Source organism: Cynocephalus volans, chromosome 12, assembly GCF_027409185.1.
Source record: "Cynocephalus volans isolate mCynVol1 chromosome 12, mCynVol1.pri, whole genome shotgun sequence".
Classification (NCBI taxonomy): domain Eukaryota; kingdom Metazoa; phylum Chordata; class Mammalia; order Dermoptera; family Cynocephalidae; genus Cynocephalus; species Cynocephalus volans.
In genome coordinates, this window is record NC_084471.1 from 31593644 (window position 1) to 31665732 (window position 72089).

A 72089-nucleotide genomic window follows, 5' to 3' on the forward strand; every position below is an offset into this window, starting at 1 on the left:
ATCTTACATCTTCACAAAAATCAACTCAAAATTGCTTTAAGACTTAAATATAAGACCTGAAATTGTAAAACTCTTTGAAGAAAACATAGGGGAAAAGCTTCATGACATTGGCCTTAACAAAGATTCTCGGATATGACCCCAAAAGCACAGGCAAAAAAAAGAGAATATAATCAAGTGGGATTACACAAAACTAAAAACAACAACAACAACAAAAAACAACAACAACAAACTTTTGCACAGAAAGGGAAACAATTAACATAGTTAAAAGACAACCTACTAAATGTGAGAAAATATTTGTAAAGCATATCTGATAAGGGATTAATATTCAAAATATATATGAAACACCTTCAACTCAATAGCAAAGATAAATAAATAACCTTAAAAATTTAGGAAATAGCTTGAGTAGACATTTCTCTGGAGAAGACATACACAAATAACCAACAGATATATGAAAAGATTCTCAACATCACTAATCATCGAGGAAATGCAAATATTTAACCTGAATGTCACTATCAATCAACTTGAACTAATTGACATTTATGGAATACTCAATCAACAACAAAAGAGTACATGTTCTTCTCAAGCTCACATGGAACATTCACCAAGATTGACCACATTTTGGGACATAAGATATGCCTTAATATAACTAAAAGAATAGATAACATGCAAAGTTCTCAGACCCAATGAAATTAAAATAGAAATCGAATAGAAAGATAGTTGGCAAGTCCCCCAATATTTGAAAGTAGACAACGCAGTTCTAAATAACATTTGGGTCAAATAAGACATCGCAAGCGAAATTATAAAAAAAAATAAAGGAAACTAAAATATGACTTATCAAAACCTGTGGGATGTAGTCAAAGCAGTGTTAAGAAGGAAATTTATAGCCTTAAATGCAGATATGTGAAAGGAAGAAAGATCTAAAATGAATAGCCTCAACTTCTCTTAGGAAAGTAGACATGTTTCGTTTCTTAAATTTGGCTAAGAGCCAAATTATGAAAAAAAAAAATTAACATGGAACTTCTAATTTTATATATCCTTAACTGTTATCTTAATTTCAAGTTGTTTATACAGGTGAAAAATTCGAATATAATATTTTCTTCATAGGCATACTATGAAATAACTATTGAGAGATACTAGATTCTTATGAGCCTTTTCTTAGTGGTGGGATGATAATAAATATAAAATGTCAGTACTGACTTCTGGTCAAGGTGGTGGAATAGATAGGTCCCCAGCATCACTCTCTCCCACAAATCAACCAATTTACAACTATATAAAAGAAACAACAGCCAAGCTGTGGCTGCTAGAGCTCAAGAGAAAAGGAGGAGAGATGTATGGAGTGCATGAAGGCAGGAGAGGCCACAATGAGAGAAAGAAAAAAACAGCTTGGACAGTTTAGAGCCCCAGCTGCATCCAGGCTGGAGCTGCTGAGCGCATGGAGCAGGAGCTGGCAAAACCTGCAGCTGTGACCTCCAGATGAACTTGCTTGGAGGCAGCAGGGGAAAAGAGGGCCTTGGTTGCCCCCAGGCCAGCAAGACCACTAATAGGGTTCCTGTGGAGTCACATGGAGCGAGGAGCCACAACAACTGAAGAAAAGGAGCCACTCAGAGGCCAGTGAGTCATCACAAGGGACCAGAGCACAACCTGTTTCATGGGAAGTGTTTGTAGTATGGGCGGTGGGGGAGATGGGCCCACTGGGGGAACACTGGGGCACAGCAAGGACAGCTGATCTGCACCCCGATCAGCGAAGGACCACTCAGAGGAGACTGGTCAGGAATATAGAATTGCATAGGACACAGTTTGATGAAAAGACTCAGGCCCATACTAGAGTTTCCAATCTCTTGAGAGCCAGAAATACCTATAAAGTCAACCATTAAAACCTGAGCTGCACAAAAAGCCTTCCCTAGGGAAGCAGCAGCAAAGCAGCAATTTAGCTCAACCACACAGCTCAGGAAGTCCCCCCATTTTAGAAGTAAGCAAAGGATAACAAATTAGTTCCAGCACAAGGTTTAAATGTTGGGAACAGCATATAATCCAACACCGAACTGAAAGAAAAAACAAAGTACCAGCAACCAGAGACAAAGTTTCATATTAACTAGTAAAGGTCTAATTTCACCCAATAACACCAATAACACATAGAAGAACTGGCAGTCCCCTGAGACACCAAGCTAGAAAGCAGGGAAGGCTGGGGGCCTCAGCAATGACCCCCAACCTCCACAACCAATCTGAAGGGTGGAGGATGTCGGCCACCCCCACATGCACAGCCAGCCCAGCAGCGACCACCAAGATGCTGCAGGAAGTGCCCCAGGATCTCCTGAGCCGGGGCATTGGGGTGCCTCTGCCACATGACCCTGATACCCACAGCCAGCCCAGCAGCGATCACCAAGCTGCCACAGCAAGTGCCCTGGTCTCTTCCAGCCTGGGGTGGTGGAGGGCCAAAGGACTCAGCCACATTCCCCTGAAGCATGCAACCAGCACAGCAATGACCACTAAGCCGCAGCAAGAAGGGTCCCAGGTTCCTGAGCTGGGACAGTGAGGGGCGAGGGCTTTTCCACACCTACCTGACATTTTCAACCAGCCCAGAAATGACCAAGTCACCACTGGAAGCCCCCCAGTCTCCCCTGTAAGAATGAGGGGGGTGCCACAGGCCTCAATTCTGCCCCTCCTTTTTCCTTCTTCCATCCCATTTCCTTTTCCTTTCCCCTCTCCTCCTCCCTCCCAACTGCTCTGCAACAACATCCTACAATGTAAGAAATAATATTAATAAAATTTCACTTTCTTTAAATAAATAAATAAATAGATAGATAGATAGATAAATAAATAAATAAAATGTCAGTGCTGTTATAATGGAAGGGAATGTCTGGATAAGAACCAGCCACTTCCTTCCTTAACCCTCTAGTGGCAGCATGTTTAAAACCCCTGGATTAGATTACAATGTATCACACTTTATAACCAAATGCTATAATATAGTTCATTTGACATGTGTATCCAATCAACAATATATAAACAGTCATGTATAAGTGTGTTAGCCAAGTCCATGATTTCAGTATACTATTAATACAATGTAATTTGATTAAGAGTTTATGGACTATGTCAAGTGTTGAGTTTTTCAGTTTTAATTATTTGCTTAACAATTATTGAGCAACTATGCATCCATTATGCCAGATGCCAGGTATAACAACAATTGAAAAGACGTGGCCCCTGCCTTCATCCAACTCATAATTTAGTGAGACAAACAATTACAAAGACATTTTCAAAATAATGAAAACATCTGTAAACTTTACCCGTATGGAATTTTTTTTTGTTTTTTGTATATGATAGAATAGGAATCTCTTGTGGATATTGTGGGTCATTGCTCAGATCTACTCTTCAGTAATGGGACACTTATTTCTCTGGTTACCATAATTTTTTACACTAACGGTTCACAACTTGCTTGTGTGGATGAAGGGAGCTACTTTGCCCAAGGTTAAGCTTCCCAGGGGTAAGTCACACACTGTCAGGCTAATGTTGGGCTGCAGAGATAGCTGCACTGATGAATTCAAGTCAACTCTAAAGGCCTGACAGCTTCAGAGCTTGCCACAGGATTGGCTAAGGCTGCTGTTGTGACTGCAACACAGTTCAACTCCTGTCTAATCCTGTTTCCCTAAAAGTGTTTCTAAAAATGTTGTTTTTGAGAGCTTTCTCCGATCAACCTCCTGCAAGAAAGCTTTGTCTCAGGGTCTGCTTTCTGGTGAACCTGACCTAAGTCATCTCTGATTATATACACATGTAAGAGTCCAAAGTGTCAAACAAACATTCAGGGAGGGAGCCTGGAAATGGGTAAGTTACTGAATAAGGGAATCTATCAGGCAATATCTAATGTGATATTTATAGGACATTAGAAGGTCAAAGAGACTTGGTCTAGACACTGTTGCTCCACTTCACCCAATATGAGCATTGTGGGTAATCAGCCTGGGATCTATATGGAGCAGATGTAATATATAGATCATAAGATTAGTGTAGCCTTTAGATTGCTATTTTTGGGAATACTCCATGACATAGGACAGAATTTTTTTAATAACATTATTTTTAATTGATAAGTCATAATTGTATACATTTATGGAATACAATGTGATGCATTGATATATCTGTACCTTGCAAAATGATTAAATCAAGTTAATTAACATATCCATCATCTCACTTACTTGTCATTTTTTGTGGTGAGACAGTTGAAATGTACTCTTTTAGCTATTTTGAAATACATAACACATTATTATTAACTACAGTCACCTGGCTATGCAATAAACCTCAATAACTTATTCCTCCTAAGTAAAACTTTGTACCCTTTGACTGACATCTCCTCATTCCCTCCCTCCCTTCTGACTCCTGGCCTTTGGTAACCACTATTTTATGCTTTACTTCTGTGAGTTCAGTTTTTTTAGATTCCAAATATAAGTAAGATTATGCGGTATTTGTCTTTCTGTGCCTGGTTTACTTCACTTAACATAATATCTTCCAGAATCACCCATGTTGTTACAGATGACAGATTTTCCTTCTTTTTAAAGGCTGAATAGTATTCTATTGTGTATGTATCCCCTATTTTATTTATCCATTCATCTGTTGATGGACACTATTTTATATAGTGCTGCGATTACATGATAGTACAGACATCTCTGACATACTGATTTAAATTCCTCTGGACACATACCCAGTAGCAGGAATGCTGGATCATATGGTAGTTCATTTTTTAGTTTTTAAAAAAAGTCCATACCATTTTAAGGATCCAGATTTGAATGCCTGTGGTCTATATGGAGTAGACAAAATAAATAAGGCATAGAAACACATATAACATAAGATTTCTGTAGCCCTTAGATTGCTGTTATTGGGAATCCTCTGTGACATTAAAGACAGAGGTTTGAATGACTTCAGAAGCATGAAGAACTAAGGATATTGTTCTCACATAATTCCAAGAAACTAAAGGGGACTTCAGATGGGAAGCCCTCAAATATCTGTATGCCTGACAACTTTTATGTGTTGTTACCAAGGATAAGTTAAATATAAAGTCTTGGAATTTGATTTTAAGAGCATTGGGTTAGGGGTTACTAAATATTTTTCAAAAAGTAAAATCTATTCTATTGATAGTAGACAATATGATTTTAGGTGATACATGGATAAATAGTTTTATTGTAATAATCATATATTTATTTTAATGTGTAACAAAAAAATATAACTACCCTCAATGATTGATTTTCTACTTAATTGTTATTTAGAACGATAATCATTAAATAAATAACAGAAAAGGTGACAAAAAGTTATGAAGTTGGTAATCAACTGAGTTTTGAGAGTCACTGAATTATGAGAAAACGACAGTGGTTATGGAAAAGATGCAGCCTGGGATATGGAAAAGGAAGCGAGAGGTAGTGAGGAAATACAGACAGAAGGGCTTTTGCCATTTGCTATGCAAGTGCCTGGGGATCATTTGCAGGACTTTGAGGAGAGCAAATGGAGATGGTGAAGTCTCAACTCTGGAACACAGCAGGGAAAGCTGGAAGAACTGAGATCTCCAAAATCACCACTCAGAGTATATTCAGGTTGGGTGGAAATTGGACTTGATTTTATGCCATCAAACAGGACTCTGCCAATGACGACATATTCTTCTAGGTGTTTAAGGGGATGTAACATGGGCAAATTGAATGTGTGTGCCTTGAAGTTTGCAGAATCTTAGGTCCTACAGGGCTTATATCCAACAACTAGTACCTAAATTCACCATGTACTATGCTTGTTTTCAGCATGAGAGACACAAAAGTGAACATAAGGGACAATATCTCTGCTTTTTTGGAGCTTGCATTTTGGTAGCCACATCTAAGATGCTTTAGCATAAATTCAGAGTTAAATTATAATTTTAAACTGTAATGAAAGCAACTTCACTTCTCCCAAGAGAAATTTTGTCTGATATCAATTTTTTTCCTAAAAATTTTTACACAGTATTTAAATTATTTCTGTTGTTTAGAATTAAACACTTAAGACATTTGTTGTTAATTTCAATGTACTCAATATTTTAAAAGAAATTTTAAAAACAATTTGTAGAAACAAATGTTATTCTTTCAGGAAGATATGAACGCCTTTAGCACTTTCATAGGAATGGCAAGTTTGTGTAGAAAATATTTATAGTAAGAACTGACTTTGCCTAGTTAGTTTAACTGTATTTTATAACCACAAAATCTATCCTTCTCCTTGTTTCAGGGAATTGCTGTGACAAGACAGGTACATTACTGAAGCTCTATTATCAGTACTGAGTAAAGTACTTAAAATATGTACCTGCTAATAAGATGTCAGTACCATCACTCCAAATACATTAGCAGGTCTTCAAATTCTATTCTCAATGTGTATTTCATAAATAAGCATTTCATAACATTAAAGCTTTCCCAATGAATTATTTTCTACAGAAAATCTATACATTTTAACTGGTATGTTTCTGTAGGGTACTGATTTTAATGAAAAGTGTCTGTCTTCAAATTACACCTTTGACATAGTCATAGCAAACTACCAGGTCCATCTTTCAGGGTTTATTTACTGAGGCCAGGACTGTCTTCCTAGAAGTCCTTTCCTTGAAGTATCGTAGTGCTGGCTCCTTCATTGCCTCTGATAGTTTCTTCCATTCCACTGTCCCATTTAATTAGAAAAGAAAACCTAGCCAAACAGACACACACACACACACACACACACATTTGCGAGAGACATAGAAAGCTTATTTTTTCCCTAAATTAAGATATAAAATGGTAGAAGTTATGTTATACGTATTTTTACTACAATAAAAAATACAAAAAAAAAAATTTCTTGAAAGCACCAGATTTGTAATGGCACCATTAAATACTTATTAATGTAATGTTGATGCCACACCACTTAAATTGCCAGTGGGCAACAGCCAATATTTGCAAGTACAACACATGTAATTAAAACCAAAAATCTTCACGGTATTTCCTGTAATCTCTCATCAGCTTGCACTACGTGGCTTTGCTCTCTTCAGACAGGCACATAATGTTTTTTATCATTCATAAGGTTAACAAATCACCTATTTGGAGACTGTTTTGATGGCACAAACTTCTATGGTTCTTGGCCTATGAGAAGAATTAAGTACTCTGTTTGTAGTTGAATTTTGTATTGTCTCAGACCATGAGTAATGCTAGGGAAGTTATTAAAACTGGCCTCCAGGAATGAAGATGTTTCATGAGAAGCCAATCTTTTGATGAAGAAAGCTCCAAAGAGATTTAAACCTGAGACACCAAATGTGATCATGTCCCATTTTCTTTTGTTATCCCCATAGGCTCATAATTATAAAGTAAGCTTGCACATTGGTGATTTAATGTTTTTATAAATGATAATCTCAGGCCTTATTCTATAAAGAATGGGCATATAAATTATTTTCAAGCACTAATATTTTCTCAAGTATTTGAAGTAGATTTATTCAAAATACAGGATTGTTTCCAAAAATAAAAACATTCGTATGATTCAAATAGAAAGTGTGTTTCACTTTGTTGACACGTTAGTATATATTTGCATGAAAAATTAATCTCATGAATTATTAAAGAAATAACCTCAACAAGGCAAATTACAAGGGATGAGTTATTGCTGTTGAAAGGGCAACTTGAATCAAATCAAATAGTTCTCAAAGGGCTATAACTATTCCAGAAAAAGTTCCTAAACTAAGTCACTGTTTTACAGTACAGACATTAGAATCAAACTTTTCATTCGTTTGCCTACTTAAATTCTGGAGGGCTGTACTCTGTAGTGGAGCATTTACTTTTCCTAGGATACAAGGTAAGTTGAAAGGAGAGTATTTACAGACCAAATAGGTGCCATGCAGTAAATAACACACTGCACAGACATGACCTGCATTTGAATACTCCAAACTAAACAGGACTTAACTTTCAGGCTAGAGTATGAATCAAAGGCAAGAAGAAGAAAACGATGTCTTAAAATACTCGACCCATTCTGAAATGTTTGTTTCTTGACATAAACTTAGAGCTTGTCCTATATGACAGGTTCTATTAGGAACCTTTACCCATACTGATTCATTTTTATCTTCATGTGAAGGAAGTCTTGTTGTGAAAGGAGAAACTGCCTAAGGTCACACAGGTGATCAGTGGCAGAGCTGAGAATCAAACCTAAGCAATCTGGCCTTAGGGGTCTGTGTGCTCAACTATTACACCATGGTGCCTCCCTGAGAAGCTCGTGAAGATCTTTGCCGAAGGAAATTACAAATACAAGGTCTTCTCTACTTCCTATAATTCAGGTGTTGTACAATTCTATTCTGTCGCATCTTACGCTCTGCATCGACTTTTGTCTTCACACAGGATATTTTCCTCTGTTTGAAAAGGATGTACAGTATTGCTAAAGGAGCTACTTTGGCAGGTTTCTGGTAGCAGGCCATGTTTCTAGCAGCACTGGTCAACTGATACGCAAACTGGCAGGAGTAAGGCCAGGGAGGTAGTCTTCCAGGCAAAATCTGTCTTTATCTTCCTCTTTCGTAGTTTCCACTCATATGCAATATGCATAGTGCTAAACCTCTTCTCATCTGTAAAATGTCATCTGTAAAATTTCTGCCATCACTCAGTGGGAGAAGCCTTCATTCAACATAAGGTTCTTTCCTATATGAGAATTCAGCCCGTCCGGGGAAAATTCCATGTTAACCCTTCGATCCTTCTTTCATCATACAATTCAGATTACACAATTTTTCCATTATTATTCATACTAGTTTCACTATCAAAATTGCACATTGTTTTAGTACCCTACATGTTGAACTCACATAGAATGGTTAATTTCTTGTGAATTTGCATACATCAAGAGCTTTAGTTAACTCAATCATTTTTGCTTGTTGTTCCTTCCCATTTAAAGAATGTTCTCCTTGGACATAAAGACGCAGGCAAAGCAGTCAACTCCCCCCGGCCATCACTTACATGACAGAAGCTGTTGTTTGGAGTGGTAGAGAGAGCAGTTTTTAGAGCACTTCATCACTCATTAGCAATAAAGCAATAACCTTTTAACTAGTTTCCTTGAGTCTAGTTTCACCACCTTTCATATACTGGTTAGAGTTGATTTGCTAAAGTAAAACTTTTATCCTGTTATAACTTCATTCAATAGCCATTGATAACATACAGCTTTTAGCACAGTAATTGTCACTTACAAGGGTACTTCAAAAAGTGCATAGAATAATTCCTATTATCTTTTAAGTTTATTTTTCGATGAGCTTTTTGAGGTGCCCCTGTATTAATCACCAAATGAATATTTGCTGCAAAGCTGAATGAGTAAATGGATAAATGACCCTTGGGAAATTTACAGCTCCTTCCTCATTTAGACTCTACTCTCATTTATTTTCTTATCTCCCTGTAGTTATTTTCACAGACATGAAACATTCATTTATTGTGTGACTTGGACATGTCAGACACATGGCACTTGTTGAATATTCAAAGATGATAAAGGAGCCCATGGCTTCTTTGAAAGAAAGCATCCACTTAAGCCAATTTAACTTATTTATTGCCTCCTGCTTTCCCATTGCCAAGGTTTTGTTCGTGCCGTTTTGCCAGCCTAAAAAGCCATTTCTCTCCTTTCACTCCATGCACATTCTTTTTATACCTCAGGATTCAACTCAAATTGTACCTTGTTCTCCATAAACACTTACCTAATCACTCATGTGTAAAGTGATCTCTCCCTCATTCCTCCTCTGACTTTCCAAGACAATTATTTTTAATTACATCATATTTTACTTTGGCCAGGAATTATGCATTATAAGTTTTCTGGTATGATAACACTAAAATGTTACTATATACATTACAGTTTATGTCCTATTTCCTTATTCAGTGTAAATCCTTCGAGGTCATGTCCTTTACATGGTACTTTGCATTTCCTGGTATCTTCCACAGGGCCTGATATTAACACTTTCTCCTATGGTGGTTCCACAGTCAATATTTGATGATTGATTGATTGATTGACGGGTTACTGGAAATTTCCTTGTATTAAACAGAGAAGTAGATGCCTTGAACAGAGTACTAGATATTCAATAAAAGTTGGCTTTTTGTCTAAGTACTCGTTGACTGATCTACATTATAGAAAAAAAATAATTAATATGTTGATTGCAACTGACAAAAGAGATGTTCCTGAACATTCAAAAAAAGAGTCAGAGAATTAAGGAATTGAATAGCTCCTTGAAGATATATGTACCTATATGGAGGTACATATATCTATATGTTTTTCCCTATCTTAATTCATTACTTATCCTGTCCTTATCTCTATTCTCATTTCTACTTTATCACTCGGAGTGGAAATTCTTAACCTGGATCCTTATAAAGTCCATAAATAGATTTCAGCAGGACTTGGAACCCAGTAAAATGTTATGAATAAAAACACCCAGGCCCTTACTTAACAATACAAACTGGAGGCTGAAACCCATGCTTATCTAACTACAAAGTCCTTGTCCTTCCAATTATATTATGATTTTGGTAATTGCTTGGGTTTTTAGGCAGAAAACCCATTGGGCTATAAAAAGGATGCATTCTGGTTTTTGCACTGGAGTGTCCAAGGTAAGGTTTGTAACCACAACCACCACAAGAGCAACAGCAGCAGAAGCAACACCAAACACTTATGCTATATTATCTGTTGTTTGAGATGCGTCAGGCACACTTCTAAATGCTTTATGTATTAACCACTTCAAACCTCACCACAAACCCGTGAAGGAGATAGTGCTACAGTTACCCACATTTTATGGGTTAAAACCTGAAGAACAGAAAGGTCGAGTTACTTGTATGAGGCACAAGGACACAGAACCCAGTGGTAAAGGGTCGGGAAAGTTCAGACATGGGAAGATAGCCAAGGTAACAGTTTTCTACACCAAATTTTGTTTCACACCATCCTGTGATAAAGGCTGCCCCAAATTCCACCCTAGCCTTCTTTCCTCGGTAAGGTGGATATCTGTCTAGAGCAACAAAACATGGAGCCAGACAACCCACTCCAGCCCCTGACCTGACTTTGAAGAATCAATCTAAGAATAAACCAGGTCAGGTTTGTGAAAACCATCACTTGCTTCCAGACCTCTTAGAAAATAAAAGGGTGTTAAAAGGAGACCTTTCTAAACTTTGGCATTCTTCACATTCTTAATGTGCAGGTACAATTTAAATCACTTATATGTGATGTTGATGAGAAAGAGTCACTAGCCCTGAAATGAATTTTGACAACATGCAGAATACAGTTGCCCTGTTAGCTAGTGGGCTGTCAGTAGAAATCACAGTTTAAGTAGTTTTAATAGTAGATGTGGTATGTGCTCTGAGTTAGAATATTTTAAATATCTATGTGGTAGCCAGGGTTTCGACCCTACTTCCAAACATTACAAGCCAGGATGAGCTTAAGCAATTTCTGAATAAGTGCTATTTCTAGCTTCAAAATTGTTCCATTTTCTGTTAGATTGCAAGAAACCTGGTTTCTGGAGATAGTGCCATGACCTCTTTGTAACATAAATGCATATGACTTTGTTGTTACTTAGTTTCTCCTATCTAAAAATTAGTGGGACAGTATATGTAACTTAACATCCAAATAAAGACACAGATTTTAAATATGATGATGTTTGGTAAAATGCTTGGGATTTTGGAGATGAGGTTCTTACTAAATTTTTTTTTAAATGGAAAATTTGTTTGTTCCTGCACAAATATAAAGGTTAAAAAGCATTGTAACTTGGTCACTGTTTTTAAAACAGTTTGCTGAAACATGTTACCTAAGAATTTTGATAATTAATTTTCTGTACATTAAGAGGTTGCTCTTTCTTAAAATATAGTATAGCACTGAAAATTGGATTAGATGTGAGAAGACCTGGGTATTAGTTTCTGCTTTGCTTCTTACCAGCTCTGTAAAGTTGGACAGGTCATTGGGCAGGCCTTCAGTTTTCTAATCTGTAAAATGGAAGTACAAAATATTATTTCCCTTGCCTAACTCAAAGGATTACCATGAAATACATCAGAAAATGATAATAACCAACATTCAGGGAGAGCTTACCTTGTAAAGGTCATGCTTTCGGCTAAGAGCTTTGTATATATTGCCTGATTTTATCTTTACTCCAATGCTCTGAATGAAGTAATAATTTCTACCCATTTTACAGATATAGAAACTGAGATTCAGAGAGGTTGAGTTAAGTTGCCTACATTCATAGAGCTTACATCAGAGGGAAGAACTAAGATATAAATCTTAACAACAATGGTTCTGATTTTATAAAAGTAAAATTGTCTACATATCAAGGTAATATGTATTTTTTTCTCCTCTTGTTCATTCTTCTACTTTTTCTTTTATACCCCCTACTTCTCTTCTCTCTGTCTCTGTTTCTATCTTTGTCTCCCTCTCCCTTCCTTCCTTCTGACCTCCCTCCCTCTCTCTCTCTCTCTCTCTCTCTCTCTTTCTCTCTCTCTCTCTCTCAATAAGCATTGCCATTATTTGTCATATAAACTTTAGTAGGGTTGAGTTTTAATAAGGTATAAACCAGATAAACCAGGGGTTGGGCAAACCAATCACCATAGTATGGTCCATAACCAATAATTTGACTGTCTTTATCTAGTAATTCATCAATTGTTTCTTCATAAGTTAAAATATACCATGACCATTCTGGGTACAGGACTCTACAAATACGAACATGACATAGTTCTTCCTTCCCTGCAGTAAGATATGTACATAAATAATGATAATATGAGGAAGTGATTGCATGTCATCAGATAAGGGATAACTGCCATGCAAGGATATTTCAGAGGAGAAAATTAATTAACTCCAGGTAAGGGAATCATGGTCTTTGATCCAATATCTAGGGAAAATAGTGCTTGCCTTTTTCCAAGCCATCAGAATAAGGGGAGTGGAGAAAGTTGTAAAAACCTAGGAGGCTGGACTTGGGAAATAGGGCAGACTATAATGTGGTAACTCCCCTGCCCCTCCTTTGACATCCACCAAGAATTTAATTCCTTCAAGTTTCATCAAGGCAAAAGAATATTTACTGTAGAAGCATAAACTTAGATAGCTAGAGGAGGGAAGGAAGAAGGCTGGAAGATGGGAGGGGGTTCCTCTCATGTTTCACAGATGTTGGTTTCAGGTTTTCACCTGGTGACAGCCTAGGGGCCAGAGCATAAAGATACAAGTGAAATCAGAGACACACAGAAACAACTAACAGCATCCAGCAAGGGAATTATAAAACCTCAAAAAATCTTTCCAGTGGCTAAATAAATATCTTTCCTTGTATTTGCACTTTCTTTTTCCATTTACTAAAATTTGGAAAGAGCCATAGAATTTATTGTCTTTTTTAAGTTCTGGATTACATAAAAGCATAGTTTATGAAAATTTAATTTTTCATATATAGACGAAATTATATTGTGACCAACTTCTAGTATTTATGTGTTTTATTTAAAAACAAAAACAAACAACAACAACAAAAAAACTGTTGGGCAACAAGAAAGATTTTAAACTATGAGTAATAAAAGTAACAAATTACATGTTTTTCACATAAAACTAGAGCTTTATATCAGAACACTCTAGAAACACAGTCAAAATATATAGAAAAACTCCACAGCACAGTACCTGAATTTGCACAAACATTCCAAGGCAAGTAAAAATCCAAATGAGTGTTTTCACATAAGGCTACTTATTTATTTTTGAAAACCACATTTAAAACAACTACAAGATTAATTTCATTCCATTTTCTGGACTTACACATACTGAAATCAAGAAAAATTGTCATTTTGAATGTATAATAAATGTTACTATAAACAAGGCTAGAAAGGGTGGTTAGTGGAGTAGGGTTGGGGGTGGGGAAACAAACCCTTCAGTTACAATATTTTACGGGAATGAATCTACAATAAGACAAATTTCAATTCAAGTTGCTCCTCTCTACTATATGAGCAGCTTAGAATATTTAGCAGATGAAAAAGGAATAAAGCAAAAGGGGAGAAAAAGCCGATAAAGTTTCTGGCTACAATACAAGAGACATATCATTACCATATGATCTAATGTGGGTGTCAGCCGGATTGTGTTCATTGAGGGAAACCTTATTTTTTAACTGTGCTATGGAGTAGAAGCAGGAGGTTTTCAACCTAGTGACAGTCACAGAGCAGCGCCTACCCCCTCCTCCTTTCCACACCTGCAAACTCTTTTGCTTGGGCTGAATATTTAGTGTAATTACATCCCAGCTTTGAGGGCTCCTGTGGCAAATCCCTGGATTAAAAGGTACGGTTTTCAATAATTGTCCTGAACTATGCTACAGACTAATAAAACTTCGGTCAAGTTGAGAGCAAAAGGAAATATTTGGTGAAGAAAAGAAAAGAAAAATATCGTACTAAACTTCTAATAATCTTTATGCAGCATTTTAAACAAGTATTGCTTGAAAACAGAAGTTAAATATTTGGTAAAATGGTTGAATGCATTGTTTTAATTATGTCTCTTCTGTTCTTGCAAAGATGCTTATTTAAAAACTATAACCTAACACCATGGCTGTCTATATTAATGTTTTTGTATTTGTAGTAATGAAATGTTTAGATTTTTAGGAAATGTTAACAGAGAAGTATTCTAAACTAGCAAACTATTTGTAGTTGAATTATATGCTTGTATCTAAGGATTTATTCCCTCCCTGAATTCTTGTATACTTTACGAACTTTTAAAATCTCAAAGAAGTGAACTCTGGGTATAAGCTGTAGAGATCTAATGTATATTTCTACAGCCCCAGAAATGAATAGAAATTATCACCAGAGAGGTGAAAATAAACATTGAAAATATTTATGCTGTTAAAGATCTAAGATATTCTCATAGCCGCATAATTCCTTAAACATAAAGAAGTGTCCCTGTCGGTATTTTCAATGCAAATGAAATTTTATCATAAGCTACATTTACATTAAAATGAAGGTGTGGGTTAATTTTCTTTCTAATTTTAGGACAGGGTAACACGATGACCACTGGTCAAGTGGGCACCCATGACGCAAATACCTGTGGCTTTTTCTTCCTCTTGCTGTTTTTACCAGAAAAAGAACTAAGTGTCTGCTATCATAGTCCTTGCTTATGAATAAATGCTAGTTTTATTGTTTGTTTTGAGGTATTTCTATTATTATTGAAGATTTTAATTTGCCTATTGCTGGGGATTTTAACTTTGCCCTGCATTTATAGCTACCCTCATCTCCTGAGGATTAAATCTTCACTTTGAAAGTCACACCAAAGATATAAATGACATTATGCAAATGTTGATCTGAATGATGTAATTAATTTAATGGACTAAAGTGGTTTTAGAAGCCAGAAATTATTATTTTTGATAAAATGTTTTATAAACTATGTCAACTAGCTTTAGTGTAGTAGTGACATTATAATAACAATTAACATCTTGGAAAGTGTCATACATTTTGAGAATACTTAAAAGATATTTCAGTGATATTTTTAAAATACGTCATCTCAATTACTGTCTCCTTGGTTTGTACATGGGCAATTGACGTTTGTTATTTATTTTCTGATTTATTAAGGAAGGGAGAAAATGATCAATGAAGTCATAGTATCAACAGCCCACATTAATTATTTTAAGATTCTGGGCTTTCAAGTACAATGACACTAATTTAAAAAGAAGTTGTTTCAGGGAGGAATTTGCATAAAGTTTCTGGGCACGTTATTCTTCTTCTCTAAGACATTCAGGGTTAAATGAACACACACACACATACAAACACACACACACACACACACACGCACGCAAATGAAAGTGAGATAAAAGTAATTGAAGCTATAAGCTGCCTGTCTGTATTCAGCCTCAATCAAAAAGAATACTGTGCCTAGAATTAGCCCCATTTTACCAAGAGTAAACAAATATAAATGATGATACTATTCCTCTGAGCTAATGTGCAACGTTTTCTTTTTTGGGTTGTTAGTGAAACAAGCAGGCATTTTATGCTCTGGAGAAAAGATTCCAGAGTGACATCTGCATTAACTCTCGTTGCTATTTATTAAATCTGTAATCACTTTGCTTAACTTTTCTTCTAAAATTGTAAGACATTAACTATGCAAGGCAAGCAAACTTGTGGTAAACCGTAAACATTGCATTTTAATGTGAAACAGTTAGAAAACCACTCCCTTAGATCCAATCCAAGTGAACACACTGCCAAAACAATACTCTCCTCTTAAAGGAAAACTGTAACTGAGTGGGGATGGGCTCCTAGAGAAAACTTAATATCAAACTTAAATTGCTAATGTGAGCGACAGTCTTTATGTCATTTTTAATGAAATGCCACAAGGCTGTATTGTATGTGTGCTGCCTCTGACATACTTCAGTAGTAAATATAAACTAAGAACAAAAGTGTAAGAAATTGAAAAACATTTGTTTCCTCTCTAGTGGTTCTAGGCAAAAACTTCCAGGAGGTACATTCTGGTTACAGCATACAAAGATATTTTTCTTTTCTTTATTGCAGATGGTACAATTAGATAATGACTCAAAACAATTATTTAATTCTAGTTACAAATGTGCAGTTTTAATATGGATTCTTGTAAATGTATAATTCAAAGTAGAGACGATAATGGGATTTTAAAATATATCATCTCAAAAACAAAATGTTTGTTCCCTATACAATCAACTACTTTTTGTTATTCAGATTAAGATTTATTATTCAGATTTATTTAGTTTAGTTCACATTAACAGATTTAATAACATACATGTATATATCTATAAGTGCATATTGAATGAATGGATAAATATTGTATGGATTTGTTAAAACTGTATTTTGTGTTTTACAAAATAGCCCTATTGGTAAAACCAGACACATATAAATCATACTTTATATGTTAGGATTTTCCGTAGGTGTTTATTGGTTTATTAAAAATCATCAGTTTGTGAAATTAGCCAATAGATTTATTTTCAAAAGTGAATCTTGTTTATACCAAGTTGAGATTTTCAATTTAATAACTTTCTTATACCAGAAAGTTAATATTAAAAAAAAATAAGATAATCCTGTATGTTAAAAAAAAAAATCAGACTGACTGGTTGCATGGAACAAATTGAATAAATTGCATTGTTAATAAATTGATGGTCAATTGAGTCATTTGTGTGCAAAATATTGTGCAAGGCCAGGGTACAGAACAAAGAATAATAAGACACGCCCTGAAGGAGTCCATCGTCTAGCAGGGGGACAGACCAAGCACGCAAAACAAATTACAATATAATGTGATAAGTTCCTTAAAAGAGGTAAGAGCAACGTGCTTTTGGAGCACAGAAGAGGGAGAAAAGAGTATTCTGCTTGGATGAGCCAGGGAATACAGAAGGGGAGCCCGTTATCTCAGTCAACCTTCATAACACTCTTACAAGGTAGGTATTTTAAGTGGCAAGTAGCTTAGAGTGTCAGGGTTGAGTTGGGGACGGGTAGTGGAGAGAAACCGGAAAGAAATGTGGCTAGAATATCAGTTGTTAACAAATTATGAGTGGTCTTACACAGAGCACAGTGGATGAGGACATTATTGGCAAGCCATGGGAACTCAACAAATGGTTTGCAGTACAAATAAATAAAATGAAATTTAATTTTTAGATGATGACTTGGGCGGCAGAGTGGAAGATGGCCTGGAGTAGAGTAAATATTCAAGGCAGAGATGAGTTGGAAGCTTTGCAGTAGTCCAGGGATTGATGAGGAGGGCCTGGACCAAGATAAATACAGTCTACAGATAAATACAGATGGATACTTGCGATTGGCTTCCAGAGATATTTTTGAAGCAGGAGTTAGAGATCTTTCATGCACATAGACAGAATTTTATTTGACTTTGGTAGGACTTGTGTTAAGTGAGCATTGTAAAGTCCAACATGATTTGTTGTCATAACAGTTGTTCAAATGATGTGAATGTATGGTATATCATCTTAATTCAGACTCAAAATTCAAAACAAGCAGATTTAAATAATATTCAGATTTCTCTTCATAAGTAAATAGCTGTGCAAGTGAAACTATAATGTACTTTATCACCTTTCAAATATATTTTTAATGCTCTGCTTCCTAATAATAAATATTTTCTTACATGTTTTGCTGTGCACACTTCACTGTGGGGCAATATATAAGACATAACACATGTACTGGGCAGCATTACTCTTCCTAAACCTTTCATTTGTTTCCTAGATTCCCTGGTTGTGAAAATACATGAGATAGATCATGAAGGCAACCATCATCTTCCTCCTGCTTGCACAAGTTTCCTGGGCTGGACCATTTCAACAGAGAGGCTTATTTGACTTTATGCTAGAAGATGAGGCTTCTGGAATAGGCCCGGAAGAGCGCGCTCCTGATTTGCCTGAATTAGAGCCCCTGGGACCAGTATGTCCCTTCCGCTGTCAATGCCATCTTCGAGTTGTCCAGTGCTCTGATTTGGGTGAGTGGGGTGCAGGCTCTCTTTACCTACCTTGCTTATTCATGAGAATGGCTTCTCTAAGAGTTTAGCATTTTCAGTTTTAATCTCTGCAATTCCAAATGCAAGAGACAGTGCCACCTAATGAGGAGTAAAGGAAACAGAATAGGACAGAAAGAAGTAGCTTTGAGGTTAGGAGACTTATCCTTTCTTTTCTCCTTAAGTCAGGGTTCCATCACTCTGCAATCTTGGACAAATCCCTTTTTTTTTGTTTTTAATCTTTCTTAGAATCACGCCCTGCGCCCCCTTCCATCCTTCAGCAAAATAGATATTTGGACAATACAATGTCTTACATACAAAAATTCCAGAGTGATGGTTTAATTCTATGATTTGCTCTCATGAAATATTAGATATTAAGAAAATCTGGACAGCTTCTCTACTCTTGACGTAGTCCAGATAATGTTTGAACATTACTAATTCGTAAAGTATGCATAGTTATCAGAAGCAAAACAAGTAAAATTTTACAACAAAACCTTCTCTTTCAAGTACCAAAATACTCCATTAATCTCTGAATCTTAGTGTTGCCTTTACTTTTGGCATTTTGTAGTCCAGATGTTTATATTCTTCAGAAAGTCTCAAAGGAAATATTTATAACTAAGGGATGGTGTAAATATTCCATATAATCTTGGAGCATATATCTTTAGCCTAACACCCTAAAGCCAATTTGATTTATCATCTTTTAAGAAAAATTTGGCCTGGAAATTCCAAGAGCAGTACACTTAGAAGATAAATCTCCAGAAAGTTTGAAGCCCCAGTGGATGGGCCAGAAGGAAATGAACTTAGTTTACATGACAGTTAGTTCACATTCCTCTTTTCTTTTGATATATTTTCTTACTGAAAAGAACAATAACAAAAAAATACTCATAGGATGATTCTGCCATGGTGTATTTCCTTATCGAAGAAATTCTGTGGTATGGTAAGTCGATTCTTTTAGAAGTCCTATGTATACTCAAAACATGTTTTATAGTAGTAAATTTTTGCAGAAAAATTTGCCACTAACCACTACAATTAGAATAAACTACATACAGGAACCCAGAAAGACCTAAAACATGTTCAATAGTAACAACTGTAAAACAAACACTTAAGATGGCTTCTTCAATGTTGACATATATTGTACAGCCATTTAAAATCCAAATTAAAAAGTGTATATAAATGCTTTCAAAAGACTACAGGATAATTCCACTGCATTAATTTGTTCATTCATTCAGCAAATGTACTGAGAGGTCACCATACGTCAGCTCTTTTCCAGGCCCTGGGGAGGAAAGGATGAGAGAGACAAGTATGGTCCCTGTTCTTGTGGATCTCATGTTCTAGTGCTGGGGACTATTCCTTTTTCAATTGTATATTTGTTCCAGGCGATACTGTATTACTATAAAATTCTCCAGAAAGTTTTATAAGCACCTAGAGATGACCTGCCTTCCTGTCGTAGGCAGGAAAATAATGGGGTTGAAAATAATGGGGTAGAACAAGGAAATCACAATTTGATAGATATACGAGTGGTAAACATTTTCTGAAGTTTGTAAAATGGCCAAGTTCCCAGGAAATGTAATGCAAGTTAAATTTCACTTTACCTCTGAGAACAAGGTTAATAGGATTTATTGTTACTCTTACTACATTATTATCAAAAAGTAAAGGGTTGATATTTTTAAGGAAGGAAGTTTTAACCAGTCAGTTTACTAAAGTTTTATTTTTCCATAAATATAGTTTTACTTTGCTTTCAGGGCAAATAGTTCATAAAGCTTGACTCTGATGAAATCATTGGGCTAGTTTTCCAATTTTCTGTGTTGTGAAAGGCAGAAGCCTGCTGCTCAAAGCTGAAGAGCAACATGTCATCTTAGGAAACATCGAGTTCACTGACCTGGAAGCTTCATGATACAGTTTTTTTTTTTTTGTCATTATTATTGCTTTATTTTGTTTATTTTGTTTTGTTTTTAGATGCCAATGTTTTCTGCATGTTATCTTTTTTCAAAAAGCTCTAGATGTACATCATTCCTTTATCGCACATAAGTTTACTGACTCTCATATACTAAGGACATAGCTAAGATAGTACTAATGATTTGTTTTTAGGAACCATATTTAACTGAGAGAATTAAGCTCATTATAATGAGCAATGGGCCCAGCCAAGGTGCTTTTAATTTTTATTAATTCACTGATGCATATTTTAAAACGTAGTAAAAATTTTAATCGGATATTTCTAAGACAGAAAATGCATTTCTTGAAAGGAAGAGAAATCCCCTTGACTTAACACAATAAAATAAAATAAAATAACTCTATTTACATTTTTAACTATTGTACTATCTAACTCTTGCTCACTTTATGATCTTGGCAAGCTGCGGAGAGACTTCACATCTTCAACTGGGGAAAAATCCCAGACTTAGAGATTCTATTATACGTGTGAGGTACCTGGTTCATAGTAGGTTTGATTGATTATTGATTATATGATTATATGATGATTGTTTGGAGTAAAAGATAACAGAAACGTCTACAGAAATCAAGGAAGGAGAAATGGGCAACCTCACAGTAAAGGCAATGCAGTTTATTTTATTCTTTGTTTTAAGTTCTCTAATGATCTTAGCATGAAGCTTGAATTATTATACTAAAGAAAAAGGTTCAATGCACTTTGGGATGGGAAATGTTCATGATTATCTGTATCAATAGCTAATGTTGTCTTCAGAATTATCCCTGCCAGAGCTTTTAATGAGCAAAGAAGGGCAGCAGTGTTGAAGGACAACAGTCCTTTGCCATCTTATTATCTAAACAATGTTAATGTAAACAAACATTTTTGTTAAAATGTTTGACTTTTTTTTTTTACTAAGACGTATTTTCTGGTAAAGATAAACATCAATTTTTTAAACACTTCTTTCAAAGATAAGAAGTAAGAGCTGTGGAATTAAAATTGAGTAATCACTCCATGGGAAAATTTGAGGGGATCTGGAAGATGCGTTGATTGTTTTAATCTTTAATTCTAACTGATCAGAGTAGTGTTATAAAGTGCTTTTCTAGAGCATGGGGGACCGAGAGAGTAAACATGAATTCTCAACAGATATAGGCCAAATTGTTTTTCCTGAACTTGTTGCAATTTAGCTTGTAATTTGAACCAAAGTTTTATGAAATCAATATCTCATCTCCTTTCTTTACCTATCCCCTTCAAGACGTAACTCACTCTTAATTATAGCATTTATAGAAAGTAACAATATAAAAGATAAATGTAAGATTAGCAAAATTCAGAAATCTATGAATTACCTTAAAATAATAAAGAAACAATGCATTCACTCCTGTTAAATCTTTTTAAAATGTCCTAATATTGATCTTGGTTAGATGCTCTGTTTTATGTGTTCGCTATCTCGGAGGAGGACAGTTTCCTTTACTTTTGTACTCTACGGCTCAGCCATTAATCTTCAGATCAATTGTCACCAGGTAGCATAAAAACATAAAGTACTGATTTTCATCTCAAATGCATATCAGCCTTGACAAGTCAAATAAGCAGAAGCATTGTCTTTTAACTATTCTCCACAATTAAATTAATAGTTATTGATATATTTCTCATAAACAAATTTCAAAAGAATTAAAATACCTTTTAAACTTATTTGATAGTAGAAAGAACTTGGGTTATGCTGTTAAACACCTCTGAACTCAAATTTTACTTTGTCATTTACTAGCTTTATCTTTGCAACTTTCAAAGCATTGTTTTCTCATTTGATCAATGGGAATTTACCTTACTTCACTGGAAAAAAAATAGAAAATATATGTAAAAATGCTTATTATAGTAACTGTTATATTCAGTTTACCATTTTGGACAAAGTTGGCTAACAACATGAGGCTGTTTCTGAGATGTCCTTTTACTTTTAACTTGAAATTGAGAGTTTTTAATAAATATATGATTTGTCAAGCTGGGTACAAAATAGCACCTTCTCTCTCCTCTTCTTTAAAGAGGACCACATCATCTCCAAATGTACATAGACAGGAAGAAAAAATTGGACAATTATTAAGCAATTCAGTATTTTACAAGCCAATATTTCTTTGAACAAAGTTGTTTTATTTGAGCTGGGAATAATGAATAATTTGGGTATTTTATAATCACAAATGATTCCAAACTCACATATCTAGCCCTCTACAAATGGTGACAGAAAATACAACACTTTTTTTCCATGTAAAAGCATTGCAAAAAATGACTGGTTCCCATAACATAGCTCATAATGCAAAGGATATTTTAATTTTAAAAATTGTAGAAAAAAAAGTGCAACCTTTTAAATTGCATAGATTAGCTTCTTCTTTCTAAACATTTTACTTGAACTAGTGAAAATTTTGTCAGTGATTACCACTTGGGACATATCATACCACAAGTTGTTGCTTGTTTAGGAAAACTGGTTTTCCAGAAGCAGACCTTTTACATGAGATAAATGAACCATTAGATTTCCCTCATGAAATGAACCCAGAATAATAAATAGGGGCTTTTTTGTACAGGGGCAGACAGAATGCTAGAAGCTCAGTTGCCTTCATAGTTTGTCTGGCCCTGCAGTAACAGGAATGTGGGGTGTCCCTCATTCAGGGTTTCAGATGCATCTAAAGGTTGTCTGGAAAACATGGTGCAGAAAGGAGGCTGTGCACAGAGCATACCCAGTGGGTTGCTTAAATTAACATGGGGAGGGGTGAAGTATGGCTGATCCTCAAATGAAGCAATAGTAATGTTCAAATGTGGCCCAGATAACTGAGGCTTTTAACTCAAGGAGTTAAAAATAGGGAGAAAGAACAGAGAAGTCAGAGAAGGCCAAAGGAAGCTTCTGTCTCCTTGACCTAACTGAGAAATGACATATTCCTGGTTTCCTTCTTGGCCTCAAGAGGGAGAAAGAGGCAGCTGTGTGGGATCAAGGCATTGTGTTAGACTACAGCTGTGATGCATTCTTTTTTGGAAGAACATCCCTGGCTCCAGGGGACAAAATGGGAGTACTTTAGCTGGAATATCTATTCCTGGGTAAAATAGGAGAACTATGAGACCCTTTATTCTGAACTTTCCTCCTTCAAAAGAGTCTCAAGAAGAATATATATTTCCTTGAAAATAAAATAAAGAAAGTAAACCAGTTTGCAATCCAGTTTCAATAAAAAGAGAAAGTCCTATAACAACTATACTAGAAAACTCGAGATTCAGTTACCTTGACTTAGTCTGCAAAGTGCTTTGGGACAATTTCTGCAGCTTCTCCACTTCTATGCTTCCACTGTAATCAACATTGGCCTTGATTATTCTATAATAATCAATTATATATATCTATAGATAATTACTCAGTATATGTTAATTACCTCTTTGTATATCTGCTTTCTCCACCAAAAGTGAAGTGTGGTGATAATAGACCTTTGTACATTCTCTGACAACAGTGTCTTATACATGGTAGGCTCTTAAACACAAATAAATGTATGATGAATGAATGAACGAACAAATGCTTGGCTTAATGCTTGGATAAGTGCTCTGGTGAATGTTCTACAATAATCTTGACCCTCCCAAGCTGGAAGGAGGAGGGAACATGGCTGACTGGGAATTAGAAGTTGTGGAGCTGAGGTGCACATTTGCTTCTTCCCTGTGGGGATGATTGTAAAACCAAAAAGTTTAAACCTTTCTTGAGTTTGTCTGGAAAGATAATGGAATTAAAGATGGGAATCTATTTCTGAAGCCTGCTCTAATTGCTATCATATCCAAATGACTATTTTTAAGAGAAAAAGAGGGAGACATGCCTGCCTTGAGCAGAAAGGATTTAGTTGGAGCTTGTGCTCCTAAATATTATTTTGGTCATTTCCCAGAAAACTGAAGTGTATCACCATTGTCCTAATTATTAAGTTGAAGACTGAATTATTAAGAAATATTTTTGAAAATCAACAAGTATAAATCTTGGAGTTTAGATCTCTGCCACATGGCAGGAAAAAAGCATGATGTTTTAGGACAACCTGGCCTCTGTCCATATGATGTTTACCAGATTGCTGACATTTGCTAGCAGAACAATGCTGTTCATTACTGGGACAACCAGAAGGAAAAAAAAAAAAAAAAAAAAGGAATACATTTCTTACTAGGCTTTATTCAGAAGTGATTTTCTGGTAACATTTTCAGTAGAGTTTTATTTACTTTAACAAATAACTATTTTAAAGAAGGTATAGCTCCTTCTATAGAATTTAGGAAAGAAAATGAATAATTCAGGCTACCTTGAAAATATTGTGTTTTAATGAAAATTTTAAAATTATATCAGAAGATACTCATCAAAAAATAAATTTAGGGAACTACTTTGTTCCTGTTACTATTGCTGAGTAAATATTGGCCCAATACATGACAGCTTAAAAAAATAATTTTATTTGCTCACGACTTGAGGTACAGAAAATTTGGGAAGGGCTCAGAAGGACTGTTCTCACTTGTGGTCTCTCATGCATTTGAAGTCAAGTGTTAGCTGGGACTGCAGTCACAGGAAAGCTGGCCTGGGCTAGACACCCCAGACACTCTTATGACTGGCAGTTGGTGCTGTTGTCGGCTGGGAGCTCACCTGTTCTCCCATCTCGAGTGCCTCAGGTGGCCTTTCCAGCACAGTGGTCTCAGAATGGACGTGTTTCTTCCACAGCCCCATGGCAAGCGTACCAGAAGAACTGTGTAGCAGCTATATAACTGTTTCTATGCTAGCCTCAAATGTTATGATGAGTCACTTTTACTACACTCTAGTAGTTCACAGAGGCTTCACGAGGCCATCCCAGATCTGAAGGGAACGGAGGGCAATTAGATTCCATCTCTTGATGCGGTTGGGACAAGGTCCTAGTATAGAAGAGCACGTAGGATAGGAAATTTAATCAATGACATCTTTAGAAAATACAATGGTCTACACATTTACTTAGATTTATATACATTTCTAATGAAAAGTATGAGTATAAATTATAACTTATATAGAGAAGGTCCACCGATATTACATGTTCCTATGAAGGTCATTATTTAACAATTACAAACTACTTAAGAGGTAAAGGCAATTATATTCAAATTAATTTGCAAGTTAACTTCATAGTTATTTAAAAGTTCTGCTTAAGATTGTAAGAAAAGTATTAACTCATATCTCTGTGATGTTGTTTCCATTATAGAATGGCTTTATTGAAGAAAATTTTACCTGGCTAATTGATATATTGTTTAAAATGCTTAATATCTTAATTTCTATATGATTTTATGAATTAACATAAATGATCAGTATCAAGAAGAATAATTTAGTTAAAATTATGTAAAATTCATATAATCATATATAATTAAAGACAGAATTTAAGTTTATTTATTTAAAAGGTTAAAAGAATCTTAAGGTATAATAATTGTTTCCCATAGAATACTACCGGTTGTTATACTCTATGAAGATAAGTTTTAGTTCAAATAAACTATTTTTAATCATTAAATATTATCCTTAGCTCTAGCATATTTCTACCTCAATTTACTTTGGGGTCAGTATTTTCAGATGAAGAGACAGAGACTAAAAGGTCTAACTTAGGTTCAAGTCATCTCTAGTTAGGGAGTGAGTTGATTTTAACCCTGGTCATTCTGACTCTAAAGATGTATAAACAAAAACTTCTATGTTATAGATCTGCTAAAATTGTATTGTACAGGAAAATAAATGTCATTTGTCACAGACTTACAGGCTAATAATTAGCAGGATTATCACCCTCTCTTTTCCTTTCTGATAATAATTATAGGTAGCAGCAATTGAGACCCTGCTGTGCACTATGGAAGAATAGCTGATTGAATTCTCACAAAAATTCTGTAAAAAATATAGGAAAGCTGAGGCACAGAGAGCTTAAACAACTTGCCTAGTCAACTGAAGGATCAAGAATAGAAATCAAGACTGAAATTCAAATAACAGTTTTATGAAAATGAGTTATTATGAAAATATTTTTAAATATACATTTGTATATCCACACATCTTCAACAATGGTCAACTAATGCCATTATTTTCCTGTATATGCCCACCCACTTCCCCACTACCATACCATTTTGAAGCAAATTCCATATATTATATTATTTTATTAAGTAATAGGTTTTTCTGAAAGAATAAACTGAAATAAAATAATCAGAATGACTAGATCACACCTGAAATTTACAATAATTTCTTTTCTTTTTTTTTTTTTGTCCTTTTTGTGACCGGTAAAGGGATCGCAACCCTTGACTTGGTGTCGCCCGCACCGTGCTCAGCCAGTGAGCGCACCGGCCATCCCTGTGTAGGACCTGAACCTGCGCGGTGGGAGCGCCGCTGCGCTCCCAGCGCCACACTCTCCCGAGTGCGCCACGCGGTCGGCCCTACAATAATTTCTTAATATCAAATAGCACTGAGTATACACATTCCCAGTCATCTCATAAATATTACATATGTTTATTTCACAGTTTAATTATGCAAATCAGGATTCAAATGCAGTACATACATTGAACTTTTAAAAATAGCTCTTAAGTCTCTTTTAAACTACAGTTTAACCATTTCTTCATTTTCACTTACAATTTATTTTTTAAAGAAATTGGGGTTTTGTTGAATCCATCACTTTAGTGAATTTTGGCAAGTTCCTTCGATTATTTCCTGTCAAGTGGAAGTTAGATTTAGAGGCTTAATCAAATTAATGATTAATAGTCTATTTGTTTGTTTTTGACAATACAAATGTATAAAGGAAAATTTGTTTCTCCATCTACAGGCTTATTGTAGATGCTTCCCCAGGAGAAATATTTGCCATATAAAGAAACTATTACCACTGGATCAGACACCATGTGGGAATGAAAGGGTAGTCTTCTTCAAAAAGTTCACGGAAAGATTGATATTATCTTTCAATTCTATTTTTCTACAAATTCTTTGAAGTACCTTCATATGTGGGAAAAGGCGCTTAACATATACATCAATGGTGTAGAAGAAAGGGGGAGCAATTTTCAGGTGTAGATAATAGAAATGCCATATTTGATGGTAGCATTCATTTCTAAAATGTTTCTAGCAAATGGTGAATCAGAAAAAGAATTGTGATTAGTTACATAACAGTGACATCCTAACACGTCTCAGTAGAAGTAAGAACCCCCATGAAATCAGGATGTGGAGAGACAGTGTTAACAAAACATGACAGAAAAAATCTCAAAGCCATGCTCATGAACTTTTCACCATGGGACAGCAAGGCAGACTATGTTTTTAAAATTCATCAATCAAAAAGTCACTTCCTATGTGCAAATCAGTAAGAGCAAAGCTCTGATGAAAAACAGTCACTTGTCCCTGCTTACCCAGAACATACAGAAAAGAAGGAACACTAAAATACAAGACAGCCAAGCATATGTTTATAAGTTTGCAGCCTATAAGGAATTTGGAGGGGGTAGATCACTGTTATCTGGGGTGGTCAGGATGAGTATTATAAAAGAGGGGGAATAATGATTAAAGGATTGTTAGAATGGAAGTAGAAGAAATGAATATGTGGAGTTTTCCATATGACAAAAATGAGTAGCTAGGAATGAGCGTAGTATGTTCAGGTAATTGTAGATCAGCGTTTTTAAGAAACACGCACAATGGTCACATGTGTAAACGGCACACCACGTAGTTCTGGAATGAGGACTCATACTATCTTGGTTCTTGGTATCCTTTAGCCTAAAGGTGTCTTGAGTAAGCTATTTAGCTTCTTCAGGTTTCTGTTTCTTTATCTATGAAGAGAGGATTGGGCTAGCTTACAAGTTTCCTGATTTCTGGGACAAGTAAATTTTTTGAATGTTGAACAGTTCATATTATGGTCAAAACCAAACCTAATAACAAATAACAGCAACCTGCCATCTGCTATCATAATTGTTTTTTAGAGAATATCTTCTTATATGTTTAAAAGTATATTTAAAAGTAGAAAAGGAAGTGGGTGCAGGAACTAGCTTCAGAAATTCGTGCGTGTCAGATTGCCCTTCTTTTTCCTTATTTTGATAAAGACTGATAAAAACCTCATCTTGGAGTCTACCTAATCAGCATTTGGGAACCATAGACTAGCTGATATTTAATGTCCTCTCCCTTTGAGACATTCTAAGAACTCATCACTGGATGTAATTTCTCCATTATACTCTGTTTGTCATTGAGCAAGCTAGTTAACACCCCAATGACTTGGCTAGCTTTTACATGTTCATAATGTTATTGGGTCTGATATCAGAACAATTCTTACTGGGAACACAGAGAGGTTTGCCAGAAAAAAAAAAATGCTGAAATCCAGGAGAGTTGTCTTCTAGTTCACGTTTTGTCACTCCCAAATAGCTAAGCTTGTTCATGTCATTAAACCTTTCCAAAAAGTCATCTGGAAAAATGAAATTATCATACCACCTTACCTTTCTCACTGGGTTGTTGTGAGGTACATAAGATAATATATTTTCAATTTTCTAAACAAATTCTAAAACTACATAAAGTGTTAATAAAAAATACTAATATGCAAAATCACAAGTATGTATTAATTTATTAGTAATTCAAAGCAGGTTGTAAGATTATGATTTTAATCATTTAAAATGGCTAAGTACTAAACTTCAAAAATTACAATCTTGAACATGGTATTTTTATGCTAGATCTTCAGAAATAAAATGTATATGATCACCTCAAGCAGTTCCTGTTATTACAAAATTCTCAGATGACAACATAATCAAAATCGTCAGCCATCCAGACACATGATTCTTTTCCTCCACTTCTGAAATTGTATCTGCAGCTTGGCACTGACTAAATGTTAAGAGAGTCACTAGAATTTAAGTTCACCAATGTATAAAAGCAAACATAAGTTCAAGTTAAGACTTTGGCAAAGAAGCCCAAGAAGTAATGATGAAATGCAGCCAGTAATTATATTCCAAATGAAAGGAAATGTGTCTTTTCTTGATTGAAGAACACTAATTATCAAAGATTTGGCAAAAGTCTACTACTCTTAATTGCATGAAATTAGCAAATTGACATTTCTGAAAATGGTAGTAATTATGACTGTGTAGTGTTGTTAAATATCCTCCTCCAAGGTAGCTATTCTTGTGTTTTACTGTTCATCACTGGAAACACTTCACTCTTCTTATTATTTTGGAAGCTGTTTCTGTAGGGAGTTCTATATTTATATAAGTTCATTATCACCTGCATTTTGCTACTCAAATTTATAAAGATAGCCGGTCACTGAATTAGGAACAAGATGTTTTTTCCACTATCAAGAGCAGTGATTTTGTGAACAGAAAATTATTTGGAAATAACTCAGAAGTAGGTGATTTCAGATATGTTTAATGAGTATATGCTTAAGCAAGACTCAAAACTGGAAAGGAATCTTCTCAGCAATGTAGTTATTATACCCTGATGCAATTTTATTTTTCATTGAAAACTGTAGATTAAATTATATTTACCATGAGGACACAGGCAATTTCTGTCTTGTTTCTGCTAAATCCCGAGGATCCAACAAATTGATGGTGCCTCAGAGGTACTCACTGAAGCTTTGTTGGATGTACAGAAAGAATGATCTTCAGTACTTCGGGCTTCAGATATGATAAAGAGGTTGCTTCTGCCAAAGGTTGAAAAACATTTCTGATATTTTTAATGCAATCTTAAAATCTAGACATGATCACATTAATTCGAATTAACAGAATACCAATTTTTTACTTAATATCCTACATAAATGTGGACCAAATACAATAGAAGAGAGAAAAACAAAAGGCCTTTTTAAATATTTCTTTTCATTAGCATTCATAATGATTTATTTAAAATGACATACCTTTTGAATAATATCGGTTCATCCAGTTGAATAACTCTTAAAACATTTTTTAATATCACGGACCACTTGGTTATTCAATGTGTTTACATTTATAAAGTAAAAACAATAATTCAGGTAGACCTAAGCCTTCAAGTCCAAAAGTAATGTTTTGTAAATTTAATATTAGAGAAGTCACACTACCAATTTATTTTATTTTATTCTAATTAGCACTATATCTTTTGGTCATAAAATATAACTAAAATTGATATCGTTTTGGCATTCCAAGTAAAACTGAAAGAACTGTTCTCCCAAATGTTTGGATAGATTTTCAAATTTTTTACACAATAGCTTTGTTACATGTTCATATAATTTTAATTTTAAGTGTAGATCTGTGACAGTGTTAGGTTTATCAAAAAGATCCTTGTAAGTGATGATTTGGCTAGAGTAATCCTCTATTGACAGGGTATTTATGTAGAAGTGTATCTATTTACAAATCACTCACTACGCTTCACTATGATAAGTGTTTGGTAACACTTATCAAAGGCATTGTTTTTGAATAGAACAATGAGATAGAACGTAATTTCTGCAGAGATTTAAGCCACAGCCTAGTAAAATACAAACTTTCTTTTTATACAGAGCAATAATTACATGAGGAAAATATTGTGTTCTGTGTATGAGTCTCATAAGTGGGAGCTGAGAAAGAGAGAGAGAGAGAGAGAAAGAAAAAGAAAGACAGACTCCAATAAAACACTGAGCTTTCAGGATAGAACAGACCCATAGTTACTAAAGATGGGAAAGCGGGAGAAGGAAGGAGGTTAGGGAGTATTTGGGTAAGGGACACAAAGAATAATTCTGATTTGTGATGATGAACATGCTAATAATATTGGTTTGATCATCACATACTGTCCACAAATACTGATAGTCAGCTCTGTACCCCAAAATACGTATAACGGAAAACAAATTTAAAAAAATCATTTGACCTGATTGGGAAAGATAAAGCAAACATTTTAAACTACAATTGATATAATCCTTAGACAAAGAAAAACATGTTCCTGATAAAACTCTCACTGCAATATTGACTTCTTGGTCAATGCATCCTTTGTGATTCTGTAGTCATGCTTCTCTTTTCACTAACTGCACATTCCTTTTACTGCTATGCTAGGTCTGGAAAAAGTGCCAAAGGATCTTCCCCCTGACACAACGCTGCTGGATCTGCAAAACAACAAAATAACCGAAATCAAAGATGGGGACTTTAAGAACCTGAAGAACCTTCACGTAAGAACTGTTTTGTATTTTTAATCACAAGAAGATATGACTCAAAGTATTTAAAAAAAAGAAAAAACTTACATAAGGCCAGGAGTACTATATGGTAATAAAAAGCACATAAATGTTTATTAACTTCTCTTTTTGGTGGGAAGCAAAGCATCATATTTATTAACCACTACAAGTCATCTGATTTTCTTACATATATGGTATATATTTTTAGTATTTGTGTCATAAAAATTACTTCGTATTTTAATCCTTCTCATGTTTTCATGAATAAAAATTGTTATTCTCCCTGTTATATCATACTCCAATAGTGGAACAAAGCACAAAACAAATTGATTTTAGTATTATTTTGTTTCCTTGGTTTTCTTTCATTTGCTTTCTGTGACAGGTGCAAATGAACTTTTAAAGGCTCAGAGATTGGCACCAAGAAGAAAAAAGGGATAATCATCCATATTTCATTTAGTAAATATAATTCTATCTGCATAAACACACACACACACACACACACACACAAGGGTACTTCAAAAATTTAGTGGAAATATGGAATTAAAAGATAATATGAATCCTTCCATGACCTTTTTGAAGTACCCTCATATGCATGAATATGTGTATTTAGGATTATGTATGCTGCATCCTTATCTGTGTTTTTAGTGATTTTTCACTTGCCTCCACTCTATGATAATATCCAGTCTACCGATCAGTATTCCAGCAGAAGAGAGTTGGCATTCTCAAAGGGATTTCATGGAGGAGACTTTAGTGAAGGGACTGTTCGCAAAGGGGTATGGAAACCAGCAACTCATTGTAAAGTAGGCAGGCCCAGAAGGCCTGAAGGATCTAGGGGGTCCCAGAGCAGTGGGAGAGCTGGGGAGCAGAAGACCTACTTCCTAATTTCCTGGTAGTGTCTCCTATGGCTGATCTACTTGAAGGGCAGAAGATGAGGACATTTGGTTGATGCAGTCCCTAGAAGTCAGCTTGCCAGGACACAGAGAAGAGCCAAACGGGTCAAAGAACGAACATAGCTGTAGTTGGTAAAGGTTACACCATTAATGGAGAATGATCAGCTCAGTCAAGTGGGGTTAAACCTTGCTAAGGTAGCCTTCTGCAGGAGTAAACAGATTGTTCACACTGGGCACTAGAATCCCTATACAATGTGTTATCTAGTTTATCTCTCCACCTGTGGGATAGTATAATGTGGTTTCCCCTCAAAATATCAGTGCACATTTAATATAAATAAGCCAAACTTCAATGTCCAAAGAAAATACTATGAAAATCTCACTATGTCTTTATTTCACTCTGGTAGGCCATTAAAGAGCACCCGGAGGGCTGGCTGGGGGCTCATGGGAGAGTGTGGTGCTGATAGCACCAAGGTCAAGGTTCGGATTCATGTAGGATTCAGATCCCAGTACTGCCCAGCCATCAAAAATAAACAAATAAATGAAAAGAGCATCCAGAGAAAGAAGGATGATAGGATGATCATAGGATGAAGAATCTGTAAATAAGTTAATGGGGATGTGGATATCTAAACTGAATGTAAATGGGTCACTACTGACATATTTGAAGGGCCATGTTGGAGAAGATAAGTTGTATTTACTTGCTTCACCTTCAAGATGTCAAAATTGTCCTAGTAAGTGGAAATATCGGGGAAGCAGGTTTTTGTTTGATATTAAAAATGCAATTTAAAGAATTAGACTTTGCAGAAAACGGGGAGAATTACCTAGTAATATATTACCTACCTGTGGAGATGTGAGTTCACAGCTTCTAGTAATGAATATCATAGAAATACGTTCTTAAGTTTGGGAGCATAAACATAGTAAACATTATTTCATACCTGTTTTTTCTCCTAGTCATTATAGAAAAAAAATTGAGGGATATTGTATACTAAGAATAGGCAATACATAGTAAAATATAAATATAAAACAAATTATCTGGCTGCTATATATTAGAATAAAGGGGATATGTAATATAAATAGAATAAACTGGTCATAAAATATTATAGAGTTAATATAATCAATATAAGATTTCACTATGAACTTTATGACAGTCAAGATGAGAAAAGTGATAAATATTCATCCTTTAGTAGAAAATATACCAGATTTTTATATTTCAAAAATATGGCAGATTTTTTAAAGGAAATAAAGATTTTTTCCTAAGATTTTAAGATTCTGTATGGAACAGTTTTAAAAAAATAATAGCACGTGATTGAATGCTATGGTCAATTTATTGGTGAGTCCAACACTGTAAGTACAATATGAAATAAATAGTGAGTACTAAGGGCACAATGTAAGAGAAAAATCAGACATCATTATATATCAGACTACCACTTATTGTTTTGAGAGAATATGGGATGAAGGGGTGTCAGAGGATTAGCAGAATTTTAAAAGTCATAGAGAAGAAAAGAGGGCTTTCTGTGCAAGAGGAGAACAAAGGTGGAAGAAAAATAAGCAGCAGACAAGAATACAAGCTGGTTAGAGTGAAAGATACAGGCTCAGAAACAGTGGAGCATAAGACTTGAGTTTTTGGACTGATTGGGTCTATTTCAACTGACAGGATGCTCAGTCTGTGTCCCTACTCACCTGCTCTCTGCTTTCATCTTAAGGTTTTACTGAGAGTGAGCTGATGGTGAAGTCAACAAAGTTTATCAATGACTGCTTAAATTATCATTGGAATAAGTTTAAAGAGGTGATAATATGAAATGAATATTATATCAGCAAATTAAAACATTAAAAAAACTTCATTTTATTTGCATAAGTTTACCCTAAACCAACTTATTTTAGGAAAGGAAAATTCTCTTACTCTAATTTCATCCTTCTGTATATTTAAGTATAACCTGAATAATTTTTAAAAACTCTTTGTATGCTTAAAAAAGAGACATCCAGTTTCAGTGATGTTCTCATTAAATCGGGCATTTGTAATAATATGTTCTTTCTTTTCTCAAGTCTCTTCTAAGCATGTTTTTAGGGAACCATCATCTTGGTGATCCCCTTATTTCTACTTCAAAGTATGCTTTGGAGAAGAGAGACAGTTTATTAGAGCTTCCAACCATTCAGAGGATGTTAAACAGCTATTTTTCTCTTACTCTTTCATTCATGACCATTTCTATCCTTGTTATTATGCAAATAAACACCATAATTCAGCTAGGAAAGCCACATTTGAATGAGAAGTAAGGAGACAAATGAAAATTTAGCAAGGATTAAAATAGAAATAATTTTACAGAAAAATCTTCCTTTATCCTCCAATAATTTTATCTATTTGCAACTCTGTGGCTCATTATGAGTGGTACATGTTGCTTAAGAGTAGTTTTATATTCATGTGTAGTAGAAAAACTACATAATTATTCTATAAAATGATGGAAAATGAAGTGTGATAATGCCAACATTCAATATATTTCCTATAAAATGAAGCTTAATAAATTTAGTAAGGAAATTTTCTTAAAAAATTAAAAATCAACAAAATTGTCACACTGAGTAACAGCAAACATTTCTTTAGCAATTACTATATACTAAGTTCTTAGTACCTTACATATGTTGACTTATAAAATCCTCATAACTATTCTTTAATCCTCATAACTTAATTTCTCCTTTGTACAGATAAGAAAACATAAGCACAGAGAGGTAAATTTGCTTTTTCATAGTCACACAGCAAATAATAGCCAGAGCTTGAGTTTAGAAACTCAGGAGCAGTCTGGCTTGAGGACTTGCAGTAATAATTACCTATAAATATGAAAGTAACCAAGAAAGCCCTTAGACCTATACCGGGTACAACGTAAGCTATTCATAAATGGCTTTGGAGAAAAACATACATACTATTAAAAGTCAGATTTTAACATTTAACATAACAACAACAACAAAAAAAACCCCAGATGTTTCAGACCATGTTTAATATATTCAGTTACATCTAGCTTTTAAAATTTTGCTCCACGGATGGCAGTTGATCTCCCTTGCCATCATTTTTTATTAAGCATCTGCAATTTGGCATGTCTCGTAATAAAGCAAGTTGCCTCATTTACTCCTCTGGCCCTGGCTTTTATTGATTTCCCCGACATTTTGCTTGTTAATGTCAATCTCCTATGACCTCAACCCCCACAAGTTATCAAACTTTCTGTAAGAGTCATTGGAACCTCTTAGGATTTTGTGTTAATCAACCAATTCATCATTTCGGATTATTTAAAAGATGATCTAACTTGTAATAAGAAATTTAATTTGTCAAATAATGTGAACCACTTGAGAATGTATATGAGTTAATTAACCAGCTATTACCTTCAGAAAGGTATAAGTTTTGCATTTCTGACTCTGAAAATTCTCACCTATTTCTCCAGTTCTCTTTTTGCCTCTCTTCATTACCATAACTGCAAAAAAAGTGTACTACAATTGAAAGTGCAAGTTCCTTAGACCTTCATAAAATCATCCTAAGTTCCTTGAGGAGGAGACTTAACATAATAAAAATGGTGTGGTTCTGTTATTTAGAGAGATCATTGGAACAAAATAAAGTAGCCCCAAAATAGGTTTAGCAATAGCTATAGGTATAACAGTAGTGATTTAGAGGTAATTTCCTGTAGTAGGAGAATTCAGAAACAAAAATACAAAAAATTACTCAAAATATTATATATTTGTCATATAAAATCATTATACATAAAATAGGCAAAAAAAACCCTCCATAAAATATATATTGTTTCTGCATGTCAGGTTGACCACATCTTTATTCTCTAAAACAATTTATTAAAATATATGAAAATTTAATAAAAATTAGAAGTATTTGTAATCCTCTTTCTCCAAAAAACAAAACACAATAAGTGGCAGGAAAATAAAAGAAAACTTATTTACCCTTTCAAGTGACAAAGAAATTCAAAGTAAAGCAATAAGCTACAACATGATTATCACTGATATGGCAAAACTTTTGAAAAAGATATCTAATTTTGCAAGGCTGCAGGAAAATTTTAGTTCTATGCATTGTTGGTGATAGTATAAATTGGTATCACTCTTCCGTAGTGAAAACCTGGTAACAGTCAATGAAGATAGACTTTTAGTGGACTTTTAGGGGACCAATGTCTGTGGCACTGATTGTTTTTAGGTGTCTTGGGTTATTCTAGTAATTTCAATCTTTAGAAGTATTTATTGTTTATAAGATTATATATATAAATACATACATATCATATGTGTATACACCTATACACTTGTGTATGTACACATATGTATATATTTTTACCTCATTACATTCCTCTCCTCTGTATTCCTGATATTTAGGTCTTCATATTAAATACTTCTTCTTTTTTTTTTTTTTTTAAACATTGTGTATGTTTATTTATTTATTTATTTATTTTTATTTTATTTTATTTTATTTTTTTATTTTTTATTTTTTGGTCTTTTTCGTGACCGACACTCAGCCAGTGAGTGCACCGGCCAGTCCTATATAGGATCCGAACCCACGGCGGGAGCATCGCCGTCCTCCCAGTGCCGCACTCTCCCGAGTGCGCCACGGGCTCGGCCCTTAAATACTTCTTAAGTAGAGGAATCAGAACTGCTTTATTTTTTCTGATTTCTAACAATTGTCCAGATTTCTCTGTGAGTTCCATGAATGGAATAAATAGACTATGAACTTGTTTTTTATAGACATGAAAGGCTTTGGATTTGAGAAGATATTGTTTTTATTCACTATCTACAGGCATTGATCCTTGTGAACAACAAAATTAGTAAAATCAGCCCTGGAGCATTCACACCGTTGGTGAAATTGGAGCGACTTTATCTGTCCAAGAATCAGCTGAAGGAATTGCCAGAAAAAATGCCAAAAAGTCTTCAGGAGCTGCGTGCCCATGAGAACGAGATCACCAAAGTGCGAAAAGCTGTGTTTAATGGCCTGAACCAGATGATCGTCATAGGTACAGATATTCTTGTAACTTTAAGGACAGGATTCAAGGTTCACCTTCAGAGGTTTCAAGTAAGCTTTAGATGCAGGAGGTAAGTTAGCTAGAACCTACCTGCCTTAAGCCTATGTGAATTTCAGTAACAGGGCCTGGAGAGATGGGATTTCGAACTTGTGTCTTACAATGACATTTTTCTTCCTTGTCCTTGAAGATCTGAGAATGTGGAGGAAGCACTAGGGCTGAAGTTACGCTACCACATGCCCAATATACAAGATGCATTTAAGTAGTGTTTAATTAGAGATATTTTGGGATACCTTTCTATTGCGGGGATTTGTTGTGTTCTGAACACACATAAATCATTTGCTTTTAGAAATGTGTTATAATCTTTTGCCAAATGTATGGCAAGGAAAATTGTAATTTTATAATTGGCTTACAGCATCATGCTCTAACCAACTGAGCTAACTGGCCAGCTCCTCAAATTCTTTAACATTTTAAAGCCTCTTTGGACAGTAATAGCATATGCTGTGATTTGTAATCACTTGCTTTAGTTGATTTCTGGACAAACCTGTGAATTCACACTAAATAATTTTGTTGGTATTGTTTTTACTATTATTATTTTTCATAAATTTGTGTTGTTCTTTTCTTGTTGTTTGTTTGGTCTTTCTTTGTTTTAATAATGGAAATTTTTATTGCATTTTGCTATTCTGAGGAGCATGACTTTTCTCTTCTGCTTTTCAGTGAAGTTGTTATTGACCCAAATTTCTTTCTAGATTCCTAGCACTATTCTGACTTGCAATACCCTAAAGTTTCCTATAAAATCTTTGCACTTTTTGCATTTGTAGAACTGGGCACTAATCCACTGAAGAGCTCAGGAATTGAAAATGGAGCCTTCCAGGGAATGAAGAAGCTCTCCTACATCCGCATTGCTGACACCAATATAACTTCCATCCCTCAAGGTGATAAAAAATTTTCCAAAGCATTTTTAAAATTCTAAACCCAAAGGCTTTGACATTTAAAACTCTGTTGTAGAAATGTGAATTGTGACCTAAATGGTCAACCTTATTTCCAAGAAATTCTCTATCCCTGGAAGTATTTCTACCAAGCCTGGGTGACCACTGGGCCATCTGGTCTCCCTGTAGAGATGGCTAGACTCCTCATAAAGTCCCTTCTAAGATGTAACTTAATGAACAATGATTTTATATTATATAATTGTGATATTATGATATCACACAAAAAAGTAGTTATTTTAAAAATAGAGTTCCTTGGCATTTAAAAAATAGAAAAAGAAAAAACATACCTCTGAAATTGAACCAATTTTTACTTTGAGTCTCCAGTTCATTTGGGAATTCTTTTCCATCTTAGGACACTCCAGTCATTAATATCTAAATAAGGGAATCCCCCACTCTTACTTAATAGTGGCAGTTATGTGTTGTGAAGAGTATAGATTTCAGAGTCAATTTGCTTGAGTTCAAGTTGTCACTAATAGGCTTAACGACTTTAGACAAGTTTTTCAATATCTGTGCCTCAATTTCCTTACCTGTAAAATGAGAACAATGTTAATATTAACCTAATGAGGTTGTTTTAAAATTAAATGAATAATTAGATGAATATCTGGCATGCAGATAAGTAGGGGGATGATACTACTTTCTATTGCAGCTTTTGTTGAAAGTGTTTTGAACACACTACGCTTAGGCAATGTACAAGGCACTGGAGACAGGCCAGTGAGTGGGATATATTACCTGCCTTTAGGAGCTCACAATCTAAGTAAACAGCAGTCACTGCACGATCACAGGGGTAAGCCTATCAGTGAAGAGATACCCGGGAGAGGCACATAAACCAGGCTCTCAAACCACCAACAATAAATTCCTCCAATTTGCACATTTTCCCTACTCCAGGTTTCTGTTTTGCAAAAGCCCCTCCGTATTCTCAAGTTTCCTCCTCAGTCTGTCTCAACTTAGTTGCCCTGTTCTTAGACTGGGTACAAAATGTAGGTACTTACCCACAGAAAACATCAATTGCCCTTATTGTGCTTCTACAGAAATTTCATCTCCTGAGAGTTCACATAACATAGAGTGTTTTCTTTCCACCTGTTGCTCTCTTTACACATTTTGGCTACAGAGCATGCTTTTGATGTTTTTGATAGCAGCTGCTGGAATGAATAGATAGATGGATGGATAGAGATTGATTTATAGTTGATGAAGCACTTTCATGTTGAGTCTCCAATTTGTTGCACACAACACTTTTTTTTTTTAACCCTCAGTGCAGTAATTACGTATATCTTGCCTAAAGCCATATAGCAGTCGGAGGTGAAGTAGCTGGAAATATGTCTCTCTTTCTATATATAGGTAGATATAGAGATTGAGATATACATATAAATATATCTTGCATATATGGCCTAAAGCCATATAGTGGTAGGAGATCAAGTAGCTGAAATTTTTTTCCACTGCTTCATGCTTCCAGATGATCTGCATTAAGCACAATCTTTGACTTTTCTGTCCCTCTTAACACATCCTCCAAAATATCCTTCAGTGACACATTTTATCACTTAGTGATCTGTTCGCCTTTACTTTTCTATGTCTTCTACCTATCTTAGGCATTCTTTTCTCATTTCAAGCTTGATTTTATTTACTACTACTTAATATAAAAGTACGTAATTTAGTGCCAGGTATCCTGCCAAATGCTATTTATGGATTCTTTTATATGATTCTCAAAACACTCCTGTATAATAATATTAGCACCTCTGTTTTATAAATGAGGAAAATGAGCCTTAAGCATTAGGTGAAGTAAATTAAGACCAAGGACTTAGGGCTGGGAAGTGGCAGAGCCGGGATTGTGCTGGACTGATTTTAGAGCTCAAGTGTTACTTCACTCTGTTGACCTCTCAAGTCCTTCCTTCTGCACATATTTATACCTGTCTAATATATTAGTCTATTTTTCTTAGGCTGGGACCCTTATGCCTGAGCATCACCAACCTCCTGGTGATAGTCTCTCCCATCACTCATGGAAATGGAAATGCAGTGGAATGTAGTGTAGAGATTAGAAAATCATACTCTCCAGTTAGACCAACCTGGGTGAGAGGCTTAATTCAGCCATTTAACTGTTCTGTGATTTGAGGCTAATTATTCTACTTTCTAAAATGTCAGTTTTGTTATCAGTAAAATGGAGGTATATCCTAGGATTATTGTGAGGGTTGCTACATATAAGTCAGCCTTGCAATGTACACACAGAGTACCTGGCCCGAAGTAATCCTCTATTTATCTTAAAGAGAAAAAATAAATAAATAAAAGTAACTACAGATGCTACTTGATGATGGGGTTATGTCCCGATAAACCCATTGTAAGTACAAAATATCAAAAATTGAAAACGCATTTAATGTTGGCAACATAGCGGGCGGTCCCCAACTTAACGATGGTTTGACTAATGATTTTTCAACTTTAAGATGGTGCAAAAGCAACATGCCTTCACTAGAAATGGTAACCGTGTCTAAGTCGTAAAGAGCACCTGACCTTAACTGGGGTTATGTTCCAATAAACCCATCACAAATTGAAAATATCCTAAGTCATTTATCCAGACTAACCTCATCATAAAATGAGGAGCATACTGAATGCTTATTACTTTAGCACCATTCTAAAAGTGAAAAATCTTAAATTGAACCATCATTAAGTCCAGGGACCATCTGTAGAGTGTAGGTTCTTTAGCTAAGTGTCACAGTGCAAAGGCTAATGATACTCCTTGTAAATTTTCCCTCTCTGTCTTATTGCAAAGTTTTCTTCCACTGTCAAACTTTCTCCTGGCTATAACTTTATTTTTAGGAAACTGATGCCCCCAAAATGTAGACACTTAGAAACAAGGTAAGGGTGATGGATGTGTTGATACTTGGTGTACTGGAGGCACTACGTTTAAAAAAATCTCTTTTCATGTTGAGAGGGAAGAAAGGATGTGCACTCAATTTGCTTGTAATATATCCACCCGCTTTACCTACAGAGCATTTTAAAATTCATATTTACTTATTCTAAGGAGAATCAAGTTTCCAAAATCCTTTATTCCTGGAGTGATTATGATTTTCTAAAATTTATTCATAAGAATAATAAAATTATTTCATTTTCTCCAATGGAAACATGCTATTTTAACTTCCTTTGGCTCTCTGGGAGTATATTACATTCCCTACTTAAGAGATAGATAACCTGCAAAATTTGTAACTTTGATTCTCCATTTTCTTGTTTATGGAAGAGGATTAATGACTAATGATGTATACACTGAAATAATTAAAGGAATTGAGTTAGGAAAAGTAACAAGTTCAGTACATAACAGACATACAGTAAGTAGAAGTTTCTTTCCTTAGTGTCTCCTACACAAAGCATACTACCATATAGAAACTAATAAACACTTTTAAATCATAATAAGGACCAAAATATTACATTAATTATATAATATCATAATTCAGTGAGATGTAAGAAAAGTTTCAAATCCAAGGTAATATGTGATTTTTCAGTTCTGTGTCTTTATAGACAAATAACCAAGACTTTCTGCCAATCGGATGTTAATTCTATATGTAACCAATTTGCTGTTTTCCTTGTAGTTGTTGCTGTTCTTTTAAGTGGAACAATATGCTATTTAAAAAGCTGTATAGAAACATTCTCAGATGGTAGGAGGAAATGAAAATAAAATTTTTAAACTTTTATATTTACATTACTAAATCTTTGGAAATCACAGCCATTCAAGAAGTATTACCCAGAGGTTTAGTGGGTACTTTGGATCTAAAATTATTTCCCCAGGGGCTGTACATATGGCAGATCACTTGATTATAGGTCTCTGCACTCTTCTTGTATAAAGAAACAGTCTTGATTTAACAGGGCTGGCTAAGCTTTAGCTCTTTTGACATAGCCCTGTTGCAGAGGCATTTAATGTTTTTATGGAAAAGTTGATTAGGGCTAAGGCCAGCACAGCATATCAGTGTTAATTATTAATGATGCCTATTAGTGAAATATTTGGTTAAATTCATATATAAGTTTAACATATACATGATCTCTTCATTATAGTTCAAATGGTCATGTCTCTATTTTATAGTTAATTTCTATTATCAATGGCAATGTTAGCCGATTAACAAAGATGGAAGAGAATAATGAAATTCAAGGTTTGACTTCAGTTCTACATTGCTAGGACAAAAATCTACTACATGATACAAATGGTTTATGTTTTTATTAAAGTCAATCGAGGAGAAAAGTAGCAAGGGCTTGCACTACTTCCAAAAGCATATATTACTATAAAAAGGATGAAGTAAAAAGATGAAAAGCAAAATTGATTCTTTGAAACTGTATGTTGTTTAGAAAATTGATGGCACATGTTGTCCTCATTAAGTCTTTCCACAGTGTGTACATGTAATGTTTATCTGCTAATTAAGCATCTTGTATTTCCATATTCCAGATCTTCCTCCTTCCCTTACTGAATTACATCTTGATGGCAACAAAATCAGCAAAGTTGATGCAGCTAGCCTGAAAGGACTGAATAATTTGGCTAAGTAATAATATTCTTTCATGACATTTTTTCCAAGCAATAGCAAGCTGTATTACTGCCTGCATGCGCAGAATTAGACACATGACGATTGATTTTTGACCGTACCACATTTTGCTGCTACTGTTTCTAACAACCTCGAACTTCAGGTTATCCAATTATTTCTTGAAAAAAGTCAGTGAAATAGCATACTTACTATAACTACCAAGATCAACCTCATATTTTGTGTATTGTCTTTAGATTAGTTATACTATATCTTACGTACAAGGTGTTTGATTAAATCAGTATGCAGATTCAATTTGCTCTTAGTTGCATCAAACAGAAGGTTAAGTAAGTTACAAATAACACAGTGTCCAGAAATTCAAAATAATTAAAATGAAAGCTAACGGGAAATATTGGGCATCCCACAGATTACTGTTAGAATAGTTATGATGAAATTCTGTAACCTCCTATTCTCTGAAGAGTTTAAAATAAAATATCTCTGGACATTTAATGTAAGCCAGCAAAAGAAAATTTTGTTATTTTTTTCCCCAGGCCCTCCTAACATTTTTTTTTTTTTCATTTTTTATTTTTTTATTTTTTTTAGTTTGTCAATGATCACCAGTCCCTGTCCTGCTTCCTAACCTAACTTCAATCCTTGTATATTTGCAATCTGGTTAAGTAATAATAAGAAGAGAGTGCTGGCAAACTTTTCAGTTGTCTTCAAGGAACACTCTGTTCTTGATCCACACATGTTCTCCCACAGAGAAACACAGTATTATGCCAAATTGACTCACTCCTCTTTTTGTATATAAATTTCATGGTAGATAAATAAATGTAAAGTATATCCTTGTGCTTTTGAGAAATACCTAAAACCAAATGGGTGTCTAATGCAGCGTTTCCCGTTTCTGTGGATATTCCCCAGTGACCAGTGGATGGGGAAAGCTGAAGATGAGCATTTGCATGTGACTGTGGCTACAGGATATTACCCTATTGTCTGAAATAGTATCTTTCTTCTACAACTCTTTTAATTACACTCTGTAATATTGAATACATTTTTCACAATAATATTATGCATCACCTAACTTTTCTTTGGTCCCTTTAACTACAGAGAAAATATAAGCAGATAAGTTGCATGGTTTATTGTGTAGATCTCTTTTTAAGACAAATATTATTTGGGGGTTATTATTACTAGTAGTAATAGCAATAGAGACAAACAATATTCTGAAGTTTAAATATAGTAAATCATTTAAAATATGTGTGTTGTTTTAGAAAAAAAATTAAGTTTTGTACTAAATGTGGTCGGGAGATTTTGAGACTCTTCACTTTAATATTGATGTCATATGCTTTGGATCAAATAGAAGTATAAAGAGCTAATAAACTTCGAAAAAGCCAATAGAAATTCAGATTTTTCTTTAAATGGATTTTGATTCCATTTATTAAATTAGAGCAGATTGCTTCAGTGGTTAGGCAAACTTTCTCAATTCTTTAATTTTTCTTTTTGGAACCAAATCCAGAAAAATCTATCTATTAAATCACCAAATCCTTATGTTGTTTATTCTTCACTAATGTTGAAACATGAGAAGTATTTTGGTGCTAAAATAAAAATTGTGAAAAGAAGTGGCAGCCACTGAACTCACTACATTGTTTCAGGACAAATGTTTCAATTTCTTATTAGGAACAAATAGGAAGAAAATAGTGTACGCCTCTCTGCAGAAATATAAAATGGTTTTCAGACAAACTTCCCTTTCTTTTCTTATTAAGTGTGTATGTGTGTGTGTGATCATCTCCCTGACTAGGTGAAATATTCTTTGATGGAAAAAAAAAATCATGGTTTGTGATCCATGTGCCTCTGCCCATCACAATGCCTAGAATAATATCATGCACATTGTAGGTTCTCAAAAACATTTGTTGATAGAATATATAAATAAATATTGATTAAGTGAACAGTTTCTTGAATAAATTATTAGGAATATTATATCCTAATAAATATATTTGTCCAAAATTCAAAATTCGATATTGGAAATTGGAGTATTGTAAGGAATAAGTGACACAATTCTTAAACAGAAAAGGAAAAGCCAGAAACAAGAGAGAAATGCCCAAGATGGAGGGAAAATCAAAATGTTCTGAGCCAGGATGCCAGGCTGACAATCAAGAGCTAAGGTATAGCCTAAAATCAGTAAACTTTAATCTCCTTTATTTTACATATCAAGCAAAATTGGGAAACTTTGCTTATCTAAGCCAGCATCTAAATCCCAAAAGGGCTCAAAGATCAGAACTAGCTGAAGCCTAGCAGAAACCATCCTACAAAAAGTGGCCAGAATTTTTCCATTGATTGCATTTGAAGGAACCCAATAGATTCTTCCTTTTTCTCTCCTTAGAGCTTTCTGGCTCTGTTCCATTATCTTGCTGGCTCCTACCTGGTAACCCATCTCTGTCTTTTGGATTGATATTCTGCTTTTGATGGTTTCATCCCTAGAATGTTGAACAGACCAGCCATGTCTCCAAGTCAACTTCTTCTGGCCCTGAAATTCTGTTAACTGTGAGGAGACATCACAGCAGCAGAACTCTCATATGTTATTCATTTAATTAAAAAAAAATGTGAACCAAAACCTTGATTGAATTAAACTTGAAGTTCATGTGTGAGAAATGTCACAGGGGCCAACAGACAGAGATCTAGGTCAGAGATCTGAGTCAGAAGCCAGGAATGTTGGTACCAGGCGAATTCTGACAGTGACTGTTAGATGGTCCCTGAGGAACTCTTTCAAATTAATGAAGAATGCTAATTCTGTTAACCTTTCCAGCAGGTAGGTTTATTGACTTTTTAGGATGCTGCTCCTTTTATTTTCAATGACTAAATTTATATGATAAATGCACAATTTCTATTAGTTCTTCCTCAAGTGAGTTTACTATATTCAGTAGGCATAGAAATTTATTAAGCATCGCAAGCACTGTGTTAGTGCTGGGTATACTACAAGACAGTCACGATTAGGAGAAGCACTCAAGGATACAGTCCCCTAAGTTTTACAAGAGGTTGGTCACAGGATGCTATAGAGCATTTTTGAGGGATACCTGTCCAGTCTTGTTCTGTCAGAGATGTCTCAAAGAAGGTAACTCTGAGCTGAGACCTTAAGAACAAATGGGCTTTGTCCAGGCTCAGAAAGGTTGGAAAAGGCACGCTAGGCAGAGGGAACGGTATGTGCAAAACCAGAAAAAGTACTTTTCTATCAACCTGGCAATGTTTGTATGAAAGTCATCCATGTGCGTGTGGTGTATGAATACATTTCTGCTCTCTGTTACAGGTTGGGACTGAGTTTCAACAGCATCTCTGCTGTCGACAATGGCTCTCTGGCCAACACACCTCATTTGAGGGAGCTTCACTTAAACAACAACAAGCTCATCAAAGTACCTGGTGGGCTGGCGGAGCATAAGTACATTCAGGTAATGCAAAGCCAATACTTAACTGTGAGAAATACCTAGAGAGTTTACCCCTACTGGGATGTCAGAAGCCAGGGAGCTCTGCTTAGAAAACTTTTTTGCACAGTGTCTTAGTCAGCCAGGATTGCTATAACAAAATGCCACAGATTGAGTGGCTTAAATAACAAACATTTATTTTCTCACAGTTCTGGAAGCTAGAATTCTGAGATCAGGGCGTCAGAATGGTCAGGTTTCGGCAGGAGCCCTCTTCCAGGTTTCAGACTGCCAACTTCTCATTATGGCTTCACATAGTAGAAAGAGAGCTAATTAGCTCTCTGGCCTTTTCTTATAAGGGCACTAATCCCATTCCTGAGGGCTCTACCCTCATGACCTAATCACTTCCAAAGACTCCACATTCGAATACCACATTGGGATTAAGGTTTCGACATAAGTTTTGGGGGGTGCAAACCTTCAGTTCATTGCTCAGAGAGATATTTTTAATGTTTCCAAATAAATATTCATTCTGGTTTTATAAAAAAAAACTTAGGTTTGAATTATGAATTTTTAAAATTATTTAAATTTTAAAATTAGAACTATTGCTTCGAACTTATTATAATGCTTGATGCCAAAATGTAATATCTTTTATCAAGCAGAGGAGTTTCAGGCCACAGATCAGTGTAACAAATAAATGCTGGTTGGGTGAGATGATATAATCTGTGATGTACTGATGTGGAATAAAATAGTAGTTTTAACTTTTAGCTTCAGCAGATGTCATATGGTGCAAAAGGGAATGTTTAGATAGCAATGTCACTGAATAACATTTTATAAAATATCAATTTATAATGTTTAGTGAGGATAAGAAAATATAGTTCAGTGGTCCACTGTGGTGATAGGGGGCTGCAGTCTGTAAATCTACAAATGAAAGGCATGTTTATTAGTTTGAATATTAATCATAATTTATTATATAACAATTTAAGACTTTTATTGTTACTTTGAGGAAATAAAACAAAAATGTTATTCAGGTAATTAAATTTTTCTGAAAATTCAATAATGTAATTATTCATAGATTTCACATCTTTATTTTATCTAAATTTTTCAGTTTTCATAAATATCATACTCAAATTTTGTTTCTTTCAGAAATTTACATAGGTACTTAGTTCTCTGATGGTGATTCAAGAACAATATCTTGCTGATCTTTTATAGACAAGATAATTTTATAAAGTTTTCCTTTTGATAATCTAGTACCTTAACTTTCCTTGAGGTTCAAAGATAGGCTCATCTTTTACTCTGCTGTTATCAAAGTGAAAAAGTTACTGAACTCCTTTTTTTGTTGTTGAGTTGTAACAAAAACTTCAAATTAAATTGGCATAGCGTAGTTTACATTAGCTAGATTTCAATAAGGTATGTGATTTGTAAGTATGAACATAAAACAAAGTTTTTTCTTAAATACTAATTCTTTTTCAGTGGGTTCTTCGGTGGTGGCATGGGGGGTAGGTGGAGTTTGAAGCCACAAGTAAAATCAAGATGCTTAGAAAACTTATTCAGACTAGCTATTATTTTTATTAGTAAGAATTTTGTTGCCAGTAGTTTTTTTTGTTTGTTTATTTATGTTTTTATATCCCAGAATATGCGTTTTTACCTTCGTGATTGCTGTTTTTCAGTTATCAGTCAGGACACATTATTGGGTTCATAAAATCAGTTTAATGAGTTTGTTAGGGATATTTAAAAAAAGAGAACAGGAGAGAATATAATAAAATAGATTACTGTAATGGTATTTCATAAAAATTTTGTTTTATATAGAAACATGCATATATACCAAGCCTCAGTATATAATGTATTTCTTATTGTGGGTCACAAGAAAAAATGATAAAACATGCTGTTTTGGAGTCACTGTTGAATGTAAACAAATCTCATGGGTATTTGCACTATGCCACACATTCAGAAGGGCCTCATGCTTGATTTTTCATCTCTAATAGACTATCCACAGACTCATTTTACCTCCCTTCTTACAGAATCTCAGGGACTTCAGGTACTCTACTGTCTTTTTTTAAAATATACAATTCAATTTTTTTTTTTTTTATCAAATGTTATGTAGCTGTTCAACCAACCATCACCACAAATCCAGTTTTAGAACATTTCTGTTACCCTCCAAATAGCCCTCCTATCCATTTCTAGTTGATTTGCAATCTCATCCCCAGACTCAGGGAATCATTAACTACTTTATCATTTTTGTTTCATTTTATTGATTATAGTTTTGGTGTTAAATCGAAAAATGCTTTATCTAACTTCTATAAATCTCATAATTTTAATCCTGTATTTAGGTCTATAATTCAATTTCACATACTTTATTTTATAACTAAGATTGTGTATATTGTGAGGTAAGAGTCTAATTTATTTATGCATGTGGATAGCCAATTGTCCCAGTGCCATTTGTTGGAAATACTACACTTTCTTCAATGAATTGCCTTGAATCTTTGTTGAAAATCACTTGAGCCTAAATGTAAGCAATTATTTTTGGACTTTCAATTATATTACATTTATCTGTATGTCTATTCTTACTGTACCTTTTGATTACTGTAATTTTGATTAAGTTTTTAAATTAGGAAACATAGGTCCTCCAACTCACTTCTTTTTTTTTCAAAATTATTTTGGCTGTTCTGATTCCTTTACATTTCATATAAATTGTAGAATTAGCTTGCTTTTTTTCTGAAAAAATATCCTTCTAGGACTTCGAAAGGGAAAATATTGAATCTATAGATCAATTTGGAGAGAACTGCCATCTTAATAATATTGTCTTTCAATTTACAAACAAAGAATATATCTCTAGATATATCTTCTGTAATAATTTTCAACAATATTTTGCTATTTTTAGCAAAGTCTTACAGCTTTTTTACATTTGTTCCTAAATTTTTAATTTTTTGATGCTATTCTGAATAAATTGTTACTTAATTTGATTTTTGTTTGTTGTTAGTATACAGTAATACATTTGATGTTTGTATGTTGATCTCCTATCCTAATACTGTGCTGAACTTATTTTTAGTTGTAGTAATTTTCGTGTATTCCTTTGGATATTCTATATTTAGATCACATCATTTGTGAAAAAAACAGTTTTAATATTCTTTCTCATCTGGATTCCTTTTGATTTTGTTTTTCTTCATTGCACTGGCTAAAATCTACAGTGCAGTGTTGAATAGAAGTGATGAAATTAGACATCCTTGCTTTGTTCCCTATTTTAGAAGGGGGGTAGTATTTAATTTTTTTACCATTAACATTATAGCTAAATGCTTTTTACTGGGTTGAGAAATTTCCCTTCTATTCCTAGTTTATTAAAATATTTTAGTATGACTGTTGTTGGTTTTTTTCAAATGCTTTTTCTGTGTCTTTTGAGATAATCATGTGGGTGGTAGTCTTCATTCTTTTCAGATGCTAAACTAGTTTTAAACTCCAAATCATGCTTGGTTGTAGTATATACTCCTTTTATATGTTGTGAAATACAATTTTCTGATACTTGTTAAATATCTTTGGCTATATTTATAAGAAATATTTGATTATAGTTATTTTGTCTTGTGATAATTTTTGTCCGGCTTTGGTATCAAAAAATATTGACCTCATAGAAGGGGTTGGGAACCTACTTTTCTTAATGAACTAATATTTGCTTTATGTTTTGATATTTTCTTTCACTTTTAGTAATAGCCATTAAATCTTACCAAACACCCCTTTCTTTTCTCGCTAATCACTTTTAGAAAATAGAGGATGGTAAACAACAGCAAGAAATTTTCAAAATTTGAGAATCAAAAACTGCTCATAAAAATTGCTTTGACTTTAACATCCTTCATTTATGTTTTTATATGATATCTATTATCTTCCTTTTAACCCTTTCTTAAACAGGGTGATTTTCACCAACATATAGATGTGAATGTTCTGGTAGGTAAAGCAACGTTTCAAGTCAATTTTTTAAGGGAGCGCCTCATAAGTTTTTATGGCTCACTTCAGAAGTTGTTGCCTTAGCATGATATTCTAGCCTTGGTTATGTGATCTTAGAGAAGTCTCTTCTTAATCTTCAGAATTCACATGCACAAAGTAGAAATAAACAATCTATGAACAAATTACCATTGTCTTAAACATGATCATAAATCTATTTTAGAAAAAAAACTCTAATGAGTTATAGCATGACATTCATCGAATAGAAATTGTAGCAAAATAAATTTTCATTGAAACTTTCTAGGCATATTTATTTTAAATAGGTGATGTAAAACTGAAATATTTCTTAGACTTTATGATTCTTTATTTCAATTCCAATGCTGTATGCCCTCTTTATTTTTTTCACTACACATTGCTTCCTCATCTCATATAATTTTATTAAAAGGTCTGTCATTTTGGTTTTTCCCTGAAGACATAATATTTCATGTAGATGGATATAGTTCATGTGAAATAACATTTATTCATTCAACACATTTACTGAACACAATCTATTCTAGTTGGCATTGGAGATACAGCCATGAACAAACAACAGATTCTTGTCTCATGGATCTTATACTCCAGAGGAGAAAAACAGACAAAAGCCAAATAAATGCATAATACGTTATGTAGTGATAACTGCTATAAAGAAAAATAAGAAATGTAATTGGGACAGAGTCTGGAAGAATGAGGTGGTCAGGGAAGAGCCTCTCTGTTAAGAAGAAATGAATTATATGAGACAGCAAGCTCTGCATACATGTTGATGAAGATTATTCCAGGTGGAGGAAGCAGTGTGTGACAACTTAAGGAGGCACCATGCTTTGTATATTAGAAGTAAGCAAATAGGGAAGATGATTGGATGGAACAGTGAGGAGAGATGAGTTCAGAGCAGAAGGATGTCAGATTAAGTAATATTAATAAGGCCACCATGTGAGCTTTGGATTTCATTCTGCGTGAGATGAGAAACCACTGGAGTGCACAGGCAAAAAAGATATTATTTGGCTTACTTTCTAAAAGAATTGCTCTGGGAGCAAAAAAAAAAAAAAAAAAAAAAAAGGGAGAAGGAGAAAAAGAGGAAGAGAATTTGGGAAAGTAAAGAAGAAAGGATCAGGAAGAAAAATAAGGGCAACTTTAATCATCCAGAATGAGACAATGGTGGCTTGGACAAGGTTGCTGCGGTAGACATGGGGAGAAGAACTGGACTGTGTGTACATTTTGAAGGTTGAGCTAGCAGGATTTGTTGATGATTGGGTAGAGAGTGTAAGAGAAAGGGGGGCTAGAGGGTAATGACAATGTTTACAGCTTGAGCATCTGGAAGGATTGACATGCAGCTTACTGAGATGGAAAAGACTAAAAAAGGGAAAAGCACATGTGGAAAGGAAGGGAGAAATCAAAAGTTTGGTTTGAGAAGTGTTAAGGTATTCAAATTAAAGGATGAAAGTTTTAAGAAGTATACCATGAAGGGCCTCAATGTATTTCAGGAAAAATAATCATTCTCCATTGTTTCATGTTGCAGGTTGTCTACCTTCATAACAACAATATCTCTGCAGTTGGAGCAAATGACTTCTGCCCACCTGGATACAACACCAAAAAGGCTTCTTATTCGGGTGTGAGTCTTTTCAGTAACCCGGTTCAGTACTGGGAGATCCAGCCATCCACCTTCCGATGTGTCTATGTGCGCTCTGCCATTCAGCTCGGAAACTACAAGTAACTCTCAAGAAAGCCCTCATTTTTATAACCTGGCAAAATCCTGTTAATTGCTTTAAAAAAAAAAAAAATGAAAGCTAGATACTGGAAACCTAATGCAATGTGGATGTTTTCCCCACATGACTTACTATGCATAAGACCAAATATGCAGTTTAAACAATTGCCTACAATAAAAAATATTTTGCCTGCCATTTTCAGAATCATTTTTTGAAGCTTTCTGTTGATGTTAACTGAGCTATCACAGATATTGTTTCACTAAATGTAAAATTTGGAGTAAATGTGTATGTCAACGATTTAGAAAAGCTTTTCTTTTTTTTTTTTTTTCAGAAGAAATCAAATAAAAACAGTATCAGTCTTCTGTAATTCATAGAACAGTTAGCTCCTTTGATATAAAGCCAAATGCCAAACGCTAACTCTGTATTAATCCCCATTACTACTAATAAAGCCTCATTTGAATGTGTGAATTCAATACAGGCTATGTAAAATTTTTGCTAATGTCATTATTTTGAAAAAATAAATTAAAAAATATATTCAAAATTACTATTGTATACAAGTTTAATTGTAAATATTCCCTAAACTCAGTTTTGTAAAGTGAATAGACATTGCCTTGTTGACAATAACAGCACTTCTTTTGAAGTTCTCAGTTGTTTCTTCTACCTTTGTCTTTTACATTTGATTATGGTAACTTCTGTGTTCAATGTTAAGCTTATAAGGCACAAAACAGACTTCTTCTGATCGGTCTGGATAACTAATATTTTCAGTTACTGATTTACTAAATTGATTTTAAAACTACCATATGTATAATTAGGCTGCTTGCCTGAGTATTTCTACAAATACTAGAGTTAAACCATTAATTTTAGAAATTTTTTTCTGTGGGATTTAGAAACAGCTATCAAAGCACACCATTCAACAAGCTTAGAGAATGGGCTAATTTACTTAAACATATATCAAATTGTAATTTATGCTATTAATATCTAATAAGTTAACATGTGAAGACAGTTTGTTTCTTCTATGAAGCTGTATGTTTTACAGTTGCTAATATTAAAAGAACAAATCCAAACTGGGAGGAATACAAAATAACCCTGCTATCAGATGAGCCTTTATGTACAGTTTGATCTGAGCTCTAGCTCAGTTTTTCTGTAATTCTTTCAGATTTGCCTTCCTTTATTTCATTTTAAGTCTGGCTTCTTTTGTGGCTTCAAAATATGAATCTTACCTGTTATTTACCCACTCAGGACACAAAAGCATATTGTCTCAAAATTTCTAGAAATGTTCATGATATTCCCTCTAATTATTACATACCAACTACACAACGCTATAGATTAAATATTATTATTTATATTTTGCAGAAAAGTAAACTGGGGTTAGGAGAAATTAATAAATTTCCCATAGTCAAATACCTGGTAAGTACCTTCACCAGTGCTTTCTCCTTTAATCTGTGCACAAGTTTGGGTCTAGTAGAAAACCGAATTTACTCCAGAGGGTTAAATGAATATAATTTAATAAAGAGACTATTACAGCGTTTATTGAATTAAACAGGGATGGGGAGGCACCCAGAGATGAGCAATGCTGGGAAGCCATTCTCACCCACATGGCTAAATGGATGGGGGAGGAAATTAAGTTTCTGGAGCCAAGTGAGAAGACAACTATGGAGGATTTTTATCCTCAGGGAGCCATGATCCTGGAAGGGATTCAACTTCTGCCATAGTGAAGTACTGAAGCAGGCTATCTACTTTTGCTCACATTAGATCACATACTGATGCCTCCCCCTGATCAATCCAAATTGGAAGACAACCAGCAAGAAAGCCAGGGAGATGAGGGGCAGAGCAGAGAAAGGAAGGAAATGGATTTGGCTAGGATTCATGGAGAATAACAAGCCCAGCCACTGTTAATATAGCTGCAGGATTATTGAATGAATTCCATCAGCCACAGATGAGCATTACATTCACATCGTATGTAATGCACTTTTTCTGAACCCCAATTATAGGTTTTTATAGACCTTTCTGCATTCATCAGAAGTGTAAATAAATAAAAACAAATTGGTTAAACTTTGTCGAACAGTTAGATGAATCTGGTTTTCTTTTGTGAAACACCAGGCTATTTTTAAGCAGAGCTGACTTATTTAAATAAATATGGTACATGTTAAAAAAGAAGTGTAAGCAGAAAAATTCTGTACTTTCAATATTAATTGGCAGTCAACTATGTATTATACATCAATTTTGCAGAAAACAAAAATAATATTTGGATAATCATGAGAATTGTGAGAATCGGAGTATAGAGCTCTAAGCTGTTACAGTTAAAGTCATACTCTCCCTTATAACAGTTACTGCCTGAAATGCACAAAGACTTTGTATGAACTATCTACTCACATGCTGCACTTTCATGAAGTGACCATGTTAGTGATGTTTATTCATAGTCTCATATCAGGCAATAAGTGGGTGCGAATATTTATTGATTTAGCGTACTCCATTCATTCATTCATTTAACAAACTAGGGCTGAATATGTTGTAGACCTGCAATAAACCCTGGTAGAAAGTTGGAAACAGCAACAACAGCAGATACTTATTTCTGGAGTTTATTTATGCATACAAATTTCCATCTTCTGTGCTAAGCACTTTTTGGGCAATGTCTTTGCCTTTCATAAAAATCCCATAAGAATGTATTTTGCCCATTGCACAGCTGATGAAATTGAGATATAGTAAATGCAGAGTAGGAATTATAATCCTGATGTGTGCTGATCCAGTTAGGTCAGCCTTTGCTATTGCAATAGTTTATACAATTCATGACAAGTCAAGACTAAAGGCAGTGGTCTTAAAAAAGAGCATGGTTCTTATCAGCTCATCGGCACTGTGTTAATAGGTTAAGGTCTTAAAGTGTAGATGTCACAAAGATAATAAATGTCATTTATTGAATATTATTTATATATAAAATATTTAATTTAACATTTATAATAGTCCTCTGGACTACGTGTTGTTATATAATATTCCTTTCACAGATGAGAAAATGGATCTCCAGAGAGATCAAGTAACTTACCCATGAACACAGAGCTTGTAAGTAAGCAAGGCAAACTTTCTGTCCCTTCATTGCATTGCCTTCTTTTACTACAGAAAAGAATGCACTCAAGTCCAATAATCGAGAATCACTGAACATCCTGGGCATCTTCCATCTTCTCAACAATATTGTTCTGGGCTATAAAATAAAGGGTAATCCCACCAGCCTGAATTAGCATTGATACATTTCAAAAGCAATTGATTTATTCATAAAAAGTGAAAAATATTTTACATCACTTCAATTTTGAAAATGTTCCATATCAGTGCTGCAGTACCACTAGCCACATGTGGCTATGGTGCACTAAAAATGTGTTAATGCAATTGAAGAGCTGACTTTTAAATTTTTATTTAATTTTAAGGCAGTGAAATTTAAATAACCACATGTAACTAGTAGATGTCATATTGGACAGGACAATTCTATACACTCCCGATTACCTTAAATAAGACTTTCACGGCAGGTACATAGTGGATTTTTATCTATGCAAAAGTATTTACTGGGCCTGTGCTAGACACTGGGAATTCAAGAATGAATGTGATTCCATCCTTGAGTTTAATGGAGGAAATGATAATTGAAATATGGCAGGATACATTTTATCATAAAAATATATGCAAGATATGGCAGTGGCTCAGGGGAGGGGTGATCAGTCTTGCCAAGGGTATCAGAATGAACACAAAGAAACGAGGAAGACTTCACTGAGGAGGTAATGCTTGAGGTGGGGTTTGATTGATGCATACAAGTTCAGCAGGGAGATTCAATAGGGGAGGGACCATGTAAGGCAGAGAGCAAGTTCAAATGCCAAGAGGTGTGCCTGGGTGCATCTTCTCTGATAGGCTGGCATAAAGGAGGTCTTATTCAACTTCTTTACCTTCCTCTGAAGCAGAGACAGTAGTTTTCACTTACAGTTGATATATACAGAGCTGATCATAACCTTGGGAGAAGCAACATTTTCCCTCTTCCCACAGTCTTGCAGGACCACAAAATACAAATTTCTCAGTATATTCTCTAGGAGGGAGGACACTTCTCTCTCTTTCTTCTCTCTTACATCTCCCAAAAGATCCCAATCTTGTGACTGCAGATGAAGAGATGGTTTCTCCTGGAAGGCATTCACGTGTACGAAGTCCATGTTCATCACTGGACATTTATTTTTGGAGCTGGACTTTGAACAATGTGCCCTCCATGTTATAGCCTTGAAATATACCCATCATGTTGTAGCCTTCCTCTTGTAAGGGGAAGCCTGAAGTTATCCTGCTGCTTAACCAACAACTGGGTGAGGGATGTATGGGATAGAAGGAAGGAAAGACCGTTTTGGGTTTCCATCTGTAAGTCAGATCCTCCAGTACCACTTTTCTAGTGGTAAAGCTATTTTTGTTCAGCATCAACAGCAGACAGAGGCCTGATTCTTCAGCGCCCCTCTCTTAAATATCAACACAACCTTTCCTTTCTTGGACATCTTTCCTTTGAAATAAAGATAAATACAGCTCATTTCCTTGGCTTCAATACTTACTATTTGCATGATGAAAGGAAGTTATGTAATCTTTCTGTGACTCATTTCCATGTCTGTAAAATGGGAATAATAATAGTACATATCCTGAGTTGCTGTGGGAATTCAATGAGTTAACATAGGATATAACTCTTGGTCAGAGCACAGTACATGGAAGAAGTTCAAACACGTTTGCTGCTATTACTCTTGTTATTCCCTAGGCAGATAATTTGGGCTGCAATCGTCTTAAGAGAAATTCTTATGTCTCAGATCTAGAAAGGAGTCTGAGATTCTGAATTTCAAGCCATCTCCCAGGAATGCTGCTGCTCCTTGGTCCATACTTTGAGGAACAAGGCAACAGAGAGTTCTTGTATTTCTCACTGGACCATGTCTGTCTCTTGCCTTCTGCTGGTTGCCACGGTAAAAAATTCCCACTGTATTAGTTTCCTAGAGCTGTTGTATAGCAATGTATCAAAAACTGGTGGCTTAAAACAGAGATGTATTCTCTTGAAGTTTTGGAGGCTAGAAGTTCAAAATCAAAGTATTGACAGGGCCATGCTCCCACCAAAGTCTCTGAGGGGGACCTCTCCTTGCTGATTCCAGTTCTGGGTAGCTCCAGGTGTCTTTGGCTTGTGGCAGCATGACTCTAATTTCTGCCTTTGTCTTCATATGGCCTTCTCTCCTGTGTCTGTGTCACTGCTCTTCTTATAAGGACACCAGTTATATTAGATTAGGGCCCACCCTAATTCATGAGTTTATCTTAATTACATCTGCAAGGAGTTTATTTCCAAATAAAGTCCCTTTCACAGGTACTGGAGGTTAGATCTTAAAGATATTTTTGGGGGAGGAGGCACAAATCAACCATTAACTCCCACTTTTTTTCTTTATAGCAATATTTACTAAAACCTTTGTTTGGTTATGTGTGGTTTACAGAAAAGGCTGGAAAGTGTGAATTTGCCTCTGACCCTTTATGGTTGGGCAAGCCCCCTTCACCCATTTATGTGAACCATTTTCTGCCTTAGTAACAGCCATCCTCCCAATATTTAAGTGACCCAAATTTTCCAGAACACATTATTTATGTTTTAATGCATTTCTCTTCCATGACCTTAATCTGGCATAGAATGTTACTATGTCATTCTCATCACATAAATCAGGGATAACTTGGGTCTCTGCTTTCCTTCTGATTCACTCATTTTACTTAGCATCGCTTATCTATTATCTATTATCTTTCTCCCCCCTCCCCTTCCCCTTCTCCATAATACTATTCCAAGGAACTCCTTCATTACACGGTTTTATTTCAGCTACAGATGTAGGATATCATCATCTTATTTTCATGCAAAGGAAGAAACGCCTAATCCCTCAAGTAAACTAAAAATGTTTTACCCAGACGTTTCTCATTCATCTAAAGTTCCAGCCAGGTCTGGTCCAAGACTGCCCCTTCACCCACACAGAACTGGTGACAAGACATCATTTCCTTCAGACTCAGATCCCCTGTGGCAAAGGCATTATAGGTTGCTGAGTTGACACTGTAGTCATTTCACTCTTGACTTTGCTGCTCATTTTTTAAATTCCACAGTCATTGCTAAAACATTTCTTTTAGTGGATCTGTATGTGTATGCAAGCAGACCATCTTCACAATTACTTTGAGTCCCAGGTCTGTGACAGACTCAGTTTCACACTACAAAATATCATAGTGGAAAACAAAGTAAAACCAAGAGAAAAAAACACTAAATTTATTAAAACCACATACAAGCCTACTTGTGTATGGCTTGTATAAGAGAGCAAAACAAACTTTCATGGAGTTGAAATAATTTTGAACTAAGAGAAAGGCCATATGTCCCCCAATGTAAGATAATCAGAAAAGGACTGGGCAAGATGCCTCCTGGGTATGTGGCTCCCAACAATGTGCTGGGCACTGGTGATCAGACTTTCTCCCCAGGCTGTTTATTCCAATTGGGACTGTGAAGGCTGAGTTAATGCTTCCAGGACCTAAAGAAGAAGCATAGGAACAAAAATCAAATTTTAAAATATGCTCTAAATATCAAAATAATCCAACCCCTTTGTCCCGGTCTGATATCTCTGCTAGCATATATTCTTTCAATTATTCAACAAATTTTTATAAATGACCTACTGTGTGCCTGACACTGTTCCGGTGGCTGAGATATAGCAATAAATAACATTTTGCTCTCACGTTGCAGTCAGAGGAGACATCTGGGACAGGACAAATGAAGCAGAGAAAAGCAGAGAACTGGTGAATAAGGAACGTGAGAGGGTGGGACTTGCTATTTCATATAGGATGGGTGAAGAAAGACCTTCCTACCAGAGTGACATATGAGCAGAGAGATGAAGGATAGAAAGGCACAAGCCAGGACAAGGGGCCCTAAATTAAGAAGATGAATAGCAGGTTTCAGTAACAGCAGAGAGAGCAACTCTGAGCATGGTAAAGTGAGTAAGGAGACAAAAGACAGCATGAAATTAGAGAGGTCATGGGAACCGCATCCTGTAGGACTTTATAGGTAATTTTAAAGACTAGCTTTTTCTCTGAGCAAGATGGGATAGCACTGAATGGCTCTCAGCAGAGGAATAGCTTGGCTTAACTGTCTTGGAAAGGATTACTTTGGCTGCACAGACTGTAGAGGGAAAGGGATGGGCCAAGAAAGGATATTTGGGATGCTATTGCAATCAATAGTCAAACCAAGATAGTGGTGGCTTTGGCCTGGACAGTAGCCAAGAAGTATTGAAAAGGGCTCAGAATATAGATTTGTTTTGAAGATAGAGAGGACAGAGAAGGCTGAGAGATCAGATGGGGCATGAGAGAGAAAGAATAGAGGCAGACATGACTCCCAGAATTTTGGACTGAGTCACTGGCAGGATGAAGTCACCATTTACTGAGATGGAAAAGACTGTGAGGAGGTCAAATTGGGAGGAGTGGAAATCAAAAGTCTGGTTTTGGATCTGTTCATTTCAAGATGCCTATTCAATTTCCATGTGGAGGGATTAAGGAGGATTTAGATCTAGGACTTTGGAGTTCAGGGGAAAGCGTAAGGCTGTAGACATAAATTTTGGAGATGCTAAGATACAGATTGTAGTTCTTTATCAGCATAGACATGACTTGATTTTATCCAAACACAGTGATCATACTGTACATGTTAGCAACACATTTTACAAGGCCAGTTCTGGTCTTTTGCAATGTTCTTGTGGTTTCTAAGATAAATAAACATTTTATTTGTTTCCCTCTGGATGCTTTTGCTATGATCCTGTCAGCATTTCCAAAGCAGTCCTTGCTTAAACAACACTAAGGAAGAACAACCTCTTGAGAGAGGATTTTACTGTTTTTCTTTTAAAAATCCCTGTGTTTTCTCCTACAAATTTAAAATTGTATTTAAACAGTCTAGTTTCTGTTTCCCTCAAGAGTTTACATTAACAAAAGCATAGGTGGAGCCTGCCTTGAATGTGTGTTGATAAGTTGCTGGTGGTTTGACAGTTACAAATAAACAGTTCTGCACCGTAAAGAAAACCTGTTCCTGAAATTGCAGGAGGTCTCAATGGGCCTCAGGCACTGTACCAGCACATTTAACTAGAAAACCTTAGAAACATGTAAAAGTTCTGCAGCTAAGGCCATTTTTTAAAGTGAATCCTAGCATAGAGTAGCTCTAGACAATTCTATAATAACTTGCATTGATCATTCATTTATAAAAAAATAAATAAAATAAATATATATATGGTCACTTGATCCAGCATCGATACATAAGAAATGTAAAAAAAGTCTCTTGAAATCATTTACTTTTCCTCTCTTTTCAAAAAACCAATTATGTGAGTGTGTGTATGGGGGGGCTACCCTCTTTTGATCTTAGCATGCTCATATGAGAGAAACTAACATTTTAATTAACTCGACCATTCATTCATTTATTCCATTAATTCACACATTTATTGAAAACTTAGAATATAACAGAAACTATACTACTCTGGAGAGAATAAAAATAAAATATGCATATTTTCTTCCCTTTAGTAGATAACTTTGGAATGTGAAAGTGAGATATTACTTCAATAAGCTTTAAAAATGAATAAAGAGACAATATCTGAGAAGGTTCTGAGAGGAAATGAAAGTCAAAAGTACTATGTACCCTTTCATGATTAAAAATTATAATGTTAAACAAATTTCCTGTGGCTGTCCTGACTTCAGGAAGAACATCTGGAATACTGTAAGAAATACCAGGCCACCTACAAATCATAAGACAAAGCTTTTACTGAGGTCTAAGAAATGATAAACAAAGCTGAGGGGACCAGATGTTTCTGGATGCTGTTATTTTGATTAAGATTCTTCATCTCATACCATCTGGATTGATAGATTTTTTTTTTTTAAGTTATTTCTTTCTAGTTTTGGTGACTCTCATTGATAAATATATTAGACATATACTTACCTAAGAAGAATGCTAACAGAGTTAGTAGTTTTCTGAAAGGGAAAGTTAGTACAGAAAACTCTTCACTCATAAGTGGGCTGTACAATTTAGGTCAGTTTCAAAAGTTGCTGTCGCACTTACAGACAGCAACTAGATTTTCTTGAGATACTACTGTTCATTTTAAATTCCTTTCTCAGAAAATATGCCTTTGGCCCTGGCTGGCAAAAGGTGGAAATCAGGTAACAATGTAAAAACAGTCTTTTTGTAGGCTGCAGGAGCACTTTAACTTAACTAATTTCAGGTTTATATCCATTTTCTGGGCATTTTTCAGTAGCAGTAATAATAAAAATAGCAATATTACTTCGCGTTTTCTATGGCAGCTTTTAGTTTAAAAGGAGGGTCAAGGGAGAGATGGACTGCAAAAGGGAAGGAGAAAATTTTGCTGATGATGGTATAGTTTATATAAGGTGGTGACTTCATGGGTATATACATTTGCCATAACTCATCAAATGGTATACTTTAAATGCATTCAGGTTATTGTATATTGATTTGGATAAGAAAAGAAATGACACAGGAGAAATTAACACTGAATATAAAACCCACTCTCAGAAACATGGGTAACATGGTAAAAGCACAGGGTGTCAAAAGTGAGACAGCCAAGAGGGAACCCACATTTTGTGGTCTATGTACATGGTGATAAATGATAGCTGTTTAAAGTTTTGCTTTTCTGTGTTATGATTTATTTCCTTAACGCCTAAATCCAAATATTATCTGTGCTTTGCAGACTTGAAAGAAGGGTCTATGTTAGGTGTTAGGTGAAGCTAAGTAATTCTTCCAGTAGTACTGACTATTACAAAAAGAACCAAGAGGGCCTTGTGAAATAGTTCAGGGTAAGAGGTGCAAGCAACATGAAGTATTTCTTGAAATTCCATCTCAATTCTTAGAAACACATAGAGACAGAATTCCCCTAAATTCTAGCTGTCATACAGGGTGAGGTACCCAATCCACGTTTCTTGTTCATTAAAGGAAAAGGAAACTCAAAATGGTGGGAGAAATTAAGGGAAGTTAGTTGCAGCCCATTCTGAGATACTTTTTGAGAGACATTGGAAAGTTACAAACACCTATTTGATTTCCCACCCTCTTAATAACAAACTAAACATAAACTAGTTTTAAAGATGACAACAGCTGTTTTAGAAAAAAGAAATAAAAGAAGTAAAAGAACAAAAAAAAAAAAGTCTTCTACCCCCGGGTGATTAACACAATAACAAGTTAATTTCTTGCTCTGGAAACAGTCCAATATCAATATTCCTAGCTGATGTTCAGCTTTCTTTCCTGCAGTGATGCAGGGAGACAGGCTCCTTCCATCTTGTGGCTCCACCTTCCTTGAAGGGCTTGGCGTCTTTGCATCCTGCTGACAGATGGCAGATGGGTATAAGAAAACTGAAACCCCATCTCCTACATGCCTAGATCTGGAAATGACAGCCATTACTTCCTTTTGCAAGAGGCAGGGCTAGAAAATCAAGTGCCTAATGAGGAAGCTGCTTCCCAGAGAAAACTCTACAGTATGGAATGGGTAGTGGACATTTTTGGTAGGTTCTTTACCAGAAGCTATATGTTTTTGGCAGCACAATAAACTATATTATTGATGAGTGCCCTCTCAGACTCCGTGAAGAATACCCCTAACCAAGTTCAAATATAGAAAGAAATCAGGGAAAGCTGTAGAACAGAATTTCCATGAAACTGAGGAGAGTCATGAGATAGAAGTTCATCTTTACTTCCCACTGCATTATTCTACCAGTTAAATACTGGTCCTTTGGTGGCCAGTGTGAAAAAACAAATAACACTATTTATCTAGAATTAATTTCTGGGGTACCAAAAACATTGAAAATTGCTGACCTGTTCCCCAATTAACCTCTTTTTAATTATTATATGGCAATAATTTTTGGAACAGAATTTCAAAAATTGGATAGAAGATGGTATTTCAGGTCTAATAATGTAAAGTTGGGAATTGAGAGTCAATTTGTTTTTAGAACATCTTCTGTAGGCGTTTTGTTTTCATTTTTTTGGCAGAGTCACAGAAATGATGCACTCTTGAGTCTCTGTAAGTTACCTTTTAAACTTCATTTTACTGTGCCTGGCAAGATAAAACAATGAGTGATAGAATCAGAAACTTCCTCTTTAGTTCAGCAGATTTACATTCAAAGAGACATTGTGAAAAACCAAACCATTTCCCATCACTTAATTCTCCTTTTGAATATCTAAAAGGGTTATTCTTTAAAAGCTGGAAGAAAGAAAAGAATGCAAAATAGAATCTAAACATTTTGATTATGAGCAAAATGCCAACCTGGATAGAAATTACTCAAGGATGGGAAAATGTTTTAAAAATAGTTACAACCTAATGAAAAGATTCTGTAACATAAAATAAAGAGAAAGATTGAAGTTGTGGAAAGAAAGCACCAGTTTGAAAATCATTTTTTCTAGGAAATAGAAATTTTGGAAGCTTTCCTTCTACTCTAAATAAATATTAAATAAATAGCATGTAAGCAATAAGTGATATTGAGATAGAGGAAAATAGAGAAAGGGATAATAGGCAAATTGTTTAAACAAGTGAAAATACAATGAGAAAAAAACAACAACAACACAGCTTCAGAAAGTGCAGAGAAGTAAAATAAACCCTGTAGAAAATTCAAAGAAGCAACATCCATGGTTTTAGTTGTCCACTGGGAGGCAAAAGAAAAAAATAAAGAGAAGAATAATCTAATGTGATGACAAATAGAAATGAAAAGAGAAATTTATCCTATGGCTAATTGGTGTTCTTTAAAAAGAAACTAATCCACATAGTGCAGAAAGAATAATCAAAGACAGAATAGGTGAAACATTCAGAGATGAAAATTTAAATCTGCAGCCTGAAAGTGTGCCAATGAAGTATCCAAAAAAATTAAGAAGACATGATAAAGTAATTGAGTTTCAAAAATGAACATCGATATCAAAAACAAAAGAAATCACATGAGTATAATGTGGTACAAACAACAACAAAGAAGAATCTCTACAAGGGAAAGACAATTCCGCCTGCTTCAGACTTCTCCTTCATTGCACTAAGCTTCAGAAGAAAATCGAGCAAAATTGTCATTATTTTAATAGAACAATTTTTGACTACATCTATGTGCTCCTTTATGTTATTTCCCCAGGACCTGGATTATAGTAGGCAGTCAATAAATATTTGTTAATTGAACAAAAGGAGAAATAAATAAAAATGTGAGTAGATCACTTCTTTTCAAGTCACTAGGGAACAGAATCATGCACTGATAATAAACCCCCTGAAGGTTAAACAAAAGGTATGAGTTTTTCTCATTAATTTTTAAGTACTAATTATCATGCCTGGTTTTCAATTCTATTTGTTGCTAATCATTTTAATATCTTACCCTTTTTTCCCCAGAAGAACGTGATTTCTTTAAGTGTATAGGAGTTTATATTTTATTATTATTTTTTAATTGACACAATAATTTTACTTATTTATGGGGTGCAATGGGATATTTCGATTTATGTATGCAATGTTTAATGATCAAATCTGGGTAATTAGTGTATCCACCACCTCAAACATTTTTTTTTTTCGAAAACCACTCTTTATTTTAAAACAATCAATAAGTAGGAATAGAAGGGACATCTTTAAACTTATCATGTTTCATAGAGAAATATTAGCATCAATATAAATAAAATTAGAAAAATGACCAAAAAAGGCTACACTCACCATCATTATTTAACATTGTTCTACATGTATCAGTCAATGCAAATAGAGAAAGAAATTGTTATACAAAAAATTTAAAAATGATAAATAAATATTTATCATTTCTTTGTGTTCGGAACATTCAACATCCTCGCTTAGGTGTTTCAAGATGTGTCATCATATGACTTTTATTGCTTCAGTATTGTAGAAATGAACATTTATGTTCTTACTTATTTATATAATATAGCACCATTTATTCATTCATCCAAAAGCTAGGAAGCTTTTTTCATAATTTATCAGCAAGCACTATTGACGTACACCCAAAACATATCCTTCATGTTTCCCTTTTTGATTATCTCCACTGCAACCACCTTATTCAACACCATGATCTCTCACCTGCACTGTGAAACATTCTGAGTAATTTTTCTGTTTCCACTCTTCTTTCTCCCTACCATACTTCTCCAACCAGAAGCCTCAGTTCCTTCATAAAACCTCGGTTGGATCATGTCACTTCATGCTTAAACCATTAAAGAACTTCCCATTGTACTTAGGCAACATAACGGATTAGGCCGTATGCCAACACTTCTTGCTTAATTCTGCACTTAACTCTCACCACTAACATGCTAAGCTTGACCGACCTCATGACATTTATTCTTGCTCTTCTCTCTGCCTAGGATGCTTTTCACATCTAGGCTCACATGTCACTTCCCTGACCACCATTTATAAAACATTCTATATGCTCATTATTTTCCATCCTTTTATCTTACTTTATTTTCTATTGCACTTACTATTTAAAAAAATCATGTTGTTTACTTGTTTATTTTTTTTCTCCCAAACACATAAGCTTATCAAGGGCAGGGATCCTTTCCGTCCTTTTAGTTGTTGTATTCTCAGAACATACAATGATTTCAGACACACATTTGGGCATTCCATATCCGTTGAGTGAATGAATAAATGAATGAGTAAATGAATGAATGATTGAACAAAGGAGACTATTTGATTGGTCTCTATACTCACCTCACAACAATTATTCAGAAGTTTTTGAATTATTCAAAATTGTGCACACCATTTATTTTTATTAACCTCTTTTTCATTAATTTAGAGTGATGGGGAGAAAAGTCGGGTTAGAAGGAACGTTTTGTTACTTGGGTTCAGCTAGAGAAATCTGAAGGAGTAACTTGGATACTAGAAGGGGGATAAAGTTCAAGGTGACACAGTACTAGTCTATTTAGTATAGTCTTCATCACTTCTTGTAAATATCCGCAGATATCTGCACTGGTGTGTTAATAGCAACTTTTGTAATGAAAACTTTTTCTTTTAACAAGGTTACTTCCATTTTGCCATGAGTGTCTAAAGAATAGTTGCAAAAAAAGGGAGAGAGAGAGAAAGAAAAAGAAAGAAAGAAGAAGGAAGGAAGGAATCTGTTTCAACACCTAAATCAAATTAGAAAATCAAGTTAAATTCTCTGGTTGGTAGAACACCTCATTATTTTCAGCAAGAAAATGAAGGAGACTCACATCTGCAGTTAATGGTTTGTGTGAGTGTTGGTGAGTTAGGTGGATACCTTGAGAATGGTTCTTAGGAACTGTGAAGTGTCTTTACTGGTGAAATGGAAAATGAGAGTTGATGAAGTTTTAAAACAGGCACCTCAAAGATTCCTTTTTGCAAACTGAGGTCTTGTTTGAGGTTTGCTTATGTTTACCCTAGGCATAACATCTGAAAAGCCTTCTTTGGTTATTAGACTGTAAACCTTTTTAACACTATTTATTTTTGAGATGAGGTAATAATTTCTAAGGAACTAGATTATTTTCTGTAATATCAACATAAAAACAAGGGGAGACGTGCTTGACAAAATACCCATGTATCATAATATTTATCACCCTATATAAAAACACGATGATATCTGTAGAATATATAATTTTTATTTTTGATTTATATTTTATCAAATATGAATCAGAAAGTACAATTTTATTTCATAAAATTATTATAACTGTCAAAATGTAATAATTAAATGAAAAGTTTTCAAGGTTTTATCCAAAATGCCCAAATAAGTTTAAGAGGTAAATTTTTCACTTTATCTCTGGTTGTAGTAGGCATACAGAAATGAGATGAGACAATTAAATCATAATTACAAAAAGGTCCCATAAAATGAATCCCACATCTACATTTAAGAATTATTTATCGGTAGACCTCTTAGTGAGACAATTAGTTCAGGATCAAGTTGTGCAAAATTATGATGCTAAAACTAAAAGAAATCTTCAGTTCAAGGAGATAATTGCTTTAATGATTTCACTTTATTTTATTTTGCTTCATTGTTACGTGTGGATGTCTATAAAAGTGCATATTGTCATATCACGGCAAATACAAATTATAAACTTTTGTATTGCACATTTACTGACTTATATTTCTTGAATATAAATGTTTCCACTTTATTTCATAATACAGGTAGAATTTTAATAACTTGTAGACCATTATTTGAATTAGCCATAAAAGGGGTCTTCAAAAAGTTCATGGATTCATATTACCTTTTAATCTTATTTTTTCACAAACTTTTTGAAGTACCCTAATATATCACCTATCTGTACTCTTATTCCTCTATTTCAGGATTTGACTGTTAAATCTGTGGGATTCAGAGCACAAATATTTTTGAAACACAAATTGTTGGAGAAGTAGTTTTAAGAGACAACTGCAATGAAAAAGGACCAAATTTAAATGCCTGATGATACAGCTTGAGAAGCGTGGGGCAATTCTGATGTTTCCCAACCTCTTTGAAGACATTGCAGCATTGCTGGACTGCTCCCATTATGCTTTAATTATTAAAAAGATTTTTCAAGAGGTTCCTAATAAAATTCAGAATCTTTTGGTATATATGGGAGTACTTCAAGAAATTCATGGGAACATTTGTATTATCTTTTAATTCTATTTTTCTGGAAAATGTTTGAAGTACCCTCATATAATATTTTGAGCTATGGCTAGATTAAACCACAATCTTCATTTATGTGTTTAATCATTCAAAAAGTATTTGAACTCCTCCCCTGTGTGGAACATTGTGTTAGAAGCTGTAGGTACCATAGTGATCCTGTTCCGATGCAGGATACATCATGTACACATATGTATATACTAAAGAAAAGTAAGCAGAAATGTAAATAAAATGCAAATTGTAGTAGGTGCTACAACAGAAACAAAAGAGTAACTGAAACTGATAGACAGCATGCAGATAGCAAAAACCAAGGGCCTGTATGTATTATGTGTAGTAGAAGAATCCGAGTTGAGTTGGGGTTGTGGAGAGGCTTGGTGGGAGAACCAGTACCCAAAGAAATATGGAAAACATGAGAGACAATATTATCTATTTCAAGGGTGGTTAGAACTAAAAAATCATGGAATTTAGAGGCAGAACTCTCATGTCTGAGACCTGCTATTCTTCATCTTTAATACAGACTTAATTTGCATTTTGCCAGGTGTTAATAAGGATTAGGTAAAGTAATTAAAATATATGAAAGGTCTTTCTGTATTGTAAATCATTAAATAAATGTCAACAATCATTATTATCTTTGTAAAGGATGGCAAACTGGTGAATTTCTCTGGCTATCACTGCCATGAGAGACATTTTGAGCGAATAAGGCATTAAAATGAGCTACTTGCGGAAGTCTATTTAGACGATGAAACCTGTCTAGAAAGATCAGAATTAACCTGTGTTTTACAATCACAGTCTTCAAACACCAAATAATGTCTTAGATATATTTCACTATCTTGTTGGGAAAGATTCATGTATTGGTGAGAGAGGGAGATCTTGGGATTTCATTTATGTCTGAATCCCATCTCTTTCCCAGTGTTGCTTTTCATTTCTTCCATATTTAAAAATATTCTTAGGAAGAAAGTGATATTTGGAATTAAGGAAGACAAGAATGGGGTTCAAATTAAGCCACATATTAATTATACGTATGAAATACTTGCTTTGCCTCTTATTTTAACTTGTTCTGAGGAATATCCCCAAAACATACACTCAATGAGTATTCTTTAGGCCATAATGGCTGTAAGCAAGAGCCATATATAAAAGCTAATAAAGTTGAGGTACTGAATCTAAAAGCAATGGAATACCCCACCTTTGCAACTTCCTTGTTCTATTCAGTCCTGACTCCATGGAGAGCTTATGTACTAAACCTTTATACACTCATAGAACAATGGCAGGTGTCACAGTGTGATCATGTTACCGAATTAGGCTCTTGGGTATCAAAGTCATAGAAATGAACAGTGCACCCAGCAGTAAAGTTAGCAATGCTTTATTAAAAGAGGAGATAGGAGGGTTGTGGCAAGATGGCAGACTGGAGAAACCTAGAATGTATTTCTTCCACAGAAGACCAGAACAAGCCCACTGCTACCAGCTCTGCTCTTGCCAGTGACATTGTCAGGACCTAGGACTGTCACCCGCTTTCCCACTGTGAGTTTCACCACATCCCACACTACTGCCTCCTGCAGCATGGCTCCAGCTGCTGCTGCTGCTGGTAGTCATCTACACTGGTGCCGCAGTGCCAGGCAGATCACTCGCACACAGAATCCTTGCCCACACTACTGCATCAGTCAGCCGGCTATGGGCAGGACCACTGCTGCAGCTGCCTTCAATGCAGCAGCCATAGCCAGCGGCCATCCATGCCACCACACCAACCAAACCAGCCACACACGGGACCGTGCCTGAGCCACCAAATCAGCCAGCCCTGCTGTAGTCATGTGCAGTATGGCTGCTGCTTCCATAGCTATCATACCAGCCGGATTGGCTGTGCATGGGACTCCTACCCATGCTACCATATTAGCCAGACCAGCAGTGGGCAGGACCCCTGCCAATGCTGAAGCAGTAGCCAACCCAGCTGGGTGCAGGACTCTGGCTGCTACAGCCTGCACCACTGCTCCTGCCACTGTTGCTGTTACTGCCAGCAACCAAACACACCGCTACCACTGCTGCTGCACCAGTCAGACTGGCCATAGGCAGGACCCACCACTGCCACCAGGTATGGACACAAGAAGGGTCACAAATAGAGGCACCATAAAGAGGGAAGCCAGCACAGACCCACAACCCAGTGACCCAACTCACAGGGGGAATTACACTCCTTGTGCAATGAGAATGACTGCCTTTCCCCAGAAAGAGACATACACAGAGAACCTGGAGAATTCAGAAACACAGGATAGCCAAATAACATATAGAAGAAAATTCCCAGCCACCACCAACCTTTCCCTCAACCAAAAGAAGCAAGGACCCAGGAGAAGCCTTGGCCTACAGGAATGAGGAAAAAGAAACCTCATCCAGGATCACCCATTTAAGCTGAGGAGATCCAGTATACCCCAGTGTACTCATCAGGGTCATGGGACACAAGCTGGGTAGTCAACAAGTCCACCTAGGGTCACTCATCCCAGCCAAAGAGTGACAAGAAACCCAAGCACTTCATCCAAGACTTTAGGAGCTAGCCCGCATCCTCAATGTCCCAACTAACCTCAGCAAGAAATCACTAAGTGCCCCAGTGCTTCTACCACAGAGGCACTCACACACAACTTTGACATTGGATATGGCACAAGTTCCCACACAGAGACTACACAACTGAGTCTACCCAGAAGCAAAGGTAAAATACCCTACTCTACAGTCAATATAAAACACATCTGCAGGAGGAAATCTCTCTTCTCAAAGACCACTCCAGAGTAATAGAACAAGCAACTGCTCTACCAGATAATTAGAAATCAATGTAGAGAAATATGAAAAAACAAGGAAATATGATGCCATTCAAGGAACATAATAATTCTCAAGTACAAGACCCCATAGGGCAGGAAACCCTTGAAATGTCTAAAAAAGAATTTCAAATAACAATATTAACTCAGTGAGATACAAGAAGACTCAGGTAGACAACACAATGAAACTAGAAAAACAATCTAGGACATGAAAGATGAAATTTACAAAGACATAAATTCCATGAAAATGAATGTAGCAGATCTCCTGGAACTGAAAGACTCATTCAATGAAATAAAAACCACAATTGAGAGTGTAAGAAGCAGGCTAGAGCAAATGGAAGAAAGAATTTCTGATCTTGAAGACACTCTTTTTTAAATAACCCAAGCAGACAAAAAAAAAAAAAAAAAGAAGAATTTTATGAAGAAAATCTAAGAGAGCTAGCAGACCACTTTAACCACACGAACATTCAAATCATGGGTGTTACATAGAGGGAGGAGAAAGGAAAAGGCTTTGAAAACATATTCAGTGAAATAATAGTGGAAAATTTTCCAGGTATTGATAAAGATACGGACTTCCAGATCCAAGAGGCTAAAATGTCCCCAAACAGATTCAATCCAAAGAGGTCCTCTCTGAGACACATTGTAGTAAAATTGCCAGAAGTCAAAGACAAAGAGAGAATCCTAAAAACAGCAAAGGTGTCAAGTCACTTATAGGGAAATACCAATCAGACTAACAACAGTCTTTGCAACAGAAACTCTACAGGCCAGAAGAAATTGAGATGATATATTCAAAGTACTAAAAGAAAAAAAACTACCAGCCAAGAATACTTTACCCAGCAAGCAATCCTTTGACATACACTATTTCCCAGACAAAGATAAGCTTCAGGTTCATCTTCACACAACCAGATCTCCAAGAAGTCCTTAAGGGAGTCCTTCACCTGGAACCCCCAAAATGATAATTACCATTATGAAAACACTAGAAAGAACAAATATGACTGGTAGAGCAGATATGCAAACAAGAAAGAGAAATAAACTATGCCACTTCCAAAAACCAATGAATATGGAAGACAAACAATAAAAGGGGAAGAAAAGAGCAAAAAATATGTAAATCAACCATAGGAACAGCAGTTAAATGACAGGAGTAAGATGATACCTCTCAGTAATAACCTTGAATGTAAATGGATTAAATTCCCCACTCAAAATACACAGACAGACTGATTGGATCTAAAAGCCAGACCCAACTCTACGCTGTATTCTAGAGACTCACCTCACCTATAAAGACACACTAATAGTAAATGGATGGAAACCAAAAATGAGCAGGAGCAACTATTCTTAAATTGGATAAAATAGACTTTAAGCCAAAAACCATAAAAAGAGACAAAGAAGGCCATTATATAATGATAAAGGGATCTATTCAGCAAGAAGATATAACAATTATAAATATATATGTACCAAACACTGGAGCACCCAGATACATAAAGCTAACACTATTAGACCTAAAGAAAGAGAAAGAGATAGACCCCAATACAATGATAGTTAGGGACCTGAACACCCATCTCTCATCATTGGACAGATTGTGTAGGCAACAAATAAACAGAGAATCAGAGAATTTAAACTAAATTTTAGACTAATTGAACTTGGCAAATATCTACAGAATATTTCATTAAACAACTACAGAATATACATTCTTCTCATTAGCAACTGGAACATTCTCCAGGATAAACCATGTTAAGTCACAAATCAAGACTCAACAAATTTTAAACAACTGAAATCATTTCAAGTATCTTTCAGACCACAATAGATTAAAACTAGAAATCAATAAAAAGTGAAACTCTAGAAACTATACAAACATGTGGAAATTAAAAACATGCTCCTGAACAAACCATGGGTCCAAGAAGAAATTAAACAGGAAAAAAAAATTCCTGAAACTAATGAAAACAAAGA

General features: G+C 35.1%; 1 protein-coding gene across 2 annotated transcripts; it reads left to right on the forward strand.

Annotated features, from left to right (window-relative positions):
• The first annotated feature begins 14012 nt into the window (after positions 1-14012).
• DCN (decorin) lies at positions 14013-52318 on the forward strand. 2 transcript variants are annotated; one of them, XM_063075008.1, is made up of 8 exons: positions 14013-14217; positions 18111-18357; positions 31244-31356; positions 37009-37222; positions 38050-38163; positions 42632-42725; positions 46000-46138; positions 51588-52318. In XM_063075008.1, the coding sequence occupies exons 2-8, from the start codon at positions 18144-18146 to the stop codon at positions 51780-51782; spliced, it is 1083 nt and encodes a 360-aa protein (XP_062931078.1). In that variant the 5' UTR covers positions 14013-14217; positions 18111-18143; the 3' UTR covers positions 51783-52318. The 2 variants fall into 2 exon arrangements, with proteins under 2 accessions (XP_062931078.1, XP_062931077.1); XM_063075007.1 differs by lacking the exon at positions 14013-14217 and adding an exon at positions 17113-17317.
• Positions 52319-72089: the final 19771 nt, after the last annotated feature.

Coding starts and splice junctions, on each gene's coding strand:
- DCN (XM_063075008.1), top strand. CDS start 18,144: ATGAAGGCAACCATCATCTTCCTCCTGCTTGCACAAGTTTCCTGGGCT. Junction 42,726..45,999: donor GGACTGAATAATTTGGCTAA/GTAATAATATTC, acceptor TCTCTGTTACAG/GTTGGGACTGAGTTTCAACA. Junction 46,139..51,587: donor CGGAGCATAAGTACATTCAG/GTAATGCAAAGC, acceptor TTCATGTTGCAG/GTTGTCTACCTTCATAACAA.